Source organism: Rhamphochromis sp. 'chilingali', assembly GCF_963969265.1.
Source record: "Rhamphochromis sp. 'chilingali' genome assembly, chromosome: 11".
NCBI lineage: Eukaryota > Metazoa > Chordata > Actinopteri > Cichliformes > Cichlidae > Rhamphochromis > Rhamphochromis sp. 'chilingali'.
Genome location: NC_137938.1, coordinates 30,305,452 through 30,377,540, shown reverse-complemented (window position 1 = coordinate 30,377,540; position 72,089 = coordinate 30,305,452). Strand labels below are relative to the sequence as shown.

The window sequence follows — 72,089 nt, the reverse complement described above, 5'->3', positions numbered from 1 at the left end:
GTAAGTATAGTAATTTGTCACAAAAAGGCAAAAAGACAAGATGATCAAGGGGCTTAAAGTCTACAGTCAACATGTGGGTGTCTGCAGAAATGAAAGTTCAGTTTGTTAACAGACTAATGCTACCATTTCAAAGTAAGTGGATAAGTTAGTTATCAGTTTCTTGACTTCATAGTTGTTGAATGATTTGAACTTTTAGCACAATATTATCCTAACGAATATAAATGTGGGTCAGAAAGAAGCCTTTTAAAGTTTCTGCCTTCGTCCTCATCAGGTTTCAGTGGTGTTGTTCAGATCTACAACACCCGTCTCTGGGGGGCGGAGCCGCAGGAGGCTCGACCGCTGTTTGAGCATCGCGGTCACGCAGTTTCATCACAGCAGACTGATGACAGTGTTCCCACCTTCGTCACCTCCCACATCTGGCACCCCGAGCGGCCGCGGACGCTTCTGTCTGCAGCCTCGGATGGCTCCGTCCACGTCTGGGACTGGGTGGACCCGGATCGACAGGGTGGGAGCCCAACACCATGAACAAAGTGAAGGATCGCCTGGGACGAGTAAGATGATAGAGCCATGTTATAAATTACTGAGGCACTGCTCCACAAACTGATGTGTCTCAGTAAAAAAGGATCAATCGCCTTTTTATGATCAAACTGGAATATGGTTAAAGAAACAATTTAGAAGGAAAACAAACTGATGGAAATGTGGAACTTGTTTCATGAGAATCAAACTGATCTTTGCCTTTAAATTACAGAAAAATTGCTGGAATGAATTCACAGCTGTTGGCGGTGACTGCTCTCATTTAGGAACAAATTAAAGCAGATGACTGTCGGGTTCGATTACACAACATATTTGTACTGCAGTTTTTATAAGGTGATAAATGTTTGTACCTCGGATGGCTGGGCCAGAACTACAAAACGTGAATTATGTTTTCATTAACTGTGTTGATGCTGTAAAAGTGGCATTTTGTTTACTTCTCAGTGCAAACGTGACCAACAATCTGCTGTTTAGAGTCTGTCTTTTGGCCTTGCTTTAACCCTGGTACTGAGCAGCAGGACCCCTGCTTTTAAGCACTTAGAGCCCAGCACATGAGTACCACGGGCCACCGATAGCTCTCGAGATGGACGACTGAAACAGTTGAAAGCTTTCTCCATAGATGTCTAAAGGTTGGCACTGACTCAGGACCACATCCAGATTTGGATGGCTATTTTTAAACCACTTTTTCACTTAATTAGCTCTTGCAAATAAACAAAGATCATGAAAAAAACTGCAAACCTCGTTCCCTTTTTTTCCAGTCCTCATTTTGGTTAGACGATTTTACAGTCTGATTATTTCAGATTTTAGTGAACTGACACTTGAAACGCGAGGTGGAGACCATTTCCTCTGTTCAAGTTTCACTTCTGTCTTGCATTTTGGTTTAGTCTCTCTAAATGACATTTATCTCAGCTACAACTTTCTGCATTTGCTGGAAAATACTGAGACTACATGGGGGGGAAAAAATAAAAAATTAGGAAAGTGCATCTCCCTTTTTATAAAGAGTTCCAAAATCTGAAAACATCTGTGAGATGCCACATCTGCGACGCAGCGATGTAGCAATAACAGTGAGTGTGAACTGTTGAGCACAGATGAGGATCCTGAGGCCAGATTTTAGTTGAGTGAAGCAACTGCAGCTCAAGTCAGGAGAGTTTTTCAGAGTTACTCCTGACTCATGTTTGTTTTCATTTGCAGAAAAATCGCAATTTCCTGTTCAGAATCAAGGCCAACCTTTTTAATTAATACATTTTGTTAAAATTATAATATCATTACAGCAGGACAAATGCTCTTTAAACCTTTACACAGGAGGCCTTTCAGTATTTACCGAATATGAATGTGATGAAGGTAATATATAAAGGCAGAAACAACTATTTGACTAGAAGTATCAGACAAATTGAGGTTACAGTTGCTGAACTATAAATTAGTTTCTAAATTTAGATGAATTCCTAAAACCTTTTTCCTCCTGACTGCTCTAAAACCCACATACCTGCTGAGCTCTCATCATTTGTTCCCCACTGAACCGAGTCCACTGTGTTTGTCTCTTTGTCCACAGAGTCAGTGGCCAAGGTGCCAAATTACAAAAGATCTGGACTGAGAATCAGTGGCAACAGGAAGTTTTTGGTTCAAATGCTTATCAATATGTACAGAGGTGGTCAGGAGAGTAAGTGTCTGCAGCTATCTGTAAAACACAGTTAAGGCTCTGTCGTGACTCGGGTCTGCTTTTTAGCCACTGTAAATATTGATGGAATTAAAACACCAGATTCTAATGCACCATCAAATAAAATCATTTTTTTGGCATGAAAATGACCCCAAACACACTGCTAGTGCAGTAAAAGCATAACTGGATAGAGAACACAGCGGATTCACGTCCTCAGCATTATTGAAGCAGTGTGGGAAAAGAAAAAAAGGCAGCTAACATCTACAGAAGAGCTGGCCCAGGGAGATTCAGATACTATTCATTTCAAAAGCCTGCTGAGAGAAAATGCACAAATATTTTTCCAGATCGTTGGAAAACGTTTTCTCTTGCAGCGTTACAAACAGATTAATGAGAAAACCTCAGAGTAATCAACATGCCCTGAGCCAATAGTCATGGGAGTCAGTCTTTTTTAAGAACTTCTGACTTTAGAAATTTGCCTAAAGATACCTTTTGAGCATTAGATTATTTTTATGACTATAGATTATTTATCTAAGGCAACGATCCTAGAAAATGTTCCCCATCTGAGTCCTCAGAGCCCCAATTCCCTGATGCTCTCCCACAGGCAATAAAATGATTTTTCCCCTTTCCTTTTCCTTCTTTTCACCAGTGAACATCAAAGAAATGGATACAAAAGCAGGCAAAACTTAATTTCATACTTTACTGCCTTCTTTCTTGCCCGTTGAACGCATCATTAGACTCCCCTCGGACACTAACGTCACCAAATAATGAAAAATTGCAGCTCTGCCCCGAAGCGAACTCCACTTTCCTCCTAAACCTTCGTGCCTTCCATCAGTGCACTACTCGCCTCAGTCCCAGGTGAACAAAAATCCTGTTTTTAAAAACGCTACCACTCTTTCTGTTCAATCTTAAGCATTAGTCAAACTATTTTTTTTTGTCCAGCTAGTTTCTTTGCCCTTTACAACAACTTAGAAACTCCCTCTTACCCAACAGATGGCTCATTCAAAGACAGCCGGCATCAAAATAAACCACGGAGCTGGCAGATGATTCATTAAGGATTCATCTCCACTTTGCTTTCTGCCTCCAAAGTTGTACCATACACTTGTCTCTTCTGGTATCTTAGTGCCCCTGCTAAAGGTTTCATTTCATGACTTTCTCTACTCGACAACGTGTGAGAGTAAAGCGTTTGTCTCTCTCTGTAAGCGGCAGATCTCAGTGTCTCTGCTGCTTGACATCCGAATTCTTGTTAATACTTTTCCCAGCAGCTCTTGAGCATATCGCAGTTTCATAACCCAGAGGCATGCTCTTTTTTTAAACTTCTATCACTCCTCTGATAATAACAGCACTACCCACCCGAGGCTTTGGAGTGTGAAGACTCACAATTAACGCTGAGGCTGTGGGACTGATAGCAACAGGCTGAAGAGAAGCTGCAATTTCATCTATTTGATATTGCTGGGACTTTTTTTTTTTTTTTAAATTCTCCATTGATGTATCTACTGAATATATGACAGTCCTAATTGATCATTTGTCATTCATCAAGAAAAAAAACAAACAAATTCTTGTTCCAGCTTTTAAAATATGGTAATTGCTTCTGGATCAAGATGTCATCTTGAGAGCTGGGATGTGCGATTGGTGTTTTTCTGACATTTGAAGTGAGTAATTCACTTATTTGTCACAAATATGGAATAGCTTTATCAAAATCGAAGTGACTCATTTCTTGCAGCCCTAAAATTATTCTCAAATGTTGCTTGAAGGATATGTCAGGAGATTTAAAGCTTTCCCTTTAACAAACTCCAAATGCCTTATAAATATAAATATAGTTGTAGATGCCTTGGCCGAACTAAATCTCTTAAAATTACAGGTATAAACAGAATAACACATAACGAAAATTTTGTCAGAAGATTTGAGAAATGCAGTTCTGAAATTCTAAGTGAATGAATCTGCATTACAGCCATGTTCATCCTTGTTTCCAAGGATACAATGAATAAATAATGCTGCACAGATGCTCTAAAAACTGTTCATTTTCATTTCTTTCATGTTTAAAAAACAAAACAAAACAAAAAAAACTAATACATTGGGCAATAATATTATACTGAGATAATAATATACTGAATAACACTGGTAGCAACAGCTACTCTGATTCTATGGCTTAGTTCACCTGCGTGTGGTATTTATGCTGGCTATTCATCATATAGCTGTTCATTATATAGCACCAAACTATACAACAACAGCTGCCTCAGGGCACTAAAAAAACCCTGAAAATCAAACTATCCTCTTAGAGCAAGCACTTGGCAACAGTGGGAAGGAAAAACCCCGTTTAACTGGAAGAAACCTCCGGCAGAATCAGGCCCAGAGAGGAGCAGCCGTCTGCTGCAACCAGTTGAGGGTGAAGCTAGGAAGACAGGACAAGACAAAAACACAATTAAGCGCACAGTGGCGTGTGAACACACAGAGAGCAAACGAGTGCATCATGGGAAACCCTCAGCAGCCTAAGCCTATTGCAGTGGAGCTAAGGGTTGTAAACTAGATGCTTTATCAAAAAGGACATTTTTATGGCTAATCTTAAAAGCAGAGCTACAGACGGGGCCTGAAAGCTAAACGTTCTGCATCCAGTTTTACTTTTTCTATGTTGGTATATTTCATGTAAATCCATCCATTTTCTTACCTGCTTATCGAATTCAAGGTCACAGGTGGCTTGAGCCAATCCCACCTGAGAACACAGGTCTACGTTAGACAGGCTGCCCACTCATCACAGAGCTAACATGATCAACATCATCCAACCCTAGTTAACCTAACATGCATGTCTTTGGACTGTGTGGAGAGCTCGATTGTCTAAAGTGATCCATGCAGCCATAGGGAGAACATGCAATTTGTAAAATGATGATAATAGTAATAATAAAATGATCATTATCCCAAATATTCCGAATGTAATGCTCCAGTTTGGTGACAAGTGTGATTAATGTTTGAGATTTCTGCTCAAAACATGGATATCTACTATAAAAGCCCATTTACCCCAGACTCGTGTTTTTTTTTTTTTTTTTTTTTCCCCCCCCAATAAAAACCCAAACACAGCCAGCTGACACACAACAGATGCACACGCTTGGGATATGAAGTATTTCTTAAGTAAAGAGTGAATTTATTCAGCAGCAGATGCTGAGGATCTGTGGGGAGAAAGCTGGAGACTCAAAAATAACAGCGTGGAAGAGAGACGAGCACAGACATAGGAAAATATAAATATATAAGAGTAGAAACAGACCAGCCGTAAGACTGAGCACGCTCTGTTCAACCATTTAATTAAAGCTGAACATGTTTGTTTGGCGGCAGCCCACTGAAAGCTTCTCTTCATTACATCATCAGACAACTCAGTTTTTCTGAAAACACAGAGGTTAAAAAGGTACACAAAAGGTTCAACAAGGTGTTGTAGGTATATTTGCTTCTATTGCTTCATATAGTTACATTTTCATTCAAGGCTTCCTCGGAGAAAACGTGTTTATTGAACCTTCTGACAAAAATATGAGTTTGAATTTGTATAATATTTGCTGCAGCCAACGTTTTTCTAGATCACACTGATGTAGAAGCCTTGAAAATTTGGGTATCAAATATGATAAACTTGGTGTTACAGGATTAATAACAGATCACAGATTTTTTTTCCCCATTTACATACACTCACCAGCCACTTTATTAGGTACATGTTGCTGAAGTGGACTGCCTTAATTCTTCAACAAAGGTGCTGGAAACATTACTCGGAGATGTTGGTCCATATTGAAAAAAATAGCGCCACGCAGTTGCTGCGGATTTGTTAGCTGCACATCCATGATGTGTAGCTCTCATTCCACTGCATCCCAAAAGTGCTCTATTGAGTACAATGAACTCATTGTCATGTTTAAGACACCAGTTTGAGATGATGTGAGCTTTGCGACATGGTGCACAAGATATGGTCATACCTTGTGTGCCTAATGGTCAACAGCAATACTCAGGCAGGCTGTGGTGGTTAAATACTGAACTTTGACCATTGCATCTGAATGTCACAGCAGGAACTGAAACTTATGAGACCAGGCAATCTGCCACCGTCCAGTTTTGCTAAGCTTGTAGATTCAGTTTCCTGTTCTTAGCTGAGAGAAGTGACACCCCAACTGATTGTTCTGCTGCCAAAGTGCTTCAGGGTTTGACATGTTGTGCTTTCAGAGGTGCTCTTCTGCATACCTGTTAGTTCAATACCCTCTGACATCAACAGAACTGCTGTTTACTGGGACCATTAATCCCAGAGATGGCTGTGTGGGGAAAAAAATCCCAGCAGTTTGTGAAACAGCCTCACCATTTACAGAGTCACGTAAACATGTAGTAATGCTACAAAGTTTTTCCAAAAGGTTACATACATTTATTATTGTCCTGACAGCAAGATTTAATGAAGAGACAAAAACAATGTATGTAGGAAAAACTAACCAGTTTTCTGAGTGACCTTAAACTTAATTTGAAATTTTTGTACCCTTCAGCCGTTGCTCTCTTGCACTGATCTGCTGACCGGGCTGCTGGGAATGAAGTGTCAGGGATGGGCCCTCAGTGTCCACCCACTCAGAAACTGCCACTAAGAAAACATCAAAATGAGGGGTGCTGTCATGGCCTTCATTTTGTCAATTACAATTTAGACAAATGAAAATAGTGACCTCCCACACAGCCTCTTTGCATTTCCATAAATGGAACCAAGTTTACATTCACTGAGTCTACAAGCTCGTTGTTTCCATGACTTCCTTGTTCTATACACCTGTCAGCCAGATGTGTTTCAGACAGTCTCTCTGAATGACAGTTTTGACTACATGGGTACCACAGAGAGTCTCTCTTTCAGTCAAAATAAACCCCGGTTTCTATTAATGGCAAAAAAAAGTATAATGAAAACTTCTGAAAGAAATTTTGACTCTTGACTCTGTGTTTGTGAAGGCTAAACTATACAGGCAGACGGTGAGGAGGCTTTTGAAAGGACCCGGGAGACGGTAATTATACTGACTGACAGAAGAGTGTGCCGTGAGCCTGAACTCTCTCATGGCCTAATGACACCACAGCCATTATAACATCTTCACCAAGAGATCCCAATGAGTCACGCCTATTCTCTGACACTGGAACATCGCAACGCCTGTGTGCGAAATCGAGCTTAAATGGAAATCTGCCTACATTTAAGAGGACACTTGTGGCCCCCTGAGAATGACTGACAACTGGCAATTTAGATTTAATGGACCATAAAGCTGCTACCTACCTGTGTTTAGACCTCATGTCACTGTTGAACATAATCTGAATGATTTCAGCTGTTAGTTTATTCCCCTGACAAAGGCCCAGAAAAATAAACCAGCACAATTTAAACAATTTTAATCATTTTCCTGCAACAAGAATGTGTTTCGAGTAATGTGAGCAAAATCTCATCTTAATTAAATCTGTAATTATCTCATTAAAGGATAAACAATTTGCTGTCCCGCCAGTCAGCAAACACTATGATGATATTTTACACCAAAGACAGTGTATACCCGCTGCAATTAAAAAAAAAATATTTATTCAAATACGCCTGCAGCCAGCAGAGAACTCTACATTAAGTACAGGGGCCTTCACGGAAGTGCACACATTTTGGACTGAGACCTGACTGAACAGCATCTTCAATACACATGTTCTTTATAGCCTAGGACAGCTAATCAAAAGGCATCCAGAAAGACCATAAAGCTGCAGGTGCAAAACAGGAAGTTCTCACAGGACTCTATTCTTGAGCTGTCGAAGAAATGGCCGGAGATATGAATCTAGAATGCTTTTAGTTGACCACGAACTCCTCTTCATACCAAAGGCTACGATGTTCCCAGGTCCTGTGGCTGCAACAACCCAAATCTTCACCCCTCTGGTACCATGCTTGTCAATTAGCATGAAGCATTTGTCTTGATATGCTGTGTTTAGTTTTTGCATAATGATGAAACATCTGTCCAAAGCAGATCTCTAGTCAGACCAAGTCTTGTCTTTGCACCACTTCCAAGCACTTTGCAACTTGTTCTGTAATGTGCGCTTTTCTCTTGTTTCGACATATCCCTCTTGATTGTGTACATTTATTCCTGCTGTACAGTGACAATAAAGGGCTATTCTATCTTCTATTCTGTTATATCAATTTAGTGGTCTGCCATGTTATATTAGGGTTCCAACTTTTTTCACAGCAATGCTTTCAAACAAGCTGTACTTGTTCAATCTTTATCTAATTGTATTATCATAAAAGTCTGAGCTATAGCTCTTGGGATTTTTTTGCAGTTCCTCAGAGCATTGCATGGTCTGACTTTGGTCCATTCCTTAACAGACACCTGAACGAAACCAGCAAACCATGAAAACTTCTGGTTTTATAGAAGTGATCACACTTGCTGATCAAGTATACTTGCTTAGCAGGTTAGCTGATACTTATCTCTTTCAAAAGGCGTTAAAAGAGTCCTGTTAAAACCTTTTTTTCCTCCCCTCCACCACAGGACTGTATAGCTCAGAAAGAAAGATAAAGGAGAACTACTTCAACGGTGCCACATGGTGCCAGCAAGTTTCTGTGACCGTGCCAAGTTTGACTTTTTTTCCTTTTCTTAACATGAAAGTCATGTTTAGCTAGTGTTATAATACACTGACAGAGATCAGTGTGCACTGCAGAATAATTAACAAGTGCACCGTGAACTAAAAAGTACTTCACATTCAGCTCCATATGATAATTTTTACAGAATAGTTCAACCGCTCAGCCTTACCAGGACACAGAGAAAGCCTTTAACACAGTCAAAACCATAACAAAAGAACATTTTCTGTGTCGGTGTGAATCCGGCCCGTCTGTGAATGAGCTCCTGATTGGACTCTGTTCTGCAGAGTGTGCCGTGGAGAGCTAAGCCGTGTGGGTAATAAGTGGTTATCAAACAGCCATTATACTAGAAGTAATTTCAGCCCAGCGTCATCAAGCTTTAATATGAAAATGCTGCTTAAAGAAATCACAGCCAACCACCAGTAACGACTCATTAATCACCCATCAGCCTCAGTGTTCTCCAACAAGGATGATCTCCATTTAAAATAACATTCACAACGATTTTTTTTTCTTAAAAAACAAACAAACCCAAAAACGTTTGTTGGCAGGAGTGGGCGCCAATTTACATTCAAATTTTAGATGAATGTTGTGTTTTATTCAATGGAGAGTTAAATATTACTTTAAATTCCAGTTTTCTATTCATATTTAATTTTCTTGGCGAGGTAAAAGTCTTTCAGTTTTGCTTCTCCACTTGACCTTTGCAAAGTTTCAACTCATACCTCAGAAAAAAACAAAATGAAATGCAATGACCTCAGTGTGGAGTACAGAAAAAGGACAATCTTAAAACTTTTAAACAAACGCAAATCAATAGTCATCAAATAGTTAAGATCGCCAATCTATTGATGCGTGCTTCTGAATATGAAATATTCTTCACTTCTCATATCTACTGCTTCCTCCAGCCGGCACCAATAAAGGGCCAGTACGTCTTTTTCAACCACATTTGCTGAACAGTCATCACGAATGTTAAGCAGGATGGTGCACACGATAACGTTAGGCGGAGCTTCCCAGAGGACTGGAGACTGCAACGGCTTTATATTGATGTTAATGATTTCTGACAGGCCTGAATTTATTGGTTTAAAGTCTGAAGGACTTTCAAACTTCATGATAAATTACCACTTGTTCTGGTTTTATATTACATCTATAAAGAAACAGAAACTCTTCTATTTAATATTTGATTGTTATGAACTGAGCATCTCTGGTGGGACATTGTGATGATCATTTAGTTAAAGTACCAATAAAAAGAAAAAAGACGCTCAGATGAGCTTAGAGCATTTCATTTCCAATTTTCATTCGAGCTGCAGTTCTGGTTTTCAATTTCAAAAACTGTGTCAACATTTAATTAAATCATTTCCAAGCCAATTTAATTTAAGGCCTCGCACTAGAGACATCTGTACAGCTCTGGGAACATGTCTACTCTAACAGAAGGTCTTATTTATAAAACTGATGATCAATATTGACTTGAGTAGAACCCATGTACAAGTTACTTAGAAAACCTTATTTTGAAATGGAAACGATCTTATCTCCTAGAAAAGTCATCTTCGCACTCTTGCAGTTTCCACTGCGAGACTGAAAGCTTTATGAACAATGTGATAGGAATGATAAACCACATAGAAATGAGCAGAAAAAGGTCTGTCTTCCCATTTTTTTATTCATGGACTCCACTAGAGTAGTTCTGCGTGACTTACAAGTCAAAATAATCCCTGTATAGGTCAAACAAGGACTCAGTTCCCCCAGTTTGTGAAACAAGTTGCTTAACAAACTTTCTTCTGATTGGCTGTCCCTGAGAAGAGCATGTGAGCGGGGTTTGTTTTGCTCAAAACTCAAGCTGTATGCCTGAGATGGCAGCAACTCAATGCATTTATGCATGTAGACATGGTCAAAGCATCAGTCAGAGTGGGGTAAAAAAAAAGCAATTTAAATGACTGAGTGAGGCATGGTTGTTGGAGCTAGACTAGCTGATCTGAGTATATTTAGAAACTGCTCACCTACTGGAATTTTTCCCCCCATACAACCATCTCTACAGTTTTCAGGTAATGGACCAAAACGCAGAAAATATCCAGTTTTTCAAATGTGAGAGGAGAATGGTCAGACTGTTTTGAGTGGAGGAAGGAAGAAAAAAAAAAAAAAGCTTCATCCTGTTTAAAGGGGTTTTTCCTTCCCACTGTTGCCAAGGCCTCAAAGGGTTTTAGATTGTTAGTTTTCCATTTAACTTTGTAGACTCCTCACTCTGCAGTAGGTGCCTTGAGATTACTGTTGTTGTGAATTGGCGCTACACAAATGAAACTGAAATCACCAGATTCATTTATTCAACATGTTTTGCATCAAGAGTTCAGGCTGCTGGTGTTTGTGTAGTGGTCTGGTGGACCCTTCACTATCACACTTTGAGCCCTTCAAAATAAATTTTATATATATATATATATATATATATATATATATATATGGAAAAGTAGGTCTCCTTATATATATTTTTAATACAAAACTTTATGAAGACTTCCACCATGAGGCGGCAGTATTTTACCAAAACGTATCCACCTCAACCAACATTAACTTCTTCGGTGTACTTGTGAAGTTTTCGTGTTGCCATCTTGAAACTAATTCCTAAACTTCTGACTAATCTGATGTTTCTGTGTTCAAGATTTTAGAAAGTGTCTCATTTGTGCTTTTCTACTTATCAAAATAGGTCAGCTAATCTTTGCTGCCATTGTATTCATGTTGAGCTAACACTAGCTTCAGTAAGGTTGCTTTGCCTCATGTTAGACTCATTGGATGCTATACTAAAAATGTACATTTAAACGTGCAAGAGGTGACTGGCAGAAAAATGAGTATTGGGGTGTGCGTGTGTCTGCGTGTGTGTGTGTCTGGGGTTGGGTCATAACTCATTATTTGTACATCAAGTTAGAGCTTGAGCTAAATAATTTGCTGCCTAGCTTCAATTACCTCGACCATCACCGTGATCTTGTCTTTCTGAATCTTTGCTTTACTGTTTTGGTCCCTAATTATGCATAAAACCTCATTTGTGCCGGGAAGGGAAACAAGAAACACAGATCACAGCTCTGTAAGATTTCTGGCCCAAGTTTGTGTTTTTTTTATTTAATGCTCAGCATCATTCCCAATAAACACAAGCATACTGTTTGGAAGGATTAATGTAGGAATATTTTTGTAAATGAGGTCTTTGAAGATTTAATTCCTCAGAGGTATTTAAATTAAATACTGTAATCATGCTGCTCATGCTGCCATTTTACCCAAAGCTTCAAATTCTCCCTTTGTGGCGCTTTGTTTAGTTAACAGTTACACAGATATTAAAGTGTAGCACCATTTTAATTCATTTGAGGAATACTGAGTAAGCAAAAAGCAGGAAAAGCAGACAAAACTACAGTGTTTCAGCGATTATTGTCAAATAACAGAAACAAAAATCCTCAAAATGGCCATAAAAAAAAAAAACAAATCACACTATCACCATGAATAAAGTCAATATGATGATTTCTTTCATCATCTCAAGCTGCGTCCATAAACAGGCAAGATACCTGCAAATTAGTGCTCAGTAACAAACTAATCAAATGCAATTATTTCCCCTCTCAAAACTGATGCACAGACTTATTGGATGGTATGGAATCACACAGCAGACCATATCATTTGTCTGACAATCCATTAAAAATGCTCCAAATGGCACAAACAGCATGAAAACAGTGTAGAGGTCCAGTTCAGTTACTCCAATTAGCAGAGGTGACGCCAGCAGTGATTGGCTACAGTCCAGAAACCTGCCAATCAAAGCAGCCACACTGCGAACTCCACTGTCCAGGTGTATGAGTAAGAAAATATCAGCTCCCTATACAGTGGTTACGAAGGGAGGAAACTATCATTACAGGCCTAATATGCATTGGACCTGGCTTTTTTTATGCCCCAAGGTTGGTCATTTTAACCAGGAAGTCTCTGGGGATGGATTTGCTTTTGGAGTCAGCCTCGAGCAGCCACTGAGTGCAGTTTTTGGCTCTTTTGCTCCATTTTTCAGTTTTAGGGGGTTTTCACTTGGTCAGATCAGACCCATCTCTGAAGCCTTCATTTTGATTTCAACAACATGCCTGTGAACTTATCTTCCGCAGCTGTGATGCTATCACTGTACAAGATTTTTAAGGTGCTATAATGTCTCAGAATATCATCATCTACAATGACCCTTAAGAAAGGAAAACAAATTGGATATTTGCTGCAGAGGTGCAAAAAAGGAGGGCAGATAATGATGAAGCAAATTTCCAGATGCATTATTTATTATAACCACTGTGTTCAAAAATGGCAAGGTTGAGAAATGCGTCCAGTTTCAGACTCCATCCAGTGTTAAGTGAATCGTTACTGGCAGAGCCCGGGGCCTCAGTCTGACCTGGAGTTATATCACCCAGCACCGGTGTAACACAGGATTGATATCTCTTTAAAAATAACCATCATGATTACTGCTATTACACTCCATTATCAGCTTACTAATAGCAACTGCTTGCTTTGATTACTTGTCACTCACAGGGACGCTGCAGACAGTGCAGTCTTTAAGGCAGACCTAGGCTCAGTGTAAGGTGATCAACTCTCTCATGACTTTCATCTGGAGAGAAATAAATATCACACCGCGAGGGATCATCCGAGGGTGCAGTGTTTGTCTCGTAGATGAGGTGAGAGGAAGAGAGAGAAACCAGACACTCGTGTCTGCCTTCAGTCTGATACTCATCCATCACCTCTTCTTTAAATAATCCTACTCACACAATGTTAAATTAGCTCTTTCTCTTCAGAACTTTCAAAAATAAAAAGCACCTTTATGGCCTCATGCAGCTCTCCTCACTGTTAGAGGAGTTTGTAAAACAATATTTCTATTTTGTGGAAAGTTTCTACTCCACCACATCTCTGTAGTGCATCCCAGCTGTCCGAAAGTTTTAGATACTTCATGTACAAAGACATGCTTAAAAAAAACCAAAACATAGTGTTGGTTATCATTGTATATATGGTACTAAAAACGGTGTGCTAATGCACCTGCTATCATTTGATAGCTACAGCAACCAGGAAACATGGGCAACACACGGGCACAGCCGGGCCTACTGTATTTATATGATCACTTTTAAAAGATGGCTCTGAAGCAAGAAGGTGTTTTCTTCTTTAATACCTCGACTCCTCGGTCCTCATGCCAATCAATTTCTTTACCACCACTAGCTGTCCAGTTTCCTCAGATTCTTTAAGTTCACACGACACATCATGCTGCAGCAAATTAGCCAATAATTGCCAATCAAGCCTTGTTTTCCCACTCATGCTTATGCTTTCAGAGTAATGAAATGATAAAAAAAATTACTGTTTGTATTAGGGATGTATAAATATTGGTAAGATATTAATGTTCCCTTTCTGTTCCTTATTTTATTTTATTTTAAATCAGAGTCTGGGCTCATATAGAGTTTAAAATGCTTTAGATGTGACTTGGAGAGTGTCAGGAAAAAAAGAAAGAAAAAAGTCACAACCAAAGATCTGAATAAGTAATAGAGTGGACCACTTGGGCGGGGTTCTTGATTTTCATATACTTTGTACATTAATGCTGTCATTTCAGAAACCTGTTTAGTCTCTGGACACTAAATAGTTAAAAAAAAAAAATCAGAATCCCGTCACAAGTGCAGCTCATATGAAATCTTAGATAAATATCAAATATGCCCCTATAACCTCCTTGTGCCATTTCTTTTATGCATGGTGGACATTCTAAAATCTTCCTGTGTCTGTATTTATGGTTTTAAATCATTTTTAATGCAAAGCAGGAGTTCTGGCACAATTTTTCCAGGACTTTATGTCACACTTGGATTGGTTTAGAAGAGAGACACTGCATGAAACTGTAGCTGGCACTGAAAGCTACCAGCTGTTAATCTACACAGAGATAAAATAGCAGGAAGGTAATAGGAGATAGTATTCAGATAACCTGGCTACAAACCAATTGCAAAAAAAAAAAATCTCTGACAGCAGCAGGTTTGTTCATATCCTGTGTGAACCATAGTTCCCTACAAAACAATATATTACAGAAAATTACAATAAAATCTGTCTATAAGCCAAAATTGTTTAAAACACATGAAACGGTGTAGTAGCCACTGACAAATTCAGAGCATGAAACTGCCATTTAAAAAAATGTTGCAATGGCACATAAAAAAAAGAAGAAATGACAGGTGGCACAATGTGGCACTTAAGAAAATGTTAAACCCCATCCTGTCCATTTGAAACTTTTCTTCATCCACACAACACACAAAACAGCCCCAACAGGTGGTAACACAAAACAGCCACCTTACCTTAGGCCAGGTTAATGCTGCTTTCACATGAGCAAGCTAATCCATGAAGGAGAATCCATGGCAGGTGTCATTTAACTGCAGTAATTGTTTACCTGGCGCCAGGCCTGGTGACGTAGAGCTTTGTTGAACAGGTGAGTGGACTGAGGCTTCTGCCAGCTCTGCTTTGCGATCACACTCCACGATGTGACCTTAAAATCCACCTTTTCAATGCTGCCGCTGTCGATTTCTGCATTTTATTGCGTTAAATCTGTCGTGTAGTATATCATATACTGTCTATAGTCAAGCCGTCTACAGCCCCCTGTGGTGGCCCGTGTAAACGCAAGTGAAACGAACGTTGCATTCAATGCAGCACGTAAATTGGGGAACGAGTAGCAGAGCGTTTTTGATCATTTACATCACAGTTTTTTTTATGACTTTTAACTTGTAATGTAACTTTCTTCAGAGGGTGAACTGCATGAAATGAATCAAGAAAAATGTGAAATTTAAAAAATCTTTCACTTTTTCCACATCAGTGTAATCTGCTTTTGTAAATTACAGATGCACGGCAGGCTCAGCGCTTTGATTCAGACAGCTGCAAAAGTGACAGTTGTTCAAACTTCTGCCTCAGAAAAAATGAGCAGTTTGGACAACCACTCTGACATGATCCATTAATAATGACTTGCTGCAGAGTGCTCTCCAGGTGCAAAGTACAGTCCAAAATTATGCCCTCTTTCTCTGTAATTTTCACTCTTTGCAAAGGCATCCAATGGACCATAATGGACACTTTGGCAGACAGGCTCTGGCACCCCTGCTGCATGAGCATTAGATTCCTTTTGATCCTCAGTTTAATCATGTTTTAGATGAGATATGAATATGACCATGTTTGATTCTAAAAATATCTTGTGTCTCATCCTTGGCTCTACCTTTCACATAGTGCATGTCATTTCTATACAGAGGTCCAGGTGCCATTTAATATAATAATGTTGGTTCTGATAAAATAATTATTTTTTGCTACATTATATATCTTACGGTGCATAGTTTACATAAAGAATGTATTGGTGTAGTATTTTTGAGTGTGCACATCAGTAAAAATCATTGTCATGGTGATTAAAGTTGGGCAGGTTCCTTTTTCAGAAACAGTCAGAGCATTTTCTGTCACCTTTTGCTGTTTCATTTTCATTTTTGTACGTAAAGTGTGCTTGATGCACAAACATGCTTTTCATGCAGGGCTTTGTGAAAATTTAAATACTGGAATACCTTCAATTTTGTTTAGTGCAGTTCTAGCAACACTGAGTTCTTATAATTTTCACATTATGCACATTTTATTTTACTGTAGTGAGTACTTTATTCTAAGAAATCAACAACTAAATTATACTTAAATCTATTAAATGTGAATTATTAACTTTTTTATTTTTAAATAATGTAAATAGTATTACTTAAACACAGATAAGGTTTATCATTTTTAAAAACCTAAACTCTTAAGGGTATTTAATAGGAATGTAATCCAAAAAAGAGCATTATACTCATGAGTATACAAAACTGAAATCAGGGGACTAATGCTTGAAAACATGCTCACTTATTCCTGATATTGTGGCAGTTGCATATTGTCAGCAGATTAAATGTGCGACCCTTTCTTTTTTCGGACAGCAGGGAAGAGAGTATAAATTAATATTATGGGAGTTAATGTCTGGCTCATGTGTCCTAAAAACAACACCTTTGATAAACAGTTTTATTACTTTCTCACGTCATATGACACACAAATATTGTAGCCACTACAAAGAATGTTTCAGTAATGCTGTCTAACAGCAGCTAACAGAGGCTAACAGCAGCTAACAGAGGCTAACAGCAGCTAACAGTAGCAAAAACTGCAGCAATTAAAGACAGAAAATTTCAGAATATTCTCAACAACTCACCTCAGTATCGCTGCAATCGAGCACATGTTAGCGTCACTGACTCATTGACTCGTACTGAACTCTTTTCTCAGTTTTACAGCCTCCTTCAGAGTAAAAAGAAAAGGACACCGACTTAGGTAAACAGAGTGATAGCTTACACTCAATACAGATAAACATCAGCCAGAGTTGTGTATCCTACAGAAGCCACCATAACTAGACTTATGCTCAAATTGGGAGGAGTAAGAAAACAGTACTCAGTTGATTGTAATCTGCAACTTACTCACATCTAGTGATGATATTTTACACACTACTTTTGACTTTTTTCTGCTGATCAAACTTTTTCATATAGATAAAACATTTTTCTTTGAGTAATCTCATCCTGTGCTTTACTTTTCAGCTGTGTGCCATCTCCATTAACATATTACACATCCAGCAGTGGCAGTGCTGAAAACATCTGATAACTTTGACTGTATTTAATAAATATTAAACACCTGAACTCCTTGTTATGGTACTTCTGAGATTTGCTTTGATAAAGAAGTTGTGTTTGACAGATATTTTAACATATCATAATTTATTCATTATTCCTTCACACACTTACATCTCCTATAGCATAATGGGATTAAAGACTTTTTTAACTGTATGAAGCCTGCAAACTACGTTCCTTTAAAATTTAACATAAAGCTGCTGATTGGCTCCTGCTGTGGCTTTAGTTTATATGAAGACTGTAAAACAGACAACCCTAATAAGAAAGCTTTGAAAAGGATATTCTACATGTTCAATATTTGAAATATCATCAGTATATCCATGCCTTTTTTAATCACTTATCTAATATGGGTAACAGAGTGCTGGTGCCTATCACAGCCAATTTAGGAAGAGAGGTGAGGTACACCCTGGACAATCACAGTCACATCACTGGGCTAACACAGAGGGAGAAATAATCAGTCCCACACTAAAATAATATCAGATATATAGGTCTTTACAGTGTACAGGGAATTTAAAATGCCTGTTGTGAAATAGCATTGCATAAATAAAAATGAACTGAAACTAGCTGGCAAGACAACTCTTTAATTTACACTCAGAAGAGCAATGGAAACTGTGGAAAGCTACAGTTTTGGCTGAATAATCTGCTGACTGACTCCTGCCCCACTGTTTTCACATGATCCTTTCATAGTTTGTAAAGGCAGTCGACAGAAGCAGTGACAGCGATGGATGGCCCGTGAGGATAAATCAGATCAGTAATTTTAAATGCTTTATCTAACTGGAACCAAATTTGGACTAAGTGTACAAACTGAGGCCACAAATAAGAACTGCGCTATAATTAAACATTAAAAAACTAAAAAGTCTGCATACAAATCGCTAAAACTAAAGGACGGAAACATGTCAGGCATTGTTAGATCATTATAACTTATAAACAGCTTGTTGTTACTGTCACAATTTGTGAGAGGACTCCTGAAATCAGGAATCTCGGCAAGTTACACTTAAAAGCCACTGCCAACTGTGATTTAGACGTCGAACAATCAATCTTTACTTTTAAGCACAGGCCACCTCCAGAGCTGAGAGATGAAGTCTGTGCAAAGTGACAACAACTGCAGTTCCTCTATCGGCCACTAGAGGAAAGCCCCAAAAGGGAGTCTATCATAATAGGCTCTTATGTTAAAATGTCCAACTGTACAGCATTAAAAGGTTAAGCAAAAAGTCAAATGTGTTTTGACTTCTATGGATTACAACTCTGCCTGGGGTGATTACTTTTCACAGCTCATTCAGTGGGTAATTGCATCAGGGGTGTGGACCGACAGGCATCCAAACAGACATCTGGAGTCAATCAGCTTCTGCTAGGCTTCATCCACGACCGTCAGTCATTAAACTGTATGATGTATGTGCTGCTGGGAGCCTTTCAGTGCAATTTTGAATGTATTATCTGACTTATACTACAGCACACTGTATAGTAAACACCATCCAGGATCTAGTGAGTTAAAAACTAGCATTTTATTAGTCTGTCAGCTACTCAGCTGATTAAACTCTGCTGCACTGATGCAATTTGTGAATGCAGCTTGTCAACCGAGGCAGTGGCCAAATATGGTGTCCAAAGCCAGTAGGTGACATCACAATGGCTGTGGCCATTTTTATGTTACCCATGCTTTTAAATTAGACTAAAAGTAACAAGAGTGTCCACACGTTACCGGTTTGTTTCCAGTACTGACCCACAGAAATATATTTATTTTTAGATTACCGCATGACATTTGTACTAAACACTATAGTTATAAGGCATTTTACATACATATTGATGTAATATTTCTACAGTATCTACTGAATAATCTATAAATTTAACGTCAAATTTCATCTGACTACGTTAAAGTATTATAGTGTAATTAAAATTTCATACCAATTTACTTAGTCTATAGTGTTTATATGTTGGTATAAGAGCTAATTTATAGGGGTTAACACAATGAAGCTACTTTGGGTGCTCCTTTATACACAAGGTGTCGCCACGGTGACTCCAGATGTTTTGTTTGGCAGATTTTTTTTAACCCCTTCCTGACAAAACCACTAATGGAAAAAGCGTGTAAAAATTAATAAATACGAGTCATAGAATATGAGATAAATGTGTCTTCAGCTCTTTTTTCTGACTTCTTTTGGGCACTTTTACTGTGCCCTTTAGTCTCCAGGAGTGTATAGGGTGTTTGATTTCTCCGTGCAGCTTTTGATCTTAATCAGGAACTCAGTTAACCACAGTACACTTAGTTCGAGCTGTTTACGTTTCTTTGGTTTTCCTGTTTGTCATGGCTGTGAAGACAAGCTTTTATTTCTTACTGCTGGGATTTTCATACCAAGTTTTCTTTAATAACTACATAACTAAAAAAAAAAAAAAAAAAAAGGACACACTCAACAGTAACACACTTTTAAAGATGAAATCAACCTCAGTTGCATTTGTTAGTGCAAAAATCACGTTTAATAATCATGAAATCTATTTTCACAAGATGACCCTCTTATTTTTTCCCAGAAAGAGGTCAAATAAAGACAACACAGGACAATATTTGAATTTTAACCATTACATCATTTATATAAGAGATACTAAAGCAATTCTTAAAGAATTAGTATGAAGATGATATGCCGGGTTACATTCTGATTTAAGCCCTTTTTAGAGAATTAAGATTACCCGCAAAACTAGGAAATAAAACCAACAATGAAATCAAACAGCAACAGAAAACATTTGTACAACAAAACCTAAATCACAAGAAGCAATGAGATCTTTTTCAGCTGTCCCAAGTTGGCTCCTAAGGAAAATGTGTGAATCTCAAGATCTGCAGCTCTTCTCCGATTCACTTGTGGATATTATCCCACATCTGAAAACATCACCACCCTCAACCAAGTGGTTCATACTGTGAGCGACATGAGCTGAACTGAGCAGCATTCAACCACATGTTTTAGTTTACTGGCTGAATATAAAAATTACTGGCCCATATTTTCAAAATAAAAACATTCACTTTTCTCCTATTTATATCTTTATAGCCTTAGTATTTTACCTCTGGACTCAAAGACTGTCTTTCTGTCACATTTGGCGCTTAAGTTTGGACATGTGTAGAGAGTGAGTCCACACTATCCTGATAGACCCGTATGTGTCAGACTCACAGCAAATTGTCCAAAAAAAATAAAAATAAATAAAAAGTAGATTTTGAGCTTTAATTATCCCTGCAGCGTTGTGGCTGGCTCAGCTGTTCTTACAGCCACTGAAAGATGAAATGTGTGCTGGAAAAAGCCGAGAAAAATCATGATAATGAATCAATTTTCTGCACAGCTTCCAGCTGCAAATCCATGCTACTAACAAGAACAAATACTAGATGTTAGGTTTAGATTATTTACAGCCTCCGGTGACTTTTCCACTGCTTTGCCATTTCACGACCTATAAACACAACATAAAGGTCACATGCTTGAGATAATGTTAGAGTTTTGAATACAAGCGCATCGCCTGAATGCAGCAGAGGAGTGATCAGCTTTAAAAAAAAAAAAGTCACAAGTAACACACATTATATTCACTCTTTCAGTTGAAGGTTTTATTTTTATTTTATTTATTTGTTATTAACGTGCCCTTCCTGCATTAGTTTCACTATTGGGCCATTTAAGAAAAAGAAAAAAAAATCCTCTAAAAATCAAAACAATTACATGTGTGATTTGTTTACATGTGACATTTTCTTAATCAATGCTTGGAGAAGTAATCAGAACCCCTCAATCTACAATCAACACAAACAGTGCCAACTGTCAGACATGTTGCTCACAGTGTGAACACACAAACAGCTGGACACTGTAATTTACAGCACAAAAGTTCTGGCCAAATGGAAAAGTGGGAAAAAAAAAAAAAAAAAAGGCAGTTAAGTGTAACATTCTCAATCAGCCAAGATTTAGATGATGTTTTTTTATGTTCATGGTTCACTCTGCAGCAGGATCACACTGTACAGACAATCTTGTGGGGGGAGTAATGACTCATCGGGTTTTTGTACGTCTGCATCAGACTGTGTCATTTCTCTTGGTCAATATGTTTGGGAGGTTGGGAGGTGAAAAAAAAAATCTAATTTGGCTGGAGTTTGATTCAATTTTAGTCAAACTGTGGAATGAGACATTTAAAAACAAATACATATTGCAATCCTTAGTTTTGTACTGTATACTAGAAGTTTTACTACCAAGAAATCAGCATTGTGACCCGTTTAAGTGCATATAACCCCCCCAAAAACACAGGAACTAGGTGTCTTTGAACCGTGCATTTAATATTTGCCGGCTGCTGTTGCCTGTCCTGAGGAGCAGGATCTCTTAAAACACACGTGGCTGCATGGCGGCCATCAAAACGTTCCCATCTGTTTTTTAACCGTATTACAAAGCTGCAGATGCTGATGACATGTGACAGACAGGACGAAGAGGAGGGCTGAGCACAAAGAGACTTGAGACAGCGTCATTTCAGAAACTTATGAGAACTGTACAACAAAAACATTACAACCCAAACAACCCAAATCTGTACAAATGTACAAAAATCAACAGGCTTAAAACAACATGAGGATTCATTTGAAAATGTCCAGTCGCTGTGGATCTGACAGTATATGGTAACAACCTGGATCAGAGTCCATGTGCCGACTTTGTTGAGTGCAATCCACAGCAAACCTGAGGCCGGACTTTGTGCTTCTGGATTCGACTGTGACGTCATCGTCTCTCCGTGAGCACCACCGCCACAGTGAGTATAAAGGACAGCTGGTTAGTGATCATTAACATGGTCATTTCTCTTATCGCTATAACATTACCAGAAAGTTTAACCTATAAGATCATAACAAGAAAATGATCCCTTTCTTCTTCCTGTTCTGCTGGTTTACTGAGATGCTTAATGCTGCACTGTTACCGTATATCTGTGTAGAAAGAAAGTCAAAATGAAGGAAATCATCTGTAGACACTCACAGAGGTGTTGGACATAAAGGTAAAGGTTCGGCTTTTGTTAGAAGCAACGCAAACTTGTTTTCCCAATCCCGTTTGATCTCAGATAAAAGCAAAATCACTTCTGTGGTTTCGGTTTCTAGTCCTGACTGCAGTGTGCTCATGTACATCTTATCCCATGCCTTTTGTTTTAAACAAACACCTGTGAGTTTCATTCCAAAAAACCTGATGCAGTTAATGTGCTCTATTTAACAAGAAGAAAACTTCCAAAATACAAGTTCACACTTTCACCCGTCTGTGAAAATGAAGTTTCACGTGAGTGAGAGTCTGCTTGGATGGAGCTGGGTGTGACAGGCTGTCCCGTAGGAGGTGTTTTGACTTTTTCAGTCAGCCGATCAAACAGATGCACTTTAGTGAAATCAATGCAGCAGTCCACGCTGACTTTATGGTGACCTTTACACTCTGTAGCTCATTTAAAACAAACAAAAAAAGTCTCATCCAAGCTGCTGATGTCCTGCTTTCACACTTCGATAGGTTCATACAATATGTTAAGATTACTCGTTCAGTCGAGTTGTCAATAGGTAAAATGCCTGGCATTCTAATGCATTCCTGGCAGATGACATGACTGTCATGTACTGCATGTCTTGCATTTCTAGTGTGACTGAAAAAAATTCGCGTCAATATTCCAGAGTTTCAAAATCTTTTCTTAAGAATACTGTAAACGCCCGTCAATGTGACGCGTGATGCGTCAATCTGATAAAAATGTTGGATTTTCTAAGCAGACATGCAGTGACGCAGGGAAACAGGACAGACGAGAATCCTAACTCAGTCTTGGTTTAGATGCTACAAGTGCACTTTTACAAATAGTGACAATCCTGAGACCTCCAACAGCACAGAATGAGCCAGCAGAGAAGCAGACTGACGAGTATCTGAGTACAAGCTTGGGTCATAAATACCGAGAAATTAATGATCCTGCGGAGTTCAGAGTCAACTTTGAGTGCTGTTTATTTGAAAATGTTGGTCTGAGGAATGAAACTCTTCACAGGACTCACCGAGAACAGAAACTCGCACTGAAACTGATAACATGAACATCTGGTAAGCGAACTGAACCTGAGTTCTCTGCAGGCTGTAGAAGGTAGTCAATTCCCCAAAGGAGTATTTTTTTTCAGTTCCTTGTTCAGTACCCAATCACATGACTTAATTCACACACACACTGTGTCACATGATCTACAAGCTGTGGTTTCCATGGAGAAGTGATGGTACTGAAAAAGGAAGCAAGTACACAAGGAAGGAAGGAAGGAAAGAAAGATGGACAGACTGTTATGGTCGCTTGTGTTGGCAGAGTTCAAAAGAGGTGTGTTTGTTTTATGACACAGTATTTCCCTCTGACGTAAAAGAGCAGCACAGTAAAGGGCAAGTGACAGGAAGACAACATGCCGATTTCCTGATGTTCATTCCAGAAAACCTGCTAAGCTGCTGAGCAGGTAGGAATTTCACAACCTATGGTTCACACACAGTTGTGCAAGAAAAGAAAAACACACACCAGGCCCTAAAACTTCCTTATTACTGCATTTCATTTCATTCAGTCATTCACTGGAGGCATTAGCTGAGTGTTAAACAATCGTATTGCAAACAGAATCCAAACTACTGCTTGCTGCTACCTCTCTGTGAGGTATTACATTAATCGGATCCGTTTGTATAACACAAAGATAAAAATAACCTACAGCTAACAAAACCCAACCAGGTGCAAAAAACTTCAATTCTTTGTCTTTACCCACTCTAGCAACTTCATGTTTTACCAATTTTTGTCTTTTGTTATAATGTGACATTAAAGTTATAGCAAAGACTTAACAGCCCCACAAGAATATTTTGCAACTTGGTTTAGCAGATTTTATTTTTGCAGTCTGTTTGAAGGAACACCACGATCCATGACTGATTTGGTAGCTGATAACACCATGACCTTATTTTAAAAGTTCAGTCCCAAAGGCCTTCTAATCTCACGTTACTCAAGACGCTATTTTGGCCATCTTGGCATTGTGTTGGACTTGGAGGTCATTACTTTGCTTGAGTTCTTGGATTCTAGCACCACTGCCCTGTACTCCATCTGACAACTGGAGATCTTCTGCTGCAAACCCTAGAACTACGGTTGTTTGAAGCTGTAATGCTTTTTGTGTCTCAAACTCTGAGCTCAGCTGCAGAGCAGAACAGGGCCTAGCAGCTAAAGAGGATGAAAGACTCATTGGAGATGCAGGTGAGTGTAACGCTCAATTACTTATGTATCACAGGGTACTTGCTGATTAAAATATTTCAAAAAGGGCCCTTTATGAAGGGTATTGTTTATCATGGATGGACAATGGAGCCAAAATGGAATTAAAATATGTGGGAAATGCTGTATAATTACTCACAGGCGGGGTCAGTGCAACAGCTTTTTGGGAACAAATGAACATATCAGCCCAGCACTGCAAAGTAATGTGTGCTTTATTTAATCAATATTCAGAATCAGAGTATATTTGGCTGGCTAGTTATTTATTTCTGAAGGTAAACTTTAGATTATTTGATAAGCAATGGGGTGTTTGATAGAAGTCTAACTAGATTTCCCAGCCATGGTCGGCTACGAAAGATTTTCACAAGGTCTAAAGCAACCTCTCAACTAGCGTTCAATCAGCCTCGTCTGGAACACAGGTCCACACAAGCCATCTGTTGAAAGGTGTGTGTGTGAGAGAGAGAATGTTGATCACCAATACTTTCCATTCATCCTCTGGTTTTTAACACAATGTGGAAACAAGGCAATTAGGTTCCTCTAGGTAAAAATTGCCCACTAGCAGCTAAATGGAAAAGCCGGTGACTGCCCTTACAAGATTGGATGGCTGGTTTAAGTGACTTTCAAGTGTTTCTAGGAACAAATTGAACCGTTCCCATCTGATCCCATCCCTGGTCTATAATCGCCCTGGTCTTCACACAAAACCAAACAACAACCCTACCCTCTATAATGTGTTTCAGAGTCAACCTATCATGAAGTCGCTGTTTTTTGCAGTCTTGTTTTATTATCTAATAACCTTTCTGCTTGCTGAAGGCTAAGCTGAGTTTTCTACAAGGCACTATGTGAGGGTATAGAAGAAGGCAGAGTAAGCTTGGGGGCAGCCTCTAAGAAAACTCATACGTGGTTGTTAAAAGAGAAACAATCGCTCATCGTGAGACAAGCTTTAGTTGATTTGTCAAAAGCAGCTATAGTAGATTAGAAAAAGCTCTGCGTTTAGCACAATAGATATTTATAAAAGGGAAACTTTTCATTTTGCTGGAGTCCAATTTACAAAAATAGTGCAGAATTCTGTTATAATAAAGTCCTGTTTGGTGAAATACCTGAAAGAAAACCAAAGACAGGCTACAGCCCAAACATTTGCTTTTCCCTGCAGAAATTACAAGCAGTTACCTTGTTTAGGTCCATGGAGAGAGAGCACGGACAAAAATAAGAAAGAAAGAAGAAGAAATTAACTTAAGCTGAGTATAGAGCAGAGGGCAAGTCTCTCATTAGCACCTTTGTTTTCTGTAGTGACTAACTGAAGCTAATTAAGAGGGAAGGGAGAAGGGCTGTGATGAACAGTCAAAACTTTATCTCAAAGTGCTGCTGGTCACCCAGGCAGTTTCTCAAGTGACTGATTAATCACTGCGTTCAGGAAAGTATTTATCCCTGCTGGATTCATAGAAAAGGGTAAAACATTTTGGTTTGTTGATGAGACCAGAACTCCGAAGTGAATTAATGAATTAATCCAGAATTCCTCTCTTGGTGGATCATGATTCAATCACAAGGATGGAAAACACAAAAAATGTAATCAGCAGAGTACTTCCTCCACGGCAGAGAGATGGACAGACCGTTGGGAGGATCGGACCTTCCTCAGTCACTGCTGTCGTCATCGTCGTCATCGTCCGAGAGGTTGTTGCTGTGGAACTTTGACCCCGGCCGAGTGATGGAGTCTGAGCGTGCCTGGTTTACGGATGTCAGCTGCTCGTAGCAGTGCTCGCAGACACGAACTGGTTTGGACGACTGGCTAGGAAGGAGGTACTTCTTCTCTGAGCACGGCCCACAGACCACAAATCCACATTTCCTGCAGTGGTGGCGGCGGCTGACTGGCGTGAACTTCACCTTCTTGCAGCGCATGCACACAGAGGCCTCTGAGTCGGGCACCCATACAGCCGCGTGCTCTCCTGTAGGGGACTTGCCACTCTTCTGCAGCAAGTCTCCGACACATTTCCCTATGTGGTTCATCCATTCGGACTTCTCGGTGGCAGTAGCAGCATACACAGCGAAAGACTTGGTGGGCGTCTTGATGAGCCAGCCATTGCGCAGGTCGCCTTCATCTGGCACTGTGTCGATGGTGACGCTCTCCAGAGGGATGATGTGCTGCTTATTGTACTTCTTCTTCTGAATGACGATGTTACCATAAACCAAGATGTCGTTGAAGAGGAAGAACTGCCGTGCCTTTGGCTTCTTTCGGCAGAGTTTAGTGAGAACACCCTCACCAATCAGCACACGGCCTGGGATGGCCAGTGGCTGACCTGCAGTGCCGAAGCAGCTCTCAACCACCGCAATCCGCTTGGAGTTGGCCTCGCTGTTCGCAAGCCGGTCCACCATCTTCACCTCACCTGGAGGAAGACAAACAGAAGAAAGTTGAGAACAAACATTGGGGATTTTTTTGTTTTGTTTTTTTTAAATTGAGCAACACAGCCAAATAAGCAATTCTAAAAGTTTCTAGTTTGAAAACGAGACCAGCGAGCCTTGACTAATTAAATTTTTATCAACATCTTATTAAAATATAGCAGACTTGCAGGAAAAGTAATATTTTCAGGACTTATTCTTATGCCCATCTGAGTCACCGCAGAGCAAATAAAACCAGACAGAGAACACTCTACCAAGAGTGACCCTGACAATTTAACAAAATATAAATAAATTTTAACAAAATCGTGCCAAGTCCATCACTGTGAGCAGTACTTTACGTAGTTCTTTTAGAGTAACTTTACATATTTAACTCTTGGTCACATGTATGCTTTTGTTTTCTTGCAAATGTTTTTACTCATTCTAGTTGATTCTTTGTGAGTTCTTGTGAGTTCCCACTTGATATCAGTTTAACATTTTGAAGAAAGAAAAAAAAAGCAAAAAAAAAGCAGAGTAATTGGGGTTCTTCCGGCGTTTAACTTTCACTTTGTTATGCCATAAACTGATTATACTGATTCCTGTTTACTGACAGCATAATACTGTAAATACAGAGGGGAGTAGAAACCATTAAAACAATCTCTCTGACCCTGTTCTTAAGTTATACTGGCATAACTGTGTTTGTAGTAGCGGATTTCCTGCCAGTGCCTGTATTTCTTTCTAATGAAGAACCACAGTGCAATGAATCACTGTTCCACTTTCCCTGGTAACTTCACTGATCTCATCTGTCACGTGTTGGTTTAGTGCCACATGATCTGATTTTACACTTAAGCTGTCTGTGCTTAAGACTGGCGTCTATATTGTAAAATGTGACTTCGAGTAGCAATGCGATAATCACATTGGCTGACAAACGTATGGTCTTTAGCACATGTTATATTTAATTGACAGTGACATTTGCCAAATACAAAAATCATATAAAACCCAATTTTCCATATTGCCAAACTCCCATGGCTTCATCTCGTACAGCAAGAGATAGCACCTCATTCATTAACAAATTAAACAGATTGATCAGTCACACTTCATCTGTCAGCAATAAATACTAACTATCCAATTTATTTGTTACGACTTCTGGTGATTGTGGCATAAAAAAAATAATTAGCCACTAGTAGGGCTGGGCTATATATCGAGTTTTAAAAAAAAAATATCGATATATTTTCATACGAGATATAAGATGTGACAATATCCTTTATATCGATATAGTCTATGTTACGTTATAATTATACTTGTGGAGCCACAAGTTTGCCTCTCTTTCGTCCACTTTTGTCTCTGCGCAACGTTACTCGGCCTCGCCTCTCCTTCACTGAACACAACTCCTCCTCCCCCATAGCTTCACCTGCAGGCAGCAACAAGATGGACACGGCAAATCTCCGTTAGCGAGTTGTGGGGCTGGACGGCGTCAACGTGTTAGCGAGCTAACCACGCTAACGACATGCAGCCCACAAGGGCTGCGCGGCCTAAAATCCTTTCATTTTCTCAAAAGTTGATAGCGCGCCTTATGTATGAATTCTGGTTGTGCTTACTGACCGCGAACCGATTTTAGGTGGTACACGGCGCTCAGCAATCTGTCAAAAAAATGTTTAGTACGACTTTGGTAAGCTACAGAGCTGCAGCGCTTGATGGATTGTTGGAGCATTACGGCTACCGTAGTCTGGAGCCTCGCGGAGTGATACGTACTGTGCTTCGACGTAATATTACCGTATTGTGTGTGTATAAGGACCATAAATGGCACCTGCTAAGAGACATGGTTACGAAGCAGATTGCAAACTCAAGGCTATCAGTCACGCAGTAGAAGTTGGGAACAGAGCAGCTGTGAAATCTGTCTTTGTTATTATGCTCAGCATCTGTTAGTTTACATTTTGACTGCACAATTATGAGCTTTTTCTTATGCACAAAAACAACATTGTTTTCTTTTATTTATGGAGCATGATTATTTAATAAATGCTGATAATTTATTTTTGAGAAATTTATTCATGTAAATCTATGCTGTATGTAAATAAAAATGCCTGTGTGACATCTGGGACACAGTGTGACTAAGAACTCTCTTTTTGTTCTTAACTTATGGCTTTAAAAAAAATATTGAGATATATATCTTATATCGCCACCCAGCTAAAAAATATCGAGATATGAATTTTGGGTCGTATTGCCCTAGCGACTAGGTGTAGCAAACAACCCACTGGACATTAACATTACAAAAATAAAGAAATAAATGAAGAAAAGAAAGAAAAGCTGTTAAGTCCCAAACTACAAACTGAAACAACACTGAATAACTGAATGTGCGGGAAATGTCTTCACATAAAATACATTTAGCCTACATAATATTATCCCACAATCCAAATGTAGGTAAAAACGAGCCATCTCTCCCGCAGGGTGACACATAAATAAATAGTTTACCCGATGTGCACCTTTTTTGTCTCTTCTTTTTAACTCTTCAATTCCTGAACATGAACCAGCATTTTTGAACACTATTTTATCTCAGTTTTATTTTTTCTTGTGTGTCCTTTGTAAGTAAAGGTTACAGTCTGAATGGATCCATTCCTCAAGCTTTTAAGAGAGAATTCAATTGAGACTCAATACCAAACACAAGCAGGTGTCTCCTCTCTGATGTGACCCAGATAACAGCACAGCTTATGGGTCTCCCTTTGGCTGAAAGCGCAGTGAAAGAGGTCAAAGGTCACTGGTGATAGATACAAAAGGATGCTGGCACTCTCTAGGCGAGCCCTAGGGTTTGAGAGCAGAGTCGTGCCCTCAAAAAAGATAAGATGAAGTACACACTATAGTACAGACATGAAGCCATGCACAAGCAGCATGGATACTGTGAAATCAGAGAGATAAACTTCTGAAGTCTTATTTACTTAGACAAAGCCTGCTGAGATTCATTCATCTTAAGATCTTGACTTGTGGATGCAGTTTCCTTTTTAATCCTTCCCACTGCTGTGACCACCCATACATGTATATTTTGTTCTGCTTTTTTTTTTTCTTTTCCCGGTGCTTTCCAATCAGCCTTATTAAACCTGACTAAAAAATTTAAACACAATTATTTGCTCCACCCCTCTGGTTATTCTTACTATTTCTTTAATAATGTTTTAGCAAGTTTCTCAGAGACTAATGATTCAGTGATGAAATGGTCAGTAATATCACATTAACATTCATACAAAACAAAAGTGTAAAAAAAAAAAAAAGGAAACACACCACATTTTTTAAAATTATTTTGGGCCTTTCTAGTTTTTTTTGGGTAGATATAGCGAAGACTGACAAGAAAGCGGAACAAAAGAGAGACAGGAGAAGACATGCGGCAAAGGGGCTGCAGGTCGGACAGGAACCCGCTCTCAGACATGTGGCATATGGTCGCCTGCTCGTCCCAATGAGCTAAACCGGCACCCAACTTCACCACATTTGAGGGTCTAGAACCAACATTTCTTAAAATATTCCTGAAATTTGATCATTTTTAAACACAGGCAAAGCTACACAATGTCCCTTCTAAACTTCCCAAACTTCATTATTTGAAAGTTTCTGTAACTCTGCAACAAATAAGCTCCTAGCCACTTGTTTGTTGGTAAGTGGGTGGACTGAACTTGAACAAACTGCATAACTAAACTAACTGTAACATATAGAAACCAAAGTTTAGGTGTGACTGCACTCTTGATTTCAGACTTTAAAGAAAAAAAAAATACAAACAACCAAACAAAACCGCAGTGCAAGAATCGATGCTAATTAGCCAGCAGATGCCAGTGCAGCTTGGGCCGGGCTCCCTAGTGATCTGCACACTAATAACCCTGAGTGAGGGAGTGAACTGCGACAGAAAAGCCCCGTAGAGGACAGAGGGGTTGCTGAAACGCCAACCCTGTTAGCGAGGGCTCATTTCCCACTGCCGAGGCAGCCCGGGGACCAACTCCCATCAGCAGACAGTTGAAGGCACAAAGAGCAAAAGGTTCTGGTGAGAGATAGCGGCATAAATACAGGCTGCAGGCTCCCAACCCAGTAATCAAAGTGAGACAGAGTGGGATGAAACAGACTGAAAAATGCACAGAAAATGCTACAAGAAGAAAGAGCTTTCTTTGCTCTGCAGTGATAAATGACAGCTTTCATGAGCAAAGACAGGAACACAGCCGGGAGCAAACAAAAGAACTCTGAGGGCATAATCAGTCATGACGGTTTAATGGTATGGTCAATATAATGATTTAATATGGTGAGACATTTCAGTTTCAGTTATTTGTCATTTAAGTGAAATGTCATCTTGCAAACAGGTCAAGTTTCTTCTAATGATTTTTCTCTTTTCTTTACCTTAAGCTCAAAATGCTATCATTTGTAAATGCTTCAATTTAAAAATAATTAAAACAAATATAATTATCCTTTTAAAAGTGGTTAAAGTACAGCAAAACAGTTATGTATGATCTCTGTGGGATTTCAAATAAATAAAATAAATGATCAATTACAGCAAAAACAAACAAAAAAAAACAAAACGTGTTATTTGTTTCAGGAATACAGTTAACAGATGGGTGCTTCTGCTGGCAGACACATTCTTTAATGTAGCTTAAGAAAGCCAACTTTAATATGCCAAAGGAAATAAAGAAAAATTCTGGAAACAGAAATGCCTTTGTGTAAATCTAATAATTTTATCAATTAAAATCTGTTTTATTGATGAAAGTAAAGTAACATTGTAATTGATTAAGTAGACTTTGGCGAAAATTTTTTTAAATCAATAAAAAAAACAAATGATACTGGGATTATTAGTGAAGGATAAAAAGTAAATGCAGTCCATTACATTCATTTGCCAATGTGGCTCATAAAAGAAATAAACGTCACAGCCAGAACCAATTATCCATCTCTGTTATGTTGGTATTTAGTGTCCGTTTCCCTTAGGGATAGATTGGGTTCGTCAGCCAGCTGGAGATTGGCGAACTGAACTCTTTGTGCCAGCGTTGCCCTCTGTGGAGCTCAACTTTACCAGCTGCTGATTCTCATTTGTGAAAATGAATACATCAATCATCCATCTGTGCTCCCCTGGACAGAGAGAGGTAGACGAAACTGAGCCAGGTTGGAGCAAATTATTTAATGCATCAACCACCCTGACACCAGATTACAGCTGCCTGACTAAGGTGTGAATACTGCCAAGGTTACAGGTTTGAATATCCCTAGAGACCCTTGCAGCAGTGCACCCACAGAAAATTTGTTTTATGAGTTTGCATTTCCTATGTAAATTGCTGCTAATTATAGGGAAAACAGACGATAGTTCAGAGGTGGTAATTTTAGCACAGTTAGTTGTGATGTATATAAATGCAGTTGCTGATTTCTAGAAGACTCTGAAGAATACCAAGTTTTTTTCCACCTCTCACCAACTCAACATCTTTGTTATCTTTAATTTTCATTTAATTATATTATGGGCAATATATTAGATAATTTTCCCTCTTCTTCGGTAATAAAACAGTAATAGTTTGCAATGAAGTTGAAATAAAGGGGTAGTAACCACACTGAATGATGTAATTTACATTAGGGCTGGGCTATATACCGTTCACGGTAATACCGGTGTAATTTTGGGCAACGATAAGAAAATGAAATATCGCGATAGAATATGGGTAAAACACGCATGTGCAGTGCCTATGTTTACATACGCACATGGCGGCGACGCAGAATGAGAAGAGCGAAAGTGGATCGTTGAATGAAACGGATGAACCAGAATTGGTTTGTAAAAATGCTGCAACTTCAGTGGTGTGGAACTTTCGTCCGTCAGATACAAAACAAAGCACTATTTTTGCTAGCGCATGCTAGCGGGCCGTCGTTATTACAGTGTTGTTTGGAAAATACAGCACACTTAAAATCAATCCTTTGATTTTTCTGAAAATCGACAGTGCCCCTTATAATCCCGTGCGCCTTATGTATGAATTCTGGTTGTGTTTACTGACCTCGAAACGATTTTATGTGGTACATGGCGCTCTAAAATCTGTCAAATGTTTTAGTACGACTTTGCTAAGCTACGAACCCGCACCACTTGATGGATTGTCGGAGCATTACGGCTATCGTAGGCAGGCGCAGAGTGATACGTACTGCGTATATATCATGATAAATATTTTTGGTCATAACCCAGTTATAGCTTGTAACAATCTTGATTTTTATCTGAAATGAATATAATGTGGTATCAATTCGGGTTAAGAATGTGAAAACAAATGTAACAATACCTATGATGAAAAAAATGGCTTAGTAAGCTTTTAGTAACAATGTTAATATGTGAGAAATGTTACATTTTGTACATTGGCCTTACCTAATTACATGTTATTTAAAGTGCTTTAATTGGTTATTACTTCTCTAGATCCCACATTACGCCACTATTTCCATGTTATTACCAAGCTGTAATAAAAGTAACTTTTCCATAAAACCCAGAGGTGTTTTGCAAATTGTTTAATCATTTGCCCGCATGGTCTTTCATTAGCTTTGCCTAAAGATAATATATTTTATTTACTACAAACTAGTGCAAATCACATACCATCTCAACTTTTCAAACAGGGCTGTTCATGGGTAGTTTTGGTTTCTTAGCTGGAGTCTGGTGTTTTGAATGTCAATGACGACTGGCTGTGCTACCTAGGGTTACGGGAACAGCAGTGGCTTTAGATAAGCCCAATGATTAATTCATTACGAGCTGCTGACCTCTCTCTCAGTTTACAAGAGGTGTTCATTTATTGCCAACACCCAAAAACATTAAACCTCCATGAAAAAGCAATAAATAAATAATATAAATAAATAAATAAATATTAAAATTATAAATAATTAAAAAGCAGGGCACTTTGTTCTCTTTAACAAGTGGGGAAGAACGACACGACAAGTAAGGCAGAGATTATGGTTTTGTCATGGCTATTACCCTTTATGAGAGATGCAAGATGTTCTAACCCCAACAAAACCCTGAAAAGGAAAAAACAACAACAAAAAACCCCCACCTTATCTTCCTTTTTAAGTCCCATCTTATTGTGCTCAATACAAAAGAACTTGCCCGTTTTCCATCTTAAGTTCAGTTATTCTATGCTTTATAAGGTGAAATCTGTGTGTGCTCTCAAACTGTGGTAAGTAGAGTTAAAATAAGTTGAATAAATATGATTCTTGTAGGAAAAATACACAAAGAAGACACTGCTGTTGATACTGTACTTAGCGATATTTCACTAAAATTCATCTCCAATCCTTCATTACTCTGACAGTTGCTAAAGTTTGGGGAGTTGTGGTGTGAACTGTTTTGCTTTCTAAAGTGGGCCATCTAATAAAAATTTTGCAAACAAATAAGCAAAAACAAGGTTTTACTTTCGAGTTGCCAAGGTGATGCCAGTGTAAAACAATCTCACACTTAATTATAAATAACCACCTATGTTAAGTGTTTCTACTGCAGGCGGACCTCTTGGTTACAGTCATTATTACATGGCACTTGTTAACTTTGAACTTCAGAATTAGATGCAATTTCTCATTTAACAATTTTCAAGCAGTGTAAAATGGCCTTAAAAACTCTTGAGATTTTCTTGAGTATAGCACGTACTCTCAAAATTACATAGATAATAGCATGAATATGCCAACTCGTGGGAATTGTCAGAGAAACTGCCTTTTCTGTAATTTGGTTGTGGTTTGCAAACAAGATGTTTGAGATATTTGTGAAAGAAGACTTCTCTGGAATATACGAAAAGATGACGTGGGTGATTCAAGACTTTAGTATGACCAGCAATTAAACCACCAGTGGACACCGCACTGGGAAGTCTGGGAAGTAAGAAGCAGTGACAGCAATGAGTCAGACGCTAAAGGGAGAGAGTAAAGATGGTGAAAGCAGGGCAGGGAAGAGAGAAAGAGCCATTCTGTAGACTGTAAACAGCAAACACGGACACAAGGGCACCCATTTATCCAGAGGAGAGAATGTGAGGGTGGAGGCCATCAATGATGAGGCAGTGTCTTTGTTCTTGCCTTTTCCATTCTACATCTCTTTAAGCTGCTGCTCTTATTACAAATGATAAAGCATTAAAACATATTCTTTAGAACCGATCAGTACAAAGGTGTCTTCATTTTAAAAGCAGCAAATCTGATCTAAAAGCAAATGGTACAGACAGTGTTTTGACACTGAATGTAAAGGGAAGATTTATATTAACATTATAATTAATAAGGCAGAAACTAAAATTTCCCCACCCAATTTTCTCCTTTGTAAAGTTTAAATTCTGTCCATGTATACGAGGAGTTCAACAGGTCTGACATGTTGGCCCACATATCACCAGTAGGAAAACCACACAAACTTAGCATGCATAAATTTAATTATGCATGATGATAAACTTCATCCAAAGTGAGACAAAAACCAAATCATTCCCAGTTTGAATAGATCTCAGGTAGAGCTGTGCGATATGACAAAATATATCGGATGATGATATGAAAACATCTATCATTTCAAATTATACGCCATCCTTTGTTTCATGGTGTCGCAAAATACACTGTTTAGGCATCGGGGCACAGAGAATACCAGCATAGCCAGTGAAAATGAAGCAGGAACAGGCAGCTCCAAATAAAAGGACCAGTCAAAACAAATCAAGGACCTTATTCCTAAACGAGGGGCTACCTCTGTAGCATGGACATGGTTTGGTTATGAAAAGTCTGACACAGCAGAAAACGGAAAACTATGCCGCAAACCTGTCCCCACCACAGACTCAAACACGACAAACCTCTTCTACCACCTACGCAAGAATCAGGTGAAAGAGTATGGAGACTCAAACTTTAGAAGAGGCTTTTCCCAGCAGCACACCATGTAATAAATACCTCCAAAAGTTGATTCTGTTCATCTGGATGTAGCGTTTTCAGTGGGAGAAATGTTTTGCCACTCATCCAAGTGACTTCTTCAGTCTTAGCTGACTGCAGGTTTCCCCAATCTTATAAACAGGATATTTGCATAATGACTGAAACCAGCCCACTGAAGGAACAATGGGCTGGGAGGTCAGTTCCTTAATCATAATTATGCAAATTCTCATGACCATTGATCAACAACCACTGATCAATGGCCATGAGTACTAGGGCTGGGCCATATTATACCGTTCACGGTAATACCGGTATAATGTTAGGCAACGATAGGAAAATGAAATATCGCGATAGAATGGGAGTAAAACGCGCATGCGCAGTGCCTTTGTTTTCATACGCACATGGCCGATTGTTGAGTGAAACAGATGAACCAGAATTGGTTTGTAAAAATGGTGCAACTTCCGTGATGTGGAACTGGTTTGGTGTTTGTCCGTCAGATACACAACAAAGCACATTTTTTTGCAGAACATGCAAGCGGCCGTTGTTATTGTCATATTTGTCGGACTAAGATGCTCTTAAATCTGGGAGTAATCTGGGTCCTAAACTCCGTATGCTTCAGGTCAAACAACACTGCAGCATCACTTAGAGTTAAAAACTGTCTAAATTCTTTCATCTTTAATAAAACGATCAGCATTGCTGCTTTACCAGGTGTAACTATAAAGTTTAACTTCCAGGCATCCATGAAAACAAAAGTTATTACATTTAACGGAGTTAGAAGTTAGCAGGAAGCTAGCGGAAGTTAGCTCGCTAGTTTCGCTAGTTACCTAAGCATGATATTGCATGTTCTGACTGAGAGATTTCTGAAAAAAATCAAACGTACAACTCTGCTATCACTTCCAACATAAATGAAGACAGGAAACTAAACAGCAGTGACGTTTGTAGGGTTACTGAAGTTGGGCTAGCTGGTATATAATGATGTGCTACGTGATCACTAGCGACACAGCTATGTTAGCATAACATAAACAGTGAAGCTGGAGGACGAACACTAACACTTTTCCACTTATAAAAGTTAACGTGAAGGTTCTTCATGGTTAGAGACAAATGCAATCGCATGGCAGGATGCTGTAAACGGACCAAACTTCAGTCAGGAGAACAACTGAGATAATAATAAGAAAGCTGCACCGCTTGATGGATTGTCGGAGAATTACGGCTATCGTAGGCAGGCGCCTCACGGAGTGATACGTACTGTGCTTCAACATAATATTACCGTATTGTGTGTGCATAACCTCTTTTTAAGTTTTGTGGATATTATACATGGTTATGCTGAGGATATGTCGGCCAATTTCCACTGGAAATGCCTTTTGGTTAAACTGTCAGCAAGCAATTTGCATTTGCACTGTAAAATTTTTATATAACTTTAATGCAGATAAAAAAAAAACAGCTGCTTGTTTAAGTGAAAATACATTGATGTTTTGGGGTTTTTTTTGCACTAATAAAGATGTGGAGTTGTAAAGTATTTTGTCTAGTGTCAATTATATCGTCAGTTATATAGTTATTGCAAATTTTCAAATGTATATCGTGATAAATATTTGTGGTCATATCGCCCTGCTTTATAACTAACTGTACTTCACTTTCAATATAAAATCTTCAGAGCCACTCTTCAATCCCACAGAAGGCGAAAATTTTCTCTAAGAATTATGGAATAAATATCAGTTAAACAACGTGTACCAGTTTTTCTCCCTCATTGTTTCACTTTGCTGTTATTTTCTTTCTTGAAAAGTTTCTCGAGTGTTCCTTGAGACTTTAGCTCATTGAAATTTAAAATTTAAAGTACTTTTCTAATCTCTCGATAAAGTCTTTGTCTGAAACAATACACTCTTTATAACAATATTCAGTAAAATCCAAATAAGGGACACTGAGAAAAACGTCCTGCCTCTTGTACCTCAGCATTTGTGTAAATTAGTCTATTGTAAATTAGAGACAGCAGAAAGCATGTCATCCTCACTCCTAATCCTGTTCTTTATCACATCAAATTTGTGAAAGAAACTCTGGCCAGTGTTTCCTCAAACCTACTGAGCTAACTAGAAACTAGTTCAGCCCTAACTCATCCTCCCAAGATTAATTACCACAGCTTTCCTTTTCAAAACACTTCCTATATATTAACACACTGTGTATTTGAGTATGATAAAGAGCTGTAATGCTTATTCTTATCGTTAACGTTAAAAAAAAAAAAAAATGTAGAAGCGATCATCTACATTACCATAACGCATCCCACCGTGACAGTATCGATCTTTAACCTATCCCAATTTCTGATGTTGTCAGCATAGTAAACATAATTCTCACTTGCTGAATTACTGTTAAGAACTATATTGCACCTCCAAGAGGAACTGCCTCATGTCATATCTAAGAGCAAATTCTCACACTTCATGCAAATGATAGTGACACAGGGCTTCCCCTTAAGACTACTCAAACCAGAGAAGACTAATATTTCCATCCTACCCTAGTTCACTTGTGTGCAAGAACAGTTTACTGAGGTAATGACAACTGCCACCAGTCCTATAAACACTCTGTTCTTCAGAGGCCATCAAGTGGGGGGAAAACCCACTTTTCTAAATGAGATACGTCCAGGGTTAAAATCACACTAATAACAGGCCAAAAACTCTTGACAAATAACAGGTCGGCTACTCTAAGACATCGGTTTCTGCCAAACAGTCAACGCTCTTTTACCTGTAAATGTCACGCTAATAATCACCACCGTTTTAATGGGCCCAATCATGATTTAAAGTTTCTCTTCCCAAGGAAAAAATGCTCAAAAGAAGTTCCACGAGAACATTACACAAATATTTGTAGAACAAACTACAATAAAATTTCCCAGAGGCCACAAGCAATTATCACTAATTACATAATGAAGCTTAATAGTCTTCATCTTAGCCCCCAGAACTTAAAAAAGTGAATCATCTAAACAGTCATTTCCCATTCTGACTTTAGCTGTCTTCAAACATTGATCAGCAGAGTGATTAAATCCCTTCCCAAATGAAACCGTTTCCCTTTTAGGGTCACTGAGATCAGGAGATATTTAACTTCCAGGAGCCACAAAGAAACTTTCAGAGTAAAAGTTAAAACTGAGATATCCTTTACCACAGATTATAAAACTATGGTGTCACCATTTCAATATTATTAAGTTGTTTATTGCTTTATTACTGCGCAGTAACCTCTTAGGAAATGTTCTAAATTACAATCACACATTCCTTCAGAGAGTCTTTTTTTTTTATTTACAAAAAAAGCAGATCCCAAAGCAAGCCCTTTACTAAAAATTAAATAACATCCATTTTAATAAACTCACCCTTTCACCTCAATTTATAATATCACACATTTAAAAACAAATCAACATGTGCTTCAATATTTCTTTTGTTTGGTACACAAGCAACTTTACTTTTCTACATTCACAAGGGTCTTTATTATTTATTATGTTCAACTGCTTGTTAATGAAAATGTCTAAACAGCCAATCATATGATAGCAACTCATGACGAGCTGCTGACAGCAACGCATGAAGACGGTCCAGACAGCAAGCTGAAATTTAAACCCAGCATCAGAATAGTGAGCAGCAGTTCTCGCTGAAAATACCGTGTATGTCAGAGGTCACAGGAAAAGAGTCAGGTTGCCCTGAACTGAAAGGAGGGCAACAGTAACTTCAACAGCCGCTTGCTGCGAGGCATGCAGAAGAGCATCTCTGAATAAACAACACATTATTATAACACAGTATTCCTGTTGACCATCCACAGCATCCACAGTGTACCCATCTTCTAATGGCTGCTTCCAGCAGGATAACATTCTCAGACCAATTTTTATAACATAACATTAAGTTCACTGTCCTCAAATAGCCTCCACAGTCTCCAGATCCCAATCCACTTTTGCAATGTGTTGGAACGGGAGATGTGCAGCTGAAGAACAACTGTTTGATACTATCGTATCAATGTGAACAAAATCTCTGAGGTATGTTTATGTAACCTTGTTGAAACTATGCAATGAAGATTTCAGGTAGTTTTGAGAGGAAAAGGGTGTCTATGCCAGTACTACTAGCAATAATAATGATAATAATAATAATAATAATAATAATAATAATAATAATAGTAATAATAATGTTATTTTCTGTCAAACATTTTGTCTAAGTGACACTGGTGTCACTGAAAGAATACCACATGAAGATATTAAAAAAAACGCACAAAAATCTAACAGAAAATACTCAAAAGATATGGGAAAAAAATCCTTTAAAAAAGAAATTACAGTTAAAAAAAAAAAAAAAAAAAAAACTAAGTTAAGCTGTCAAACTCATTTGAGTACTGAAAGACTGAACACTGCACATGTTTCATTTACACAAAAGGGAAAAATAATCAGAAAAATATATAATGGTATCAACTATTGACTGGATTTCACAATGGGTGCATCCCCATTAAGCTTGTTGACAGGGAATTACAAACATCGGAATTGGGCCACTTCAGTGAGTAATAGTCTGGGATGCCAAAGTACATACTCTCTGGACATCTTATCACTATAAAACCTTTACTACAGAGCAAGCACGGGGAACTTCAGCGTGTAACAGAGTGGTAGTATCACTGTTTTGATTTGCTGAGATCTTTACTTTGCCTGGGAAAGCCTCAACACGGGAAGGAAATCGTTTCATCACACCTCCCTTCTGTCATTACAGTCAGCAGCAATGTAAGTTTAATCTGTCACACATACAGGTTCAAACAGATTTAATGCACAACCAGGCAATCTAGCAAGCTGTTGCGTCAAATACATGCTGAAACGTGCTGCGGATTCCCAACAAGAGCCACTGGCTGAAATTTATCAAAAGGCTAGCGCTCATAAAACTTTACATTGATTGTTTGTGTTCTTTCTTGCACTTAAGTCTTTAGAATAGAAAACCAGTGCTGCAGACCAAATCGTCACACTTTTAGAATCAAGTTTTTGTAACATGACAGAAATCATAAAGATGTTTTAAATTCCTGGACCACAGATAGGTACATTAGATAAAATGTAACTGGACAATCAAGCAAAACACTGTCTACTGTGAAGCACAGAGTAAAACTCAAAAACCCTCAGTAAACATACACATCACTTGAAATACACAGTAGGCATAGAATGCAAAGGAAGAGAGGGGCAAAAAGGCACCTAAAAGTTATCCCTGCCCATGTTTCCTTTAGATTTTGCGCAAGACTTAAGTCATCCACACCCATATACTGTGGAACAGAGTCATCCTAGTCATTTAATTTCCATAGGTTATCCATAAAGACATTTTGTGAATATTTAAGTTTAAAAAAATACATATATACACACACATACATATATACACACACACACATATATACATATACATACATATATACATATACATACATATATACATACATATATACATATACATACATATACACATATACATACATATACACATATACATGTATATACACACACATATATATATATATATAAAAAAAAACACCCAGCACGCCCCTGCGGGCGGTTTATCCTTCAAGCTCGGGTCCTCTACCAGAGGCCTGGGAGCTTGAGGGTCCTGCGCAGTATCTTAGCTGTTCCCAGGACTGCGCTCTTCTGGACAGAGATCTCCGATGTTGTTCCCGGGATCTGCTGGAGCCACTCGCCTAGCTTGGGAGTCACCGCACCTAGTGCTCCGATTACCACGGGGACCACCATTACCTTCACCCTGCACATCCTCTCGAGCTCTTCTCTGAGCCCTTGGTATTTCTCCAGCTTCTCGTGTTCCTTCTTCCTGATATTGCTGTCATTCGGAACCGCTACATCGATCACTACGGCCGTCTTCTTCTGTTTGTCTACCACCACTATGTCCGGTTGGTTAGCCACCACCATTTTGTCCGTCTGTATCTGGAAGTCCCACAGGATCTTAGCTCGGTCATTCTCCACCACCCTTGGGGGCATCTCCCATTTTGACCTCGGGACTTCCAGGTTATACTCCGCACAGATGTTCCTGTACACTATGCCGGCCACTTGGTTATGGCGTTCCATGTATGCCTTGCCTGCTAGCATCTTGCACCCTGCTGTTATGTGCTGGATTGTCTCTGGGGCATCTTTACACAGCCTGCACCTGGGGTCTTGCCTGGTGTGATAGACCCCAGCCTCTATGGATCTTGTGCTCAGAGCTTGTTCTTGTGCTGCCATGATTAGTGCCTCTGTGCTGTCTTTCAGTCCAGCTTTGTCCAGCCACTGGTAGGATTTCTGGATATCAGCCACCTCCTCTATCTGCCGGTGGTACATACCGTGCAGGGCTCTGTCCTTCCATGATGGTTCCTCGTCTCCCTCCTCTTTCTTGGGTTTCTGCTGCCTGAGGTATTCACTGAGCACTCGGTCAGTTGGGGCCATCTTCCCAATGTATTCTTGGATGTTCGTTGTCTCATCCTGGACTGTGGTGCTGACACTCACCAGTCCCCGGCCCCCTTCCTTCCGCTTAGCGTACAGCCTCAGGGTGCTGGACTTGGGGTGAAACCCTCCATGCATGGTAAGGAGCTTTCTTGTCTTTATGTCAGTGGCTTCTATCTCCTCCTTTGGCCAGCCTATTACCCCAGCAGGGTACCTGATCACGGGCAGGGCGTACGTGTTGATGGCCCGGATCTTGTTCTTACCATTCAGCTGACTCCTCAGGACTTGCCTGACCCTCTGCAGGTACTTGGTGGTTGCAGCTTTTCTAGCGGCCTCTTCATGGTTCCCATTCGCCTTCGCCAGGCAGTGCACAGGTTGGTCAGTCTGGTCTTGCAGTCTCGGCTGATTGTTCTGTCTACCAGTAGCTGGTGTTTTGCGCCTCTGGTATTCTTGCCAATTCCTTTCTGTGTCCCGCTCATGTATTGACCCATGTGCCTGTTCATCTTAGCCGATATGATGCCTGACAGGAGCTTCCATGTAGTACTGAGGCAGGTTATTGGTCGGTAGTTGGAGGGGACCGGTCCCTTCTTGGGGTCCTTGGGGATCAGGACCGTCCGGCCTTCGGTTAGCCATTCCGGGTGTCTCTCGTTAACTAGCAGCTGGTTCATTTGTGCTGCCAGACGCTCGTGTATATATATATATATATATATATATATATATATATATATATATATATATACACATACTAGCAAGTTGTGACCCAAGTGTTGGCTTGGCTGTACGGTTTCCATTTCTTTCTGGTTAATTCAGGGTGTTTCTATATGCACCATGAAAAGAATTTGTTATATCTCTTCCCCCAAATCTCTGCGGCCCATTCACTCCCACTCTATCCAAATAACAGAAAACAACTGGAGGCTGCCAATTCAATCCTAAGGGTAAAGTAAAACTGGAAAGAAGCTACTACCACAGTCCTGGATATTATAATATAAACTTTTACAAATATCTGTGTTTTGTAATGGCTATAATTAAGAATGGTACTGTTCTTTTTAGTAGTATTAGCATTAAATACCAATACTACTAATACTAGTAAATAGTATTTATCTATTTGTTACTTAATAGCAAGTAATTATTTTATTTTCTAGTATCTACTGTGTACACGTGAACAACTATGCATAACAAAACACCAGTGGTGTTTGAATCACAAGTCTTATCACTATATCTACCTCTGATTTTAGTACCCTGAAAGTGAAACTAAACTAAACCCATCCTCCATCCTAAACACACACAGCCTACTCAACTGATTTTAGCTGTCACTAACTGTTCATGTTTGCAATACTGTCCATATCCGACTAACTTCTCTGTGCTAAAGTGAGGACAAGCAAAATAAATTTTTCATTTAATCTATTATTAAACTCAATTGGCTTCTCTCAAAATGTAAAAGAACCCACCCACCATTTTAATCACACTCTAGATCTTGTTCTAACCTATGGAATAGAAACTGAACATTTAACAGTATTTCTGAAAACCCTCTTTTGTCTGATCATTTCCTAATAACATCTAAATTTACAATAATATATTATACAGCAGTGGGGAATATATTCCATCACAGTAGATGTATTTATGAAAGTGCTATAACAAAGTTTAGGGATATAATTCATCCACTGTTATCTTCTTGTGCCACCACAGAGCAGAGCAGCTACCTGAATGCTACATCCACAGAGGTCGATTATCTTGTTAATAATTTTACTTCTTCACTATGTATGAAAAAGAAAGCTTCAAATCAGAAGTACTTGACTCCCTCGTATAACTCTCAAATGCACACCTTAAAGGAGATAACTTGTAAGCTGGAGAGGAAATGGCGTCTCACTATTTTATAAGATCGTCATTTACGTGGAAATAGAGTTTGCTGCTTTAAAAAAAGCCTTCTGTAAAGCTCAAACATCTTACTATTAAATAAAACAAATAAAATTTTAATCAATAGAGAAAAAATTTACTCATAATCATCTCACAGACGTAACATTATGTACAGTTACCACTGATATTTATTTAGAGTTTTTTTCTACAATTGATCTTTCTGAGTAACTAGGGTAATTACTTCCTCCAAACCATCAATGTGTCTCTTAGACTCCATTCCAACAAGACTGCTCAAAGAAGTCCTACCATTAATTAATACTTCAATCTTAAATATGATCAGCCTATCTCAATTAAGCTGTGTACCACAGGCCTTCAAGCTGGCAGTAGTTAAACTGTTATTTAAAAAGCCATCACTGACCCAGCTGTCTTAGGTAATTATTGGCCAATCTCAAAAAATCTTTAAAGTCTAGTTGTCAAACAGCTAACAGATCATCTGCAGAAAAATGGCTTATTTGAACATTTCCAGTCAGGTTTCAGAGCTCATCACATTATGGAAACAGCTTTAGTGAAGGTCGCAAATAATCGTCTTATGGCCTCTGACAGTGGACTTACCTCTGTTACCTAGACCTCAGTGCAGCATTTGATACTGCTGACCATAATATTTCATTACAGCGATTACAGTATGCTGTAGGCATTAAAGGTACTGCGGTGCAGTAGTTTGAATCGTATCTACCTAATAGACTCCAATTTGTTTATATAAATGGAGAGTCCTCTTCGCACACTAAGGTTAATTATGGAGTTCCACAGGGTTCCCTCGAGAACCAGCTTCAAATTGTGACCCCAACTGGTCACAGCAAATGGCCGCTCCTCCCTGAGCCTGGTTCTGTTGGAGGTTTCTTCCTGTTAGAAGGGAGTTTTTCCTTCCCACTGTCGCCAAAGCACTTGTTTATAGGGGGGGTCACATGATTATTGAGGTTTACTCTGTTTTCTTTGTACTATTGTAAGTAGTGCATTGAGGAAACTTTTGTTGCGATTTGGTGCTGTATGAATAAAAATGAAAGAAAATGAATTGAATTAATGGCTCATAATTTACATCAAATATCTGGGTGGTTAACCAACTATATTTCAAGCCAGTTAACTATCTGATTTATTACAGTACTTTGAGGTACTCAAGTTCTCTAATGTGTTTTATTAGCTGAAGGATCCCCTTAATTTCAGAGAGCTATGGAAACACCATAAAGTGTACTTATAGACAAATGTGCTACTTTAGCAGAAGATTAATATAGTCATCTTGTTTTTCTTGGAAAAACAAAGGTGTGAAAAAAGTTTCGATGTTAAGGCAACCCTATAGTAACATGAGGTTACTATTTTTTAGTATGCAGCATATAAACAGACAAATATGTACACTGTGAAATTATTATTGTAAATCTAGCTGTCTTGAATGTCTTGAGTTGAGCTTTGGAGCTTTGTAGTAATCTATAGTGGCAGCTGCAGCAAAGACTCACAACAAAAATCACCACACAGGTTCGAGACATTGCTTCATGAGGAACTGCAACAGAAATGACAGCACAATAATTGTCTTTGAAAGAAATTTACAAGGAGCAAAAGCTCTAATAGTTTTTCCCTCCCACTGTGCACCACGCTTACTGTCACACTCTGAAGCCTCGCTGCTCACGCAACCAATGAACACAGCAGAGAATAAGAGCTGTCCCTATGCCAGGAAAACAAGATATTGTTGTGAAGCACTTGGATACTGTACATAGTTTTTTTTTTTTTTTTTTTTTTTTTTTTTGGGGGGGGGGGGGGGGGGGGGGATTTCCTTCTGTGCAAACAATGAAAAAATTTCTGGTATGACAGTATGAAATCTACCAGCAAGTTTGAGCCAGCAACAATGATGTGAATTGAAGTATAACTACTGCTGTGACTGATGTCAGTTGGACACGAAGAGACGGTATATATTTACATGTTGTTTTTTTTTAAATAAAACATGAATCCCCTAAACAGAAACCAGATATCTACACAACAAATGAATATCTGATAACATGCTGGATGACATCATGACAATGATACCTTATAGAATAGTTACCTAAGAAATGGAAATATTCAAATGATCAATTTGACAACTGAAAATTATCCCAACAACAAAATAATTTCTCTTACTAAATTTCTGATTATTTATTAAGTATTTATTAATTTCTCTCTCTCTCTCAGGTCAAATACAAACTTGATGACAGACAACCAAAACAAACACACTGAGATGCACCAGTGATAAGATTAAAAAACGTAAAAACAGTTAAGTAAGATTAATGGGTTAGTAAAATGCCAATCGCCCCTTTTAAGTGAGCGTTCACTTGAAGCACAGCGCCTGGGTTTCCGGAGAAACTAATCTTCATTGTGATACTCATTATTTCTGACTGTGATTGTAAGTTATGTCAAGCAGGTTAATACAAGAAAGCCTGGCTTTGTTTTACACCCCTGAGCATCTGTAGGAAGGAAAAATGATATTCTGAGAAATATAAAGATTATAACCATGTTACTTCATGTCACTGCACAGGCTGAGTATATTCAGTAGACTGTTTGCCTAACACTAAAAAGCTTTCCAGTGTAGGATAATAATACTTAAAATCTAACAAGAATAAGCACCGACATGAAATCTGAAAAACTGGACATGGTTCATGAGCACAAATGACACAGACAAGCCAAATTAGAGTAACAAAAGTAAAACATGCTCTGCTGGGGCCACATTAAAAAAAAAAAACCCGAAGTGAAACTGTGACTTACTATGGAAGACCTTTAAGTGTTGAGTAATGGTGTGGCCTGAAATGAAAATGAGAAGTACTAATGCTGAAAGTAGATGCTTACAGGACATGCTCTTCTTCTTAGTTTTGTACTGTTACTTTAGTCCCCTATTAGTCTCATAGAAAAGCTGTTGTATGTGACTTATGCAAATATTTAATGCTTTTTATAATTGAAAAGATATTCAAAGTACTGACCTACATGATCAAAAGGCTTGTTCAATGTCCAAAAACAGAAAGACAGCATGATTTATTCAATTGTACAACACTTCTGCTCTGTAAAATGATAAATAAAAAGTTATAAAAAAAAAAAAATGAATTGTCACCTGTAAGTGCATTAAGTCCAATCTCCTGTATTCTAGAACGAGTTCAAATAAACTACTGAGGTGCAGCATTTTCCCCACACAGAGTATATTTTACAATTCACTTTTTCACCTGTCTGAAACAAAAGCTTGAGAGATTTACTATTGGACAATGCACTCAATTTAGCACAGGACTTTCAAGTCTAGGGTTTCCCTATGAACAAAATGGTCAGATTACTCTTGGTGTGACAGTCTTTGATGATTCAGCTGTCTCCAGTTTTCTTTAATAATTTATACAATATAATAAATGCAGCATCAAGTTAGATTTCCTGTTAGCCAAATATAGCTTACGGTACTAATGTTGGGTTGCTAGTGATAATTTTAACAATTGCTGAATGTTAGGACAACGTGACGGGTCAGTTGAGCCTTGACCATCACTGTTATGATAATACAGAACACCACCAACACGGGGATATCACATTGCGCACTGCAATCCAGGCGGTGGAGCTGGAGAAAAGATGGGTGTGCCTCCACACATGCTTACATATGCACCTTCTTCCTCGCTTTCACCACAAAGACACTATTTTTGTGGGACACACTCTCGTAACAAATGTTACAAGAGGCCTATAAATAATTAAAAAACATGCACCACTAGAATAATTACGCATAGTTCTTATTACTATTGAATGCAGTGTCATCTACTAGTTGAAACAAGGTGCTACTAAGTACAAACATCTACTCTAAAACAGGACTAAATTTGAAAGTCCACTCACAATTAAGCTGCTCTGTTCAACCTTATATTAGCACAGTCTAGCTAATGTTAGCTATACAGCAGAGAGAGACTAAAAGAAGTAGGATACACAGTGTCCATTCATTTTTAATGGCTTCATATCTTGTATCAATAGATAATGACTTGATAACAAACACAAATAGTTCTCAGATCACTGTAGAGCATCTTTGTTCAGTTTCACCCTCTCATGAATGTTATCTCTAAAATAACATCCACATCCTGAGTCACAACAATCCCTTAAACTGAGGTTTATAGGCAGACAATGCCTAGAGAGGCAGTTGGAGAGCCATAAAGTATAATGCCCTATTTTGTAGATTTAAAGGGTATCAATTTTGCTTTTCCCCCCCTCTTTTTTCCCGTGCATGCATGTATGTATATATATATTTATATATATATATATATAAAACAACACCCAGCACGCCCCTGCGGGCGGTTTATCCTTCAAGCTCGGGTCCTCTACCAGAGGCCTGGGAGCTTGAGGGTCCTGCGCAGTATCTTAGCTGTTCCCAGGACTGCGCTCTTCTGGACAGAGATCTCCGATGTTATTCCCGGGATCTGCTGGAGCCACTCGCCTAGCTTGGGAGTCACCGCACCTAGTGCTCCGATTACCACGGGGACCACCGTTACCTTCACCCTCCACATCCTCTCGAGCTCTTCTCTGAGCCCTTGGTATTTCTCCAGCTTCTCGTGTTCCTTCTTCCTGATATTGCTGTCATTCGGAACCGCTACATCGATCACTACGGCCGTCTTCTTCTGTTTGTCTACCACCACTATGTCCGGTTGGTTAGCCACCACCATTTTGTCCGTCTGTATCTGGAAGTCCCACAGGATCTTAGCTCGGTCATTCTCCACCACCCTTGGGGGCATCTCCCATTTTGACCTCGGGACTTCCAGGTTATACTCGGCACAGATGTTCCTGTACACTATGCCGGCCACTTGGTTATGGCGTTCCATGTATGCCTTGCCTGCTAGCATCTTGCACCCTGCTGTTATGTGCTGGATTGTCTCTGGGGCATCTTTACACAGCCTGCACCTGGGGTCTTGCCTGGTGTGATAGACCCCAGCCTCTATGGATCTTGTACTCAGAGCTTGTTCTTGTGCTGCCATGATTAGTGCCTCTGTGCTGTCTTTCAGTCCAGCTTTGTCCAGCCACTGGTAGGATTTCTGGATATCAGCCACCTCCTCTATCTGCCGGTGGTACATACCGTGCAGGGGCCTGTCCTTCCATGATGGTTCCTCGTCTCCCTCCTCTTTCTTGGGTTTCTGCTGCCTGAGGTATTCACTGAGCACTCGGTCAGTTGGGGCCATCTTCCCAATGTATTCTTGGATGTTCCTTGTCTCATCCTGGACTGTGGTGCTGACACTCACCAGTCCCCGGCCCCCTTCCTTCCGCTTAGCGTACAGCCTCAGGGTGCTGGACTTGGGGTGAAACCCTCCATGCATGGTCAGGAGCTTTCTTGTCTTTATGTCAGTGGCTTCTATCTCCTCCTTTGGCCAGCCTATTACCCCAGCAGGGTACCTGATCACGGGCAGGGCGTATGTGTTGATGGCCCGGATCTTGTTCTTACCATTCAGCTGACTCCTCAGGACTTGCCTAACCCTCTGCAGGTACTTGGTGGTTGCAGCCTTTCTAGCGGCCTCTTCATGGTTCCCATTTGCCTGCGGGATCCCCAGGTACTTGTAACTGTCCTCTATGTCTGCAATGTTGCCTTCTGGTAGTTCAATCCCCTCAGTTCTGACTACCTTCCCTCTCTTTGTTACCATCCGACTACACTTCTCCAGTCCGAACGACATTCCAATGTCATTGCTGTATAGCCTGGTAGTGTGGATCAGTGAATCGATGTCTCGTTCACTCTTGGCATACAGCTTGATGTCATCCATGTACAGGAGGTGGCTGACAACTGCTCCGTTCCATAGTCGGTATCCGTAGCCAGTCTTGTTAATGATCTCACTGAGGGGGTTCAGGCCTATGCAGAACAGCAGTGGGGACAGAGCATCTCCTTGGTAGATCCCGCACTTGATGGTAACTTGTGCTATGGGCTTGGAGTTGGCCTCTAGTGTTGTACGCCACATCCCCATTGAGTTCCTGATGAAGGCTCTTAGGGTCCCATTGATCTTGTACAATTCTAGGCATTCCAGTATCCAGCTGTGGGGCATTGAGTCATAGGCCTTCTTGTAATCAATCCAGGCAGTGCACAGGTTGGTCAGTCTGGTCTTGCAGTCTCGGCTGATTGTTCTGTCTACCAGTAGCTGGTGTTTTGCACCTCTGGTATTCTTGCCAATTCCTTTCTGTGTCCCGCTCATGTATTGACCCATGTGCCTGTTCATCTTAGCCGATATGATGCCTGACAGGAGCTTCCATGTAGTACTGAGGCAGGTTATTGGTCGGTAGTTGGAGGGGACCGGTCCCTTCTTGGGGTCCTTGGGGATCAGGACCGTCCGGCCTTCAGTTAGCCATTCCGGGTGTCTCTCGTTAACTAGCAGCTGGTTCATTTGTGCTGCCAGACGCTCGTGGAGTGCAGTCAGCTTCTTCAGCCAGTAGGCGTGAACCATGTCGGGCCCTGGTGCTGTCCAACTCTTCATACTGGAGACCCTTTCTTGGATATCTGCCACTGTGATGGTTACTGGACCCTGTTCAGGGAGGTCGCTGTGGTCTGCCCTCAGATCCACTAGCCACTGAGCATTGCCGTTATGGGTTGCATCCTTCTCCCATATGCTCTTCCAGTATTGCTCCGTCTCCAGCCTTGGTGGTGCTGTTCTCTTATTGTTCCCTTGCCACTGAGAGTACACCTTTGCTGGTTCTGTGGAGAACAGCTGGTTTATTCTCCTGCCTTCTATCTCTCTGGTGTACCTCCTCAAGCGGCTGGCCAAGGCTGTGAGTCTTTGCTTGGCAGTTTCCAAGGCCTCAGGTATGGACAGCTTGCTGTATTTCTTAGGCACCTTATTTGTCGCACCTTTCTGCAACTCTGTTAGTTGGCTAACCTCCCTCCGTGCTACTTTGATCTTGCCCTCTAGCCTCCTTCTCCATGGAGGGTACTGCCCCTTGTGGCTGTTCAACTTGTAGCCAAGCATCTCACTCTATATATATATATATAGTGTACAGGCATAGTGTACAGGAACATCTGTGCCGAGTATAACCTGGAAGTCCCGAGGTCAAAATGGGAGATGCCCCCAAGGGTGGTGGAGAATGACCGAGCTAAGATCCTGTGGGACTTCCAGATACAGACGGACAAAATGGTGGTGGCTAACCAACCGGACATAGTGGTGGTAGACAAACAGAAGAAGACGGCCGTAGTGATCGATGTAGCGGTTCCGAATGACAGCAATATCAGGAAGAAGGAACACGAGAAGCTGGAGAAATACCAAGGGCTCAGAGAAGAGCTCGAGAGGATGTGGAGGGTGAAGGTAACGGTGGTCCCCGTGGTAATCGGAGCACTAGGTGCGGTGACTCCCAAGCTAGGCGAGTGGCTCCAGCAGATCCCGGGAATAACATCGGAGATCTCTGTCCAGAAGAGCGCAGTCCTGGGAACAGCTAAGATACTGCGCAGGACCCTCAAGCTCCCAGGCCTCTGGTAGAGGACCCGAGCTTGAAGGATAAACCGCCCGCAGGGGCGTGCTGGGTGTTTTGTTTTGTTTTTTTATATATATACATATATATATATATTTCACAATAATGAGATCTGTGTATGCTTACATAATATCTATGACCCAAAAGCTTGGGTTTCAGACAGTTGTGATGTCATGATTTAATGAGAGCAGATATATATTTAATGAGAGCAGATATATAGAGAAACAACTCTAGCGCTGAGCATAGAACCCCCTCCTCTAAAGAAAGTTTTACATAATTTGGCCTATTAGTTTTTGCAGGAGGACAAAAAGCCAAGGAGCTGTAATTAAAAAGCCAAGGAGCTGTAATTAAAAAGCTTCGTTCTGTCTTGGCAGAGGAACTATTCCCAGCAACTTTTCAACTTATAGCATATTTGTTATTCGATTTCAACAAAACTCACATTTCACACATCATACAACTCAAACTAAACCACTTACAAGAAGCGGTCTAACATATTACTAATATTAGTAAGCCCTCCTAAATATGCAATTAAACATCCTCCATAACTAAAGAAAATTAGGGTTGTGCTGGTGATTGCCAACAGTCTGCCAGTCATGACAATATTTAGGGGTTTTTTTCTTTCCACTAATGCATAATAGCAATATTACATTCTTTAAATTCATATTAAACTTAACTTCCCTCACTATCTTGCCATATCACCATCCCTGCATATATCACACACAACAAGCGTGAGACTGTGCATACAGAAACCTCTGGACTCCTTAAAATGAACAGGGCTGTGGCGAGCAGCTAAAATGGCCTAGCGTAAACAAAACCACACAGAGAGTATTTTTGTCTCTTTTAATTTAAAGCTTGCTAATTTATCTCATTTCTTCATTTTTGTTCTTGTTTTAGTGGGATAAATAGAGAGACCATGGTGCAGAAAAGATGAGGTAGGTGCACCAATTTTACACATTAACAGCCTGAAAGACAAAACGTTATGATGAAATGTTAGGACTTAACAACATGCTGGCTGTGCACTTCTGTCTGCAAATCACATAAATGATACGCTTCCCTACTATCTTTGCACCATTTTGTCTGTGTGCTACAAAGTATACAGGAGGAAAGTGCTTAAAAATGTATATTTTTAAAACTGTGCTTTGCATGTGCAGATTTCTACAGATTCCAAAGGATACTCATCCTCACAAACAGTAAACGAAGCACTCACTGTTTAGATAATCTGTTTTTGTTTATCTGTGACCTCCTTGATGTGTCAGTCAGGAAATGACCCGCTGTCCTTATCTGCATCCATTTATAACTGACACGTTGGATTATGTGCAGGATATTGGATTACTCAGAGCCAGATCTGACTACTTCGAAAGTGAGATGAGGGGTAAAGGGGTTCCTGGTTCCTCGGGTAGTTGAGTGTACTTTACATTGCCCAGGAGTTCTGGAAGAACTAGTTTGAACCACATTCAAACACGAAAAGGAAGAAGATATCTTGGCTGACTGATTTGCTACTTGCAAACTTAGAAGATCATCCAAAAGCTGCAGCGTTGGATAAATCACAATAAATGGATGATTACCTCCTAAGAGGAGGGTGCTGCAATTTACCAGGTGCATTGTTTGGGGAATAGAAACGGAAAGTCACAATTTCTCTTCCAGGGAGTCATTAATTAGGTCCCATTTTTCTCATTACATAAAGACTGATGGTAATTTCCCACCCAGCGTTCTACTTTCAGCCATCTAAGGAAGTAGTCAGTAACAGACTCCCAAAATCACATGACACTTCAGAATAGGGCTGCTCAATTAATCGAATTTTAATCACGATTACGATCTGGGCTTTCAACGATCATTAAAAATGACTGAGCCGATTATTAGCCCCTCCCTCATTTATCCGCGACACCTTAAAGGCCGGTCCGTGAAAATATTGTCGGGCATAAACAGGTCCGTGGCGCAAAAAAGGTTGGAGACCGCTGATTAAGAGGACCCGAGGGAAGCTCGGAAAGCTAAGCAGAAGTTATTTGGAGAGTGACTGCCGTTGGTTGAAAAGAGAGTTTAAAAAAAAAAAACTTCAGTGGTGTTGCACACTATTTTATATTATTTTTTTAAAGTCATTGTTAACCCTTTAAAGCCGGTCAGAGCTGCATGCTCCGTTTTGCGTAACCAATGTTAAATCCCTGTATAACCTGAACCGTGTAAGCTAGCGCAATAATTTGTTTTGCATATGAAACCGGAGGAGTTGTACTTACATCTTATGCCATCAGCTTGTCCTCGGTCACGGTTTCCTTCCACATATAGCTTTGCAAAAATTGCATAAAAAGCGCTTGCAGGAACAAAAGCATAATATTCCAGAAACACGCTTTGCCGTTCCTATCAGCTGTTCGTAACACTTCCCCACAGTGAAATGATGCACATGCTGTTTTCTTTGCAAATTTGCATCATAGGATTGTTTGTTTTTCCTGCAGTATATAAAAATTGCTGTATCTCCAAAATAAAACTATGAAGACACTCAAAATAAATTCCCTGTGGTGGGAAACTATTTTTTGCAACTTTATTGTATTTAAAGTTTTGAGGGATAAACCTCTTAAATTTCTCCAAGTAGAAATATATGTAAACAAAACAAAAGCGATTTTCAATTTTTTTTGTAGTTTATTGCACTTTTTTGCAATTTATGTAATTACTATGGACTTAATGCATACATATTATTAAAATATGGGCTATAACAGTTGTATTGATGTATAGCAACTTGAAATGCTCCCACAAATGGCACTACAGCATGTAAAAAAATAATATAAGCTCTGGTGGACTTGGTTCTATAGTAGGTCTTAAAGGGTTAAATAAATATCGTCAAATAATCGTGATCTCAATTTCAGTGAAAATAATCGTGATTATCATTTTTGCCATAATCGAGCAGCCCTACTTCAGAAGCATGCCGGGTTCTTTTATTTCCCTAGTTTTGGTATTAAAACTGAATAAGCTGCCCAGTTTCAAAAGGTTAGGTACAAGTTAAGAGTTTCTTGTATAGAGACTCTATTTAGAAGATTACTACTGGATTACTAGTTGATACTAGAGTTGATCTCCTCACTCTTATAGTGAAAGTGCTGCTTATAGATCAGTCCAGTATATTCCTGTCTTGTTCTTTCCCTACAGCTGATCTTCTGTACAGGTTGCTTGTGTGATGCTCAACATTTACCTGCTTGTGTCTCTTGTCCCATGGTCCAATAGATCCCAAATGCCTTAAATCTGTGTCATGGTAGGTACGTATTTTTATAATGTCTATGGTTTCAAGGGGGCTGCAGGTGGAGAAATACTTCATGTTCTAAACCTAAGGACTGTGATTCACTGGAGAGGCAGCTGACTATAAAGATTTAAGGTTAATTACTATTTTTAACCTGTTTTTTGGACAAGCTCTTAAGGAACTTTTATATACTTGACACAATATAGTTGGTATTTTAAATATTTAGAAGGGAGAATGTTAAAAACTGTATTTTTGGGGCAGTGAGTGTCTAATTTTTATCCTAGAAATATAACCTAAATCTATGGAAATACAAAAATCTCTTCAAAGTGAAGATCTGTTGCTTTCTTCTACTTTACATCAGTCTACATTGTAGGCCCTTAGGCTTTTGGGTGCCATTTGGCTAAAGCATGACAAGTGAAAATATACCTTGAGCTCATTTAATGCATGAAATACTAGTGAACTTAAAAAAGAAGACCATATTAAATTATGAAAGGCCTGACACTCAGCTGTGGGTGACATTTCAGTTTTATTATGAAAAAAAGATCTCACACATTTATCACCAATAATTAGGCAAAGAGGCAGTCAACTCTAGAACCGTGAAACACAGTTTTAAGCAAAAATGTAACTTTATCCAAATGCAACCATTAGACTACAAGACATGTCATGTTGGAACATAAGATAACTACCAACCTACGCAGCTATAAGTGTTAATGAAACGTCTGATTAAAAGAAAACACATTTTTATAACAAGATCTTCTCTCGCCCACAGTTTCCTTTAACCTTTTGTTCCCACAGAGATACTCAGTCTATCAATGCAATACAGCAGAGTTTTTCCTATAGTAGAACAGGATTATTAGAGTGTGAGGGTGCTTTTTTTGTTTAACCTTCTTCCTACAGAAATTCCAAAAGTGATCGCTACAAAAACGCTCCATATAGGTAAGTTTATTAAGCCCAGCTGTGCCTGTCACCGCAAAGTAGTTCAGAAAGCATCCTTATCAATATGTAAATCTCTTCCTGCTCTTTACACTCAGTCATAACAGATGTTTGCTTACAGACTGTATTTGTTTCCCCAGAGCTATTTAGTTAGATTTAGAGAATCACTGTTTTATTTCAAGTTGAACAATTGTAGCTAAATACTTTTTTTAATAAAAATTAATATATGTCCAAAAAAACAAAAATATTTTGTTAACCATGACATAGTACTTTGCTTAAGAGTTGAAAAGATTTGTTAATTACTACATTTAAACCACCAGCTGTTCCAGCATTATTTTTGTAAGTGTGGGAGACAAATGAGAAAAGGTGAAGACAGTGGGGGTGGTTTAATACTACTTAATAATACTTTCTTTAAAAATTTAAACAATAGCCTTTGCCAAAGGTAAATGTAATCCTGTTTGCTAACAGGGCGATGACAGCCACCAAAGTCAACACCGACAGCTATCTAGTCACAATGTAACACCCACAATGCAAGAGGGAACAAGGGGATACTCTTTACTCTTTTGTTCAAGTGTACATGTGGGAGTTTGATCAAATAGGCTAAAGGATTTTGAGAAGGCATTTGAATGCATGTCTCGATGTGTCACGTACAGTGGGGCAAAAAAGTATTTAGTCAGCCACCGATTGTGCAAGTTCCCCCACTTAAAATGATGACAGAGGTCAGTAATTTGCACCAGAGGTACACTTCAACTGTGAGAGACAGAATGTGAAAAAAAAAAAATCCATGAATTCACATGGTAGGATTTGTAAAGAATTTATTCGTAAATTAGGGTGGAAAATAAGTATTTGGTCACCTCAAACAAGGAAAATCTCTGGCTCTCACAGACCTGTAACGTCTTCTGTAAGAAGCTTTTCTGTCCCCCACTCGTTACCTGTATGAATGGCACCTGTTTGAACTCATCATCTGTATAAAAGACACCTGTCCACAGCCTCAAACAGTCAGACTCCAAACTCCGCCATGGCCAAGACCAAAGAGCTTTCGAAGGACACCAGGAAAAGTATTGTAGACCTGCACCAGACTGGGAAGAGTGAATCTACAATAGGCAAGCAGCTTGGTGTGAAAAAATCAACTGTGGGAGCAATCATCAGAAAATGGAAGACATACAAAACCACTGATAATCTCCCTCGATCTGGGGCTCCACACAAGATCTCATTCTGTGGGGTCAAAATGATCATGAGAACGGTGAGCAAAGATCCCAGAACCACACGGGGGGACCTGGTGAATGACCTGCAGAGAGCTGGGACCAAAGTAACAAAGGTCACCATCAGCAACACACTACAACAGCAGGGAATCAAATCCCGCAGTGCCAGACGTGTTCCGCTGCTGAAGCCAGTGCATGTCCAGGCCCGTCTGAAGTTTGCCAGAGAGCACATGGATGATACAGCAGAGGATTGGGAGAATGTCATGTGGTCAGATGAAACCAAAGTAGAACTTTTTGGTATAAACTCAACTCGTCGTGTTTGGAGGAAGAAGAATACTGAGTTGCATCCCAAGAACACCATACCTACTGTGAAGCATGGGGGTGGAAACATCATGCTATGGGGCTGTTTTTCTGCCAAGGGGACAGGACGACTGATCCGTGTTAAGGACAGAATGAATGGGGCCATGTATCGTGAGATTTTGAGCCAAGACCTCCTTCCATCAGTGAGAACTTTGAAGATGAAACGAGGCTGGGTCTTCCAACATGACAATGATCCAAAACACATCGCCCGGGCAACAAAGGAGTGGCTCCGTAAGAAGCATTTGAAAGTCCTGGAGTGGCCTAGCCAGTCTCCAGACCTCAACCCCATAGAAAATCTGTGGCGGGAGCTGAAAGTCTGTGTTGCTCGGCGACAGCCCCAAAACATCACTGCTCTCGAGAAGATCTGCATGGAGGAATGGGCCAAAATACCAGCTACTGTGTGTGCAAACCTGGTAAAGACCTATAGTAAACGTTTGACCTCTGTTATTGCCAACAAAGGTTATGTTACAAAGTATTGAGTTGTATTTTTGTTATTGACCAAATACTTATTTTCCACCCTAATTTACGAATAAATTCTTTACAAATCCTACCATGTGGATTCATGGATTTTTTTTTTCACATTCTGTCTCTCACAGTTGAAGTGTACCTCTGGTGCAAATTACTGACCTCTGTCATCATTTTAAGTGGGGGAACTTGCACAATCGGTGGCTGACTAAATACTTTTTTGCCCCACTGTACATCCCTTGGGTGCTTCAGAATTAAGAAGTACCAGGCATGTTGTTACAGGCTAATCAGTCCATGCAGATGCAAAGTGAGAGCTTAGTCAGCATTGGCAGCAATAAGTCACATTCATTCCCAGTGGGTGTTGCACTCTGCCAGAGGTGCCCTTTGTCACAGATTCTGTTCATAATTTTTAAAGACAGAATTTCACATTCAGCCAAGAGGCGGAGGGTTTCACGCTTGGTAGTCTAAGAATCATGTCTCTGCTTTTTGCAGATGATCCTGTCAGATACATCAAGTGATTACCACTGTCTCACACTGGAGAGATTTGTTGAAGCACCAGTATTGCAGCCATATCCAAATCCGGAGTGCCCACCCCAACATGGGAACAAGTTTCTGCCTCAAATGGAGGACTATTCCAACGCAGTTTTGTTCACTAGTGAGAGGAGAATGGAGTGAGAGCTTGACAGACGCAGTGGTAGTGTTATAAACATTGTACCACTCAATTGTGATGAAAAGAGAGTTAAGTGTTAAGGCACAGCTGTCAACATCTGGGAAGTGATAGGAAGAATGAGTCTGTGGGTATAAACAGTGGAAATTAATTTCCTCCATAGGGTCCTCTGGGCTCTCCCTTACAGGAGGGGTGAGGGGCCTACAACCACTGCTCCTCTATATCAAAAGGAGCCAGCTGAGGTTACTGGGATGCCTCCTAGATACCTCCTATGTGTGGTGCTTTGGGAACATCCGACTGGGAGGGGACCCAAGGACAAGTCTAGTACATGCTGTAGAGATTATGTCATTCAGCTGGTTTGGGAACGTCTCCATGTCACACCAGAAGAGCTACGGGCAGTTGATGTGGATAGTGAGGTCTGGTTATCTCTGCCGCCCCTCCGATTCGTACCCAGATAAGCAGCAGAAAGTGGATGTCATTTATTTAATTATTTTGTTTGAGTTATTCTAATTATTTGGGGTAGCTTAAAACTGTAAAGTGGACAAAGAAGAAAAACTTAAAACCACGAATTAGGGATTTTATAATTAAAAATAGTACAAATCTTCTTCTAACTGAAAATTAATCAGTTGCAGGAGAGAACGCGAATACTGGCCAGGGAAGACACGTGATCGTCCTCTAACCTTAAGTTCAAAGACTCAGTGTAGTGGAAGAAGAAGTCAAGTGAAAATAATGGGCAACCTGACTAAGGCAGAGGCAAGGCGTTGCAGACTTCCCATTTTGAGGTAGACAGGTTTCACCAGCAATCAGATTCGCACATTCGCTTCCACAAAAGCTGTAATAACAGAGCCTGGACCTCTAACTGATTGTAGGTTACCTGCACAGTGAGGCAAAGGTGGGTGAAGTTAGTCCAAATAAATATTAAACTTTACACTAGGTGGAAAAGTCAGTTTCTTTAACCACGCATCAGGCTAATATTACCCTACGCTGATAAATTGTCCCTTTCCAGCTTGTCCTGACTTGCTAAAAATAAATAAACCGCAATGACTTTTCCTCGCAGTCCTCAAAAAGCCACCGCTGGTGAGGCAAACTGAAACCATCACGCTCAGTTTATTCTTTCTTTACATTGAAACACCTTAAACACGATACGACACGAAGTTTCTGTGACTTTTCAAGTTATTGCCCCGTAAGTTTTCCAAGCTGGTGTCAGTTGGCAGCGTTAGCCAGCTAGCTCCCAAGTTAGCTTCCCAAACAATGTTCACCTGTTACTGCTTGTGTCAAACAAAAATCAACTCCGCTTTTTCGACTTTAAGACTACAAAAAAACTTATCGATTTTAACTCCCTGTGTGGAACTCCGGGGAAAGAAAGATAGCTGCTCAACTGCGCTAAGCTACCGCCTGTTAGCATGAATGGGAAAAAGTAGAAGCAAACCACAGAGCAAGCCGTAGCTCCCCTTAGCAAAGAGTGACAGGACACCAACGGAGACAAGTTTAAAAACGTGGAAAACTACATACCCGACGGCAGCTCCTGTTGTCCGGCAACTTTTGCTGTTACTTGAAGCTCGGTTGTAATCCAAATAGAGTGATTAAAGCAGTGCCTCCCCCACCGAAACTACCCACCGCGTCCGCAGACAGCTACAGCAGCTGGAAACTCCGCCGCTGCCCAGAAAATACAACAACAACATGGCAGCGCCGCGCCGCGTTCAGGGCGCGCTGGACAGCCGGTAAATACAAAACTAACGTGCGGTCTCTGACCTGCGAACATGTAAGAAACTTCAAACAAAGCTGAAATGTGAATGACATATTTTATTCTGGCACAACTTTAATGCCAAAATGCCCATCATCATTAGCGGAATCCAGGTTTATAACTTCACATGTTTTGTCTCGTCCGGCAAACAACTGACAATTATTTAAATAATAAGTTTTTACACTTATATTACTTAGTAAAGTAACCCCCAAAACCACAGGGTGCAAGACAGGAATCAGTGAAACAATCGAACAAAAGATGAAATGTAACTAAGAAAAGAGGTGAAATATGAATCAGGTTAAAGCAAGGATATAAAACTTCAATTCCCTTCAGTTCAATTCAATTTTATTTATACAGCGCCAAATCACAACAACAGTTGCCTCAAGACGCTTTATGTTGTAAGGTAGACCCTACAATTATACATACAGAGAAAAATCCAACAATCATATAACCGTCTCTGAGCAAGCACTTTAGCGACAGTGGGATCTTGAAAATTGTTATTTGTATGTCCAAACCCAATGACTACTTTGGTGCTTCCCCCAGAGCTTTTAGCTGTTTGCTCGTATGGTATTTTAGGCTAACACAAGCTTGATGGTCTAAAATATCTCTGGAGAAAGCTGCTAAGCTCACATGTCAACTATTTATCACTGTCATCTTTAAATAAATTCATCAGTCATGGTGGAAAACTGCAGGGGAAAAAGCAATGAGAAAGATGGGTAACAAAGTGTTTACTTCAATGTTTTGAACTTTAAGTTATACTAACTGAGTCTGAATCTATTTTTACTAGCACTAATTAACTTCCAGCTAAAAAAGATGAATTCTAATAAATAATTCCAAAGGTTATGCGTCTGAGTTTGTGTTGCTGAGTGGAATGTTTACAAAGACTTGGACCTTTGGAGATTATTTTTCCCTACAAACAGACAAAATATGGATGGAATGAGCAAGTTCAGATCAGCAAGTGCAAAGCTGATTTTGGTTTTTATTCTAGTGGAGTTTGCATCAGTAAGATGGATTTTGTTGGGGCTGATGTTAGGAGGTGAAAGAAGGGAAAACAAGGAAGAAAAGTAAATGAAAATCAACACAATCAATAAGGGGAAATACACGGAAGAGAGATGAATGTTTCCCTGATGAAAATAATGGAGGTTATCTATGTTTTTAATAAGAAACCAGAAAATTATGAAAGTTATTTTAGTATTTGAAGAGCCAGAAAATGAAATGCTATGGACTGAGATTTCACCCCTGGTACTACACGGTGGCCAATCTGCTACAAGGCCATTTTGCATCACCCTAAGAAAAAATATAAAAGAGAAAAAAGCACAAACTTAAAAGCCAAATAAAAAATGATAAAATAGTAATTGAGGTGCTTGACTTGGTGACTTGGCCTCCAAATTCCCCAGATCTTAATCCAATCAAGCATCTGTGGGATGTGCTGGACAAAAAAGTCCGATCCATGGAGGCCCCACATCACAACTTACAGGACTTCCAGGATCTGTTGCTAATATCTTGATGCCAGATACCACAGCACACCTTCAGGATTTTAGTGGAGTCCATGCCTTCGAGGGTCAGGGCCTGTTGTGGCAGCAAAAGCGGCACCAACACAGTATTAGGCAGGTGGTCATAATGTTGTGCCCGGTCAGTGTATAATGTATATTTGTCCTAAATAATCTTTTTCCTAGTTTACATTAGAAGGCGTTAAGTGGAACAGGAAACTCACTGATCACAGTCACTTCTTGAGTCTATCTATAGAGCTCTGACTGAGGTGATTACAAACCTTTATAGATCGTGATGCTCAGTGAGGCACTAGAACAGACGAGATTAGTGAACAACAGTTACAGCAACGCTAATCACCCGTGACCTAACCAGGTTGTTCTCAGTTTGAATCATGTGACTGCTGAGTGAAAAAAAGAAATTCATTATCCAGTTAGGTTCACCTAACGAAATGAGCTTTCAAAGCTTTCATAACACCAGCTTTAAGATTATGTCCACTGTCATTCAACACTAGATTACCAGCCAGGTGAGGTGGCCCAGGGGTCGCAGACTTTAAGAAGCTTTTCCACTACTTAATTGTCCGTAACCTGGAGCTTCCAATTACCTCACCCTTATGAGAACTTGTAGGGCAAAGGTGGCCAGTTTAACTTGGCTTTTCTTCTCCATCTTATCATCAAAGGATTTAACTTTTCTCTTTGGGTCTAGTTTTTTATTCATTACACATCAGCGCGTGTGTGTATGTGTGTGTGTGTGTGTGTGTGTGTGGGGGGGGGATATGTGTGTATTCACATCATTTATGTTAATGAGAGTGTGGGGAGTGAGTTGGAGGGTGGGGTGGGCTGCTTTTAACTATGTAAAGCACTTTGTGCTACATTTTTTTTTGTATGAAAAGTGCTTTATAAATAAAGATTGATTGATTGATTGATTGATTGATTGATTGATTGATCAACTTGTGTCACTTTTCCTTCCTTCCAGCTGATTGTTTAATGCGTCTCACCCTTCTCTGTAGGTAGTTTTCAATCTAAATGTGGCAAAAATGAAAGAAACTGTGAAACACTGCATATGCTTTAAAACAAATGCCTGTGGCATGTACTTCTGTCCCGCAGAAGGCTTTTTTGGAATCTATTGAAACAAAAGTTTGATTATTCATGACCACCTACGCCTGTTGGCTAGACGTTTGACCCCAGTTTCACCTGCAGGTAAATGGAATGAATAATGTAAATGTCCTTAAAGATTGTCTTTAATGGCTGCTGTTAGAGAGTGTCTGTGAACCCAATCTCATCATCACTGGGATCCTAATGATCCAAACGTGGTCTGCTTTAGCTTAGCTTTAGCTTCACATAAGATTAATTATACTGTAATTAACTGTCCCCCTCATTCCCAGTCTCTCACAGTATTGCATTTGCATTTGCTATACCATGTAGCATACAGCTGTTTTTACATTTCATTTTAGATTAGTACATGACATCTAGCTCTCCATAACTTTTAAATCAATTTTAATGACATTTCTCTATATACCTAACTTTATTTTCATCTTAGGCCAGGGGTGTCCAACTCCAGGCCTCAAGGACCGGTGTCCTGCAGGTTTTAAATGTGTCCTTGATCCAACACATCAACAAGTCTTGAAGTTCTCCAGAGGCCTGGTAATGAACTAATCATTTGATTCAGGTTTGTTGACCCAGGGTGACATCTAAAACCTGCAGGACACCGGCCCTTGAAGCCTGGAGTTGGACACCTCTGTCTTAGGCTACTTTAGCTAAACAATTGCAGCATGGAAACTGTGGCTGTATCTGTGCTATTATATACTACTCTTCAGTATTATTCATGGGGAATTAACACATATTGCACATATTTCACATTGGCTCATGTGCAAATTTTTCATAGTCTATTAGTAGTCTACTAATGTTACAGTCTGGACTGAGCATTTCTATAAACAGACATTTATTATTATCTTTTGCTGTTCAGGCTCAGAACGAGATATCTAATTTCCCTTTTTGTCATTCAAACAGCACAATTGTTTAGGCTGACATATTTAATGCACAGCCTTTGTATGCTGCTTACTGGTGTGTAGCAAGCTTTGTTGTGCACTGTACCACTGAAACTGCTATTTACAGGACTAAATAGTGAAGCTGGCCAATTCAAACATAACCATAATTTCTTAATTTCAATGCATTCTGCTGTAAGTGTTTCCCTCATTGCAACTGCCTTTATGTAAAACCATGTTTTCCTTCAATTTTGAGTAACAACAACACCAACATACTAAAGCAGTGCCCTGGTGTGGATGTGCTCATACAAAAGTCTGATCACAAGCTCTCTAAACTCATCTTTAAATGTGAGAAAATTGGGAATATTTTCGTGACAAAATTAGTTTCACTCACTTCACTTAACATGATTATTTGTATAATTTAACCGACTTTATCACTTCATCTTTTCATTAAATCACCCAGAGGTATATTAGAGTCTACATGCATACCTTATTAGGTACACCTGTTTGGCTGCTCACCAATGCAATATCTAATCAGCCAATAATATGGCGGCAACTCAACACATCAGAATGAAGTGACTTAAGCGGAACAGGTGATTGAAAAGTTGATTTAAGTGAATAAATCCAAGTAGATGTCTGAGAATGATGTGGGGAAAAAAAGAGAAAATATCCAGTGAGCCGTAGTTCTTTGGGCAAATATGACTTGTTGAGTTCAGAGGTGAATCACCAGACTGCTGTGAGCTGCTAGGAAGGCAACACTAACTCACACTGTCGCAACGAAAATATGAAGAGCCTCTCTGAATACACAGCACATAAACCTAAAGCAGCAGAAGACCACACTGGGTGCCACGTCTGTCAGCCATGAACAGGAAACTGAAGCTATAATTCACACAACCTCACTACAATTGGACAACAGAAGATTGGAAAAACATGATTTGGACTGATGACTTTCAATTTTTGCAATGACATGCAATGCAGCCCTTACCTGATTAAACTGTATGTGAGAACATGGATATGTGGCTCACTAAGACAGGAAATTAGATAGGCTTGTTGTACCAGGTCCTTTGTAAAAAGTGTGTGTATTGTCTGATAGCACCTACGTGAGAATAAAGCAAGTAATTGAATTCACATTGGGTGAGTGGCCATCATGTGTCCTATCTTCTTCGTGTTCTTCCCATGCAGCATCCTTACTGAAACCAAACAAACTATTTCCAGTAGTGAGAAGGGACAAGCCTGTCTCAACCTGATTTTCCAAACAATGACATTTAATCTCAGGTGTGAAGGCAATTTGAGTGTGTCATCTTGTTTCTTGCAGTCACATAAGTTCAGTCCAGGTTTCAAGCCGACTGATATGTTAGACGAGAAAGAGGAAAATACAAAAAGAACCAGTTTCTTCAGGGAGAGCAGCGAATGTCGATGTAGTGTTGTGTGAAGGACCCTTTTTCTCCAAATCAGCTACAGATATGTTTTGTTTTTATTTTTGTTTTGTTTTCTGTAATTTCACATTCTATTCAAACTGCAGATGCAAACTACCTCAATTTCTCTGCATGTTATATATATATATATATATATATATATATATATATATATATATATATATATATATATATATATATATATATATATATATATATATATATATATATATATATATACATATTTGTGTAAAATCTTTCAGCAGCATGACCCTTTACAGGTATAAAATAAGCCATAACTGGCAGCTCTGAGGGCTTTGGTCAGTTTTTATGGGGTCAGTAAGGACAGCCAGCAGTAAGAGAGCCAATAACAGGAACTGGTTGAAAATAAGTCAGAGAGGCTGGTGTGGTGAAGGGAGATATTCACTTCAATGAGAGCACAGCAAAAAAAAAAAAAAACCACCCCAAAAAAAAACAAACCCAAAAAACCCCCATAAAAACAACAACATGCACTTTAAAAATTTAGGGTGAGGAAATGAGAGGTGGAACATCAAAAAGGATGAGAAAATGTTTTTGTTTACTTAAAGCTCTCCAACCATCATCATGTTGCTCTGTGTAGGAATTTTATCTTGATAATGAACACAATAGAACTATCACAGTTGTTCCTTTGAGCTTCTTTCTTGGTTTGGTATCACTTTGACCGGGGATGTCAAACTCGTTTTACATCGTAGTCACATACAGGCCACTTTGATCTCACTTTGGGCCAAACCAGATAAGATAAAGTGCACTTTCAACAGCGTGTCTAAGTTTTTTCACGTGATCACGAAATGCTGTTGTAATAAATGAACAAAATGACTGCATGACTCTTCTCAACCATACAATTTTTTTTTCTGTCATTTAGTCATTTATCTATTAGTGTTTTGTTGTAGTATGGCTGGTCATGGGGGAGCTTTTTTTCTTTTAAATTAAAAAACAAGCTGTAAAAATTATGAAAATAGAGTTAAAAGTCAAAAATGTATGCAGTCATTCACATTTTCCAAAGTTGATCCAGTGGGATGGATTAGAGTCTTTGCCAGGCAGTTCTGTACCTTGGGCCTTGTGTTTGACACCCATGACTTTGGCTAATTCTGACTAATCATAAATTGTTAAAACCTTCCATTTGGAAAAGATCAAGAGTACTTAAAATGTTGTTTAAGTGTAGTTAAAAGATGAGATGAGCAATGTTTACATTCTTTGCCTCCCAAATTTGCTCCACTTCTCCATCATTTCTGTCATTTCTGCATGTCTCTACATGTACCCGTCTTGTTTTCAGTTACTCGCTATAATTTAGAGGAGGCAGTACACTTTTGATTATACCTTTTTGAGCTTTTGACACTGTTTGTTCAGTAAAAGCTGAAAGACTGTAAATTATACTGACTCCAGTGCATTGCTTTTTTCAATGTATATAGAAATAGTTTGTGTCCTCCATGATTTAGTTGCCATTTCTTCATGGTATTGGGAGGTAGGAGCAGTTCTTTTGAAAAACAAGAGCTGCAGAGAGCTGAGCCAGGATCTTATCTGTAGAGGCAGATTTAATTGGGGGCAGGATGGCCTGGTGATCTGAGAAGCATTTGCTATAGCACCAAGGTTACAGGTTCAACCACCATGGCAGCTGATGTGTCTATCAGCGACTCTATGACCATGAGTAGGGCTACGATTTCATATCTGCTCACCCTAATATGGATGTCATGTCATCTAAATGCAAATTAAGTTTCGGTGAACTGGAAATGAACACAGCATGTCCTTAAATTAATGGATCAGCACAGCAGTTCTGTGTTTCAGAGAAAATTGTTCCTTTACTTTGTGACCCAGAGCCTCACTTGAGACATCTGACATCTCTGGTGTTGCTAAGTGGAGCATCGTTTACCGTGGTCCCCGTAAAATGGGAATGAACTGCTGATTATCTGGTTCATGACTCTGAAAATGAAAACTTGAGTTCATTAGTTGGAGTGATGTCTCGAAAGAACTGACAACTGGTTAGAAATTATGAAGAAATTTGTTTCTTATTTTTCACTACCGAGGAGCGCGAGGAGTCCATCAGCTTCTTCTTTTCAACATTAACCTCCCACACCTACACATAATATTTATCATTTCATATCAGTCATCTATATTTTTGCTATTCCCAAACATTTCAATTCTATTTTATCAGTTAGTGAAGTGAGTAAATAAAATATAGGCATTATGTCATATTTAACTATGCTGACTTGAAAGGCATGCAGCTGAAACGGCTGTCAGGCCGTTTCATTTTAAAATGTTTTTGTCCTTTGTTAGCTCAAAAATGAAGGTCTGAGTCAAATAAATCCAATAAAGTCATCTTTCAGCTTTCCCTGTTTCATTAAAGAACAGAAAAAGAGATAATGGCACACTTTTCTTTTGGGGAAATATACAGAACATTAATAATTGTAACTTTTTTCAAGTTCACGAAGAAGAAGTTTCTTTCCATTACAAAGATTTTATAGTTAATATCATAAAAATCATCTTTAGTTTGGATGTCTAATGCAACCAAACCTCCAACTTCTCAGTCAGGTTTTCTGAGATCAGTTACCTTTCTGCTTGTTGCAGTTTAATTGCATCTTCAGGAGTCAGATTAGTAAAGCATTCTGCAAACATATGAAACTAGCTGACAAGTTGATAACGCGATAATATGAGGATACGTGGACAAGGAAGAGCTTTTAACAACATTGAAGAGGAAGCAAAAGTATGCTAACAAGTGTGAGGGTTCACTGCAATGTGACAGATCACTGGGGTTTTTTTTCACTTCTTGCTTTGTGCTACACATTCAACCCCCTTTGCTCCCTGCGACAGTTTCATAGCTCTTCAGCAAAATAAGCAGCAGCTTTGTCTATCATTTACAACACACGTGTGAGTACGCACACAAGCACGCTAAAAATACCTTGTGGAAGCTGCAGTTGTCGACCTCATTGCTTCATCTTGGCCAAGATGACACTTTGCTCATTGTTTACCCAGATTTTATCTGCATACATATCACACATTATATTTGGAAATATAATTTGAATCATGTAGGATTATTCAAACTTGGGAAGATAGACTAAGGACAATTTTGACCTCATTGAGGCCTTACTCAGTTGTAACCTTCCAGAGTATATTTAAGATTGGTAGGTGGCTTTGCTTTCTCTGTGGAATATGTAGTTTCACCTGCTGAGAATCTTTACACTTGATGTTGCAGCTCCTGGCAGGAGGTGTCTGTGTGGAAGCAGCTCTCGGCTTCCTCTGTCATTTCTGGAAACAATCACTGTGTGATTACACTGACACACAGTCTGTTTCCATTAGTTCCTTGAACGTCACACAATCATGATGCCAGCTATCATACTCAGGTGCCATCTGATAGCAAATGGGTAAGATTGACGTAATTCTATATTTTTGTCTTGATGAACAAATGCCTTAAAAAAAAAAAAAAGTGAAAACAAGTACGTGTTAGTCCACATCACAATACTCCTGATTAAACTCCAAGAGCTTATATTTCTACTGATTTAGTTTCGTTTATCGCGATCCAGCTATTTTTCCTGGAGTCAATCAAACTTTACATTTTGACAGTGCACTATAGAACATACACACCTATACAACAAAACACATATAGAAGCAACAAAGACATCTCTTTACAACACAAACTATGCCTCACATCAGGGTAAGCACTGATAATATAACAGAAAATTTCATTACAGCAGACAAACAAAAATCCACGTTCATGGTTCAACAATTTCAACTGTGATCAAAAGTCAGACCAAAAGAATATTGTTTTAAATATTTTACAAACACAGTGTTACTGGTTTCTGTTGTTATCTGTATTGGTGGTAAACTCCATGTTTATAAAACTGTTCTTTTAATTGAATTGGTTGTTGCTTTGTTTAATAAAAAATGTCCTCCTGTAGCCTGTCGGGAAGACCATTCATGTCTATCTGCACTGAAGTGCAAATTTTTATACAGAATGGACTCGTTGTAATAATAATAATTCTAACAGATAAAGTAAAGAATGAAGTAATCAATATATAACCAATAAAGACATTTATGGTTTTGTTACAGTTTTTTGTTACAAACTTGTTCTATACACACAACAAAGAACAATTCCTGCTGCTCTGTTTTGTACCATTTAAAGACTCTTAATCTAATCCACTGTACCACCAGACCATACTATTGAGCAATATCGATGCCTGGATTAATCGCCTAATCAATTCCGGTGTCAAAGCTTGGCATTTTAACGACTTTTATTAATATGTTCTGTTTAGGATAGATGGCTGTCTAAGATTACACCCAGGAGCTTTGTCTCATTGATCTGATCAACAGCCATAGTTGATATAAATAAATAAGTAGATATAACATATAAATAACTGTTTGTGGGACAGATCATCATTACCATGAATACATATACTAACCTTTCATCTCATGTGGGGGTCAGTAGCCTTTAGCACCAAAAAAGCTATTTTGATTTATATATTGTTACGAAGTTTTGCTATTAGGTGAGAAATACAGGCATACAAAGTAACAGGAAAATTATAAATTGCTTCTAATTATCCAATTGAGGTAGAACTAAAACAACAAACCTTTTAAAAATAATTTATTATTACTAAGTAAACTGAACAATTCTTAACAAGTTGAGGGAAAGTTCATCCTACAGCAGCAAGGCATCTCTGCAGCTTTGGGAGCTTTTTCTCTCTATTTTTGTTTTTTTCCCCTCGGTTTACAGTGCATCTGGAAAGTATTCACAGCGCTTCACTTGTTCCACATTTTCTCATGTTACAGCTTCATTCCTAGATTCATTTTTTTCGCCTCAAAATTCTACACACAATACTCCACAATGGAAAAGTAAAGTTTGCTTTTGGAATTATCGCATATTGATTAAAAACAAGAAACAGAAATATAGCAGGTACATAATTATAAGGTCCCACAGTTGACAGTCAGACCACAAACCAAGCAAAGAAATCAGAGGTATTGTCTGTAGACCTCTGAGACGGGATTTATAGGACTGTGTGCAGAATTCTGAGGTGAAAAATGTAACAGGGTAAAATGTGGAACAAGTGAAGCGCTGTGAATACTTTCTGGATGCACTTTACTGTTAGTAAATAAAGAGGAACATAAAAAGCTTATCTTGGAAATTGGTGAAGCCTGAATCTCAGCTGAAAGAACTGTGAGTATTTGACAAATGTGATGTGGCATTCTGCAACCAGTCAGAAAAATAGATGCAGCTTTAAGCTTTAAACAAATTAAAAATTACACCAGTTGTAGTCAGAGATTTTCAGATGGCAAGTATCTGAAACTTGAGTTAAATCTTGAGTTTAAGAACTGTATGACCCTTTACCTTTGCTCTCTTTATCTTACAGTAGACTGCTGGACAGGCCAATGGCAGCTCCTCCTCTTTGTGCTCTGCTTTTTTCTCTGTCACCGGAGATTAGAGCTGACTCAGTACCAACAGATCCACCATGCATCAGTGCAGCTGTCACTCACTCTTGTTTGAGTGATGGGCGGAAGGCCATGTGTACTGCTGACGGAGGAAAACGGGCATCTCTGGCTGTTTATGTGGCAGCTGAATTTTGCCGAATGTGATTCCTCACAAGAAAAAAACAAAACAAAACATGCCACTACATCTCATTATTACATTTGAAATATATTTGATTAAATTTGGCTGAAAGGAACATCTCATAGAGCACCGGCTGCATATGTGCAGAGTGAAAATTATCAAAAATGGACGGTTTGTGCAATTTTCTGAAGGCCAGGTGAATCAGTTATATTTACAACTGTTAGGATGCCTGGGTCGTTGACCCAGGGTTTTTGAGTTTACGATATTATTTATACTATCTAGTTTTTGGTTTCTTTGAGTTCTGTCTTATGGCTTATGTCTCTGTCTTCTTTAGTTGCTCTGTCTCCCCTATCACCGGCATCCCCTTGTCTAGTTCGCGTCTATGTGTATCTTAAGTTCCTATATCCCCGCGTTCAGTCAGTGTTTGTGTCTGCCCTGTTCCCACGTCTCTGTTCCCTCTGTAGTACCTGCATGTGAGTCTGTGTCTTTGTTCAGTCTGTGTTATGTGTTTCCTGTTTTACTTTGAAGGTCTCTGTCTTTTCTCAGTGTGTTCAGATTACGCTTCTTTGGTCTCGTCAGTTCTGATTTGTCCCAGCTGTGTTTCCCTCCTGTTACTCATTCCCTGATTGCTCCCTCTGTGTATTTAAGCCCTGTGTTTCTCTGTGTCCGTGTCGCGATCTACCGTTTACCAAGCTGTGTGTTCTGTCTGTCCTCTGGTATTAGTTTATTTTTTTGATCGTTTCCAGTTATGTTATATTTGAGTTTAACATTAAAATGGTTTTTGAGTTTACATCTGTCTCTGGAGTCTGCACCTTGGGTCCTATTCCTGCCTGCATACAGCCACACCTAACAACAACATAGAATAAACATGACAAAGTGGTTGGCTCAATGGCACTCAAGCTCACCAAAGTGATTTTTAGCAGTTTCCAAGCACTGAAATCTAATAACGGCAATATTACCAGAATCTATCACCCAGCAGGAAATCAATTTCACATCATCAGCATAAAAAAATGTAAAAACTGCTCTCCAAATACTTTCGGTAGAGAAAAACTTTCAACCTCATGAAGGAAAAATGATGTGGAAGAAGACGCTAAGCTTGATATAAACGTATGGAAAAAGATTTGGCTCTGTCAGGAGGTTCCCTAAGTCCTCGTCATTTTCACTCAGTATTTCTGGTGTTTAACCTTTATAATGACCAAGTCAGGATCAAAGAGGCAGGTATCTGAGCAGAAGCTGCAGAGGAACCAGGTGAGACGGAAGGTTCAACGACCAAGGTTAAATTGCCTGTGGAAACTGTAGGAAAAGATAAACACTAATTAAACTAGGAGGAGAGGAGACAGTCAAGTATTTGATCTGAGTGTAGGAGTGACCGCGTGGTTGGGCTCCATTCGCAAACTGTCTCTCGCCCTATAATCAAGCACACAACATTTAAAAATATAAGAAAGCCGATGCCAAGGAGGAGACAGAACATGACACCACATGTCAGGATCGGCGGCTGGAGACCATGCGGAGCAAAGGAGAGGAACCAAATGCAGACGTGTGGACACAAGGGATAACTGAAGG

General features: G+C 39.4%; 2 protein-coding genes across 2 annotated transcripts in view; one reads left to right on the top strand and one right to left on the bottom strand.

Annotated features, from left to right (window-relative positions):
- Positions 1 to 551, top strand: part of wdr73 (WD repeat domain 73) — a 13,337-nt gene extending 12,786 nt beyond the window's left edge. Inside the window, exon 8 of the mRNA XM_080897411.1 lies at positions 272 to 551. Coding sequence (XP_080753537.1) covers positions 272 to 525 — 254 coding nt within the window. The 3' untranslated portion in view covers positions 526 to 551. The remainder of the gene's footprint in view (positions 1 to 271) is intronic.
- A 19,294-nt stretch (positions 552 to 19,845) lies between these two features.
- Positions 19,846 to 59,984, bottom strand: plekhf2 (pleckstrin homology domain containing, family F (with FYVE domain) member 2). The gene is made up of 2 exons (XM_080895988.1): positions 59,836 to 59,984; positions 19,846 to 26,964 (listed from the first exon to the last, which is right to left on the bottom strand). Exon 2 carries the CDS (start codon positions 26,951 to 26,953, stop codon positions 26,216 to 26,218), a length of 738 nt encoding a protein of 245 aa, XP_080752114.1. The 5' UTR covers positions 26,954 to 26,964; positions 59,836 to 59,984; the 3' UTR covers positions 19,846 to 26,215.
- Between the last annotated feature and the right edge of the window lie 12,105 nt (positions 59,985 to 72,089).

Excerpts from the sequence above, each read along its gene's own strand:
- plekhf2 (XM_080895988.1), bottom strand. The coding sequence starts at position 26,953 with ATGGTGGACCGGCTTGCGAACAGCGAGGCCAACTCCAAGCGGATTGCG.